The following is a 72089-nucleotide window of genomic DNA, read 5'->3' as shown; positions in this document are numbered from 1 at the left end:
AAAAATAGCTACACGGTGGAGACACTTTGGGTTCATTGACTTCAGAGTCTACTTCAATACGCATCTCGAAATTGCTTCCGGAACTAATGAAATCTAAGCTAGGTGTAGGATCCATCTCTTATGATCAGTTAGAGGATTTTCGATATGAAATGATTTTCGGTTATCGGATAATATTCTAATTATATAGAATATCTAATATAGTACAGAAGATCCCATAGATTACGGAGGAAATTAAGGAAACGTGCCAGATAAAGTCTATAGTAACAGATACGCTAAGATATGGATTTGTCTATACACTATTCATGCAATCAATGCAGTAAGATGTGTCTAGATTAGGAATGATAAGCAGGTAATTTTTGACACTAAATGATAAGCAAAACTTTTGACATGCAGACACGGTCGAAGTCCAGACTCACTAATGCATCCTAACGACTTATCAGTTAGACACACTAATGCAGACCTGGTTTGCTAAGACCACCGCTCTGATACCAGCTGAAAGGACCCATTCATATACATTATAAACGATTCACAATAGTTGATTACATCGCGAGGTATTTGACCTCTATATGATCCATTTTACAAACATTGCATTTGTTTTAAAAAAAAATAACTTTCTTTACATCAAAAATTGACAGTCATGCATACCATTTCATAATATCCACTGTCCAACTATAAATTGACTTAATAATAATTTTTGATGAACTCAATGACTCGAATTCAACGTTCTCGAAATATGCTATAAAAGAATCCAAGTAATATCTTAAAAATGTGCAAACGCACAGCGAAAGATTTCTTTCAATCCTGAGAATAAACATGCTTTAAAGTGTCAACCAAAAGGTTGGTGAGTTCATTAGTTTATCATAATCATTCATTTTCATCAATTTAATAGACCACGAGAATTTCATTTCCAGTTCTCATAAATATACGTCCCATGCATAGAGACAAAAATCATTCATATGGATTGAACACCTGGTAACCGACATTGACAAGATGCATATAAGAATATCCCCTATCGTTCTGGTAAATCCTTCAGACATGATAAAAACGAAATCGAAGAACTAAAGCATCCAGTACTTTGGATGGGGTTCGTTAGTGTAGTAACCCATCCGAATCCATAAGGACGAATACAATAACATATGATTTCATTGCGAGGTATTGACCTCTATATGCGATATTTTTCAAAATCTGCATTCATTTTTATAATACAAACCATAACCTTTATTATAACCAAGGGATTAAACAACATGATAATGATTATCGTTTAGCGATAATCTTAGTCTTACAAACTTTACATTTGATAACAACAACACGATTTCCAACATATTTCATATTACAAATTTTCCGAAATGCAGTTTTATTTTTGACACAAATATGCATACTCCAAATCTTGCTTAAATTCGGCATAATACAGCGGAAGCTTTTATTTATCACCTGAGAATAAACATGCTTAAAACGTCAACATAAAGTTGGTGAGATATAGGTTTAATGCTAGCAGTGTTATAAATATAGACCACAAGATTTCATATACTTAAACGTTTTAATAGAAATATTCTAAGTGGTTGAGCACTTGATAACTATACTTAACATTTAATCAACGTCGCATATTCCCTTTATTATGAAATTTCACTACACCGTACCAAGTGTAGTCATCGAAATGAAGTACTGTGCAACCGTTGAATACTGGTTGTCCAGTCCGGTTGGGGTTGTCAGGCCCGATAGATCTATCAACAGGATTCGCGTTTACAATACCGCATGTAAATAGTAGTTACCAAGCTACAGGGAAGTATGTCAGTGGTACAACTTAACGTAGAATATATTTTTAATCACTTGTGTCCATAACGTAAATCATAAAATGTATGTATTCTCATCCCAAAATATTTAGAGTTTAAAAGTGAGACTATATACTCACTTTTTCCATGAAGATATATAACATGACCTGGTCTCCGATAGATATCACGAACCTAACCATATATAATATATCAACATGTTTTCTTTTCAAATAATCATTACATATATACTTATAATACTTTTAATATCTATTAGTCCGTAGTTAGCAGTCCGATGTTAGTGGTCCACAATTAGTTGCTTAATAAAATAAAGACCCCATCGTATTCGTATTGATCAGAATTAATCTTGACCCATGGTACCGTGTTGTCAAATGGCGTATTGTGTACATGGTGTCTTATGATTTAAAATCGTGACCTAAAGTACCGTATTGTCAAATGACGTGTTGTGTACAATCATGAGGTCTTATAATTAATCTTCACGTATTGTTTACGGGTGGTCCTGAAATATATAAAATCAAATCATGAGTAAATATATATAAAATATCATATTAATTAGCAAAGATATGATTAGTTTAGTTTTACTCAAAATATTTTCGTAGCTAAACTAGCTTCGGATACCCGATTTTGTTTTAGCCGTAGTTTCTTCAATACAACTCCGTTTTTGTTGGTTCAACTTGCCACTTCCTTGGATTGAGCCATTACTTATGAATATGAACAGTAAATACCTTGGTTTGTATTCGAAATCACAGGTTATAGGTCAACTTAGGTGAATCTTATGAAAGTGATCATTTCAGTCATAAAAACAACATCTATATGATCATTTTTATAAAAATATTTGCACTTTGAGTTAAACCATGAGAATTTTATATGTTAACATATTCATAAGAAATATCATTTTTTCAGAATATGAACTTCCAATTCAAAGTTTAAGATGATTTTTAATTATCCAACCCAAAACAGCCCCCGGTTGCACTCCGACGACGTAGATTCAGTTTTAAGGTGTTCTTTGTAAAATCAAGTTGTATCTTGTTAAGTTAGCATATCATTATGATATATTACAGGTCTTGAAGTGTTTTTAAAAGTCAAGTTAGAAGGATCTATTTAGTTTGCGAACAAGTTTGAAATCATTCAAACTATATTCTTGTTGTTATAAGTTATAACCTCATAATAAGATAGCTATATAGATATGAATCAAACGAGATTATGAATAAGGTGACTACCTAAAATCAACTAAGTGATGTTATTGGAAAAATAACAAGAGAAACTTGAGGTTGAAGGTCTTCTTGATAGCTTGGAATTCTTGAAGTATAAACTTAAAATGGAAGTAGTAACTTGTAGTGTTTTAGATTGGTTTTTCTTATGATGATTAAAGCTTGTTTTTTAGGCTAGATCTTCATGATTATTTGCTGAATTGAAGTAGGTTCCTTAAGGCTTTCAATTATTTGAGTTAGAGGATAATTGGAAGTAAGAATTTTGAACTAGAAATGAAATGGGGATGGCCATATATGGCGTGAAAATGGGGGGACAAAAACAAATTCCAAGCTTGTAATCTTGTGTAATTATTGAAGCTCGATGTTAAAATGAGTTTCCATCTTATTGAGGGCAAATCTAGGACTGATTTTATGTTGATTTGATGTGTATATACCAATAGGATTTACGTCTAAGAGTTGTGTATGATACGGGTATACATACCGAATGAATACGAATAGAATTCTTGATAAAATTGAATGAGAAAATGAGTATAGCTATATTTGTTGAGTATAAGAATGTTAGTATATATGTTAAGTCCTTCATAATTGATTAAATACGTATTTATATGATACTTGTATAAGCATTATAGGTTATAGGTATATATGTCAAAGAACGTTGCGTATAGTTACCGTTTTGAAAACTTAAGTTAGTAGTCTCAAAGTATACTTATAACTCATTGTTATTAGTACACAATGAGATATTAAACCATCCTTAGATTAAGTTAAATATGTATAAATACATATATGTACACAATCGTATAATTATCGTATGTTATATAGTTCGTGATATCATCGGTCAAATTGGACGGTCAAACGTTGTGTAAAATTCTTTTCAAAAACACAAGACTCAACAATTTGGATTGCTTATCATGTTGGTAATGTTTAATTTATGTAAATATTAATCTTATATGTATAAAATGATCAGAAAAATCCGGGTCGTTACAGTACCTACCCGTTAAATAAATTTTGTCCCGAAATTTTAAAGTTGTACCTATTTTGCGTTATCGGGAAACAAATGTGGGTACTTTTGTTTCATCTGATCCTCTCATTCCCAAGTAAACTCAGGACCTCTTCAAGCATTCCAACGAACCTTAACGATTGGTATATTGCTCTGCTTGAGCTGTTTAACTTCCCGGTCCATGATTTCGACTGGTTCTTCTATGAATTGTAGTTTCTCGTTGACTTGGATTTCTTCAAGAGGAATGGTGAGGCCTTCCTTTGCAAGACACTTCTTAAGGTTTGAAACGTGAAACGTATTATGTACTTCGGCGAGTTGTTGTGGTAACTCGAGTCGATAAGCTACCGGTCCAATGCGTTCGATGATCTTGAATGGGCCTACATACCTTGGGTTCAGTTTACCCCTTTGCCCGAAATGTATTACACCTTTTCAAGGTGACACCTTTAGCATAACCATGTCACTGATCTGAAACTCTAATGGTTTCCTTCGGACATCGGCGTAGCTCTTTTGGCGACTACGGGCTGTTTTCAATCTCTCCTTGATTTGTACTATCTTCTCAGTAGTTTCGTGTATGATCTCGGGACCAGTTAATCGTCGATCTCCTACTTCATTCCAACAGATAGGGGATCTACACTTCCTTCCATATAGTGCTTCGAATGGTGCAACTTTAATGCTCGCATGATAACTATTATTATACAAGAATTCTGCTAATGGTAGATATTTATCCCATCCGTTTCCAAAATCGATCACACATGCCCTGAGCATGTCTTCAAGAGTCTGAATTGTTCTTTCACTCTGCCCGTCAGTTTGCGGATGATATGCGGTGTTCATATCCAAACGAGTTCCCAGGGCCTCCTGTAGTGATTGCCAAAACTTTGATGTAAATCTACTATCACGATCGGATATAATGGAAATAGGTATTCCATGCCTTGAAACAATTTCCTTTATGTATAATCGTAATAGTTTCTCCATTATATCCGTTTCCTTTATAGGCAAGAAATGTGCAGATTTGGTGAGACGATCAACTATTACCCAAATGGTGTCATAACCCCAGGCAGTCTTGGGTAACTTCGTGATGAAATCCATGGTAATACCGTCCCATTTCCATTCTGGGATTTCTGGTTGTTGAAGTAACCCCGATGGCTTCTGGTATTCTGCTTTGACTTTGGAACAAGTTAAACATTCTCCGACATATGTTGCAACGTCTGTCTTTAAATTAGGCCACCAATAATGCGTCTTAAGATCTTGATACATCTTTCCAACTCCAGGATGTATCGAGTATCTTGTCTTATGTGCCTCGTTCAATATCAACTTCCTTAATCCACCCAACTTTGGTACCCAAATACGTTTTGCAAAATATCGAATTCCTTCTTCCCGTATAACGAGTTGCTTCTCATACTTCTTCATTATTTCATTTCCTATGTTTTCTTTAGTAAGAGCTTCTCGTTGAGCCTCTTTGATTTGTGAGTTGAGATTCAAGCGAATTTTTATGTTCATCGCTCGTACTCGAATTGGCTCTCGTTCCTTTCTGCTTAAAGCGTCGGTCACCACATTCGCTTTCCCGGGATGATAGCGAATTTCACAATCATAGTCATTTATCAACTCGACCCACCTACGTTGCCTCATGTTCAGCTGTTTTTGATCGAAAATATGTTAAAGGCTTTTATGATCGGTAAACACAGTGCATTTAACCCCATATAAGTAGTGTCTCCATATCTTCAATGCAAACACGACTGCTCCCAGTTCTAGATCATGCGTGTATAATTTCGCTCGTGAATCTTCAATTGTCGGGATGCGTACGTAATAACTTTCTTTCGTTGTATAAGGACGCAACCAAAACCTTGTCGCGAAGCGTCATAATATATCTCAAAATCATCGTTCCCTTCAGGTAACGATAAAATAGGCGCTGTAGTCAACTTCTTCTTCAGTAATTGAAATGCACTCTCCTGCTCAGAGGTCCATTCATACTTCTTCCCTTTTTGCGTTAAGCTGTCAATGGCTTAGCTATTCGGGAAAAATCTTGAATAAACCTTCTATAATAACCAGCTAAACCCAAAAATTGGCGTATCTGCGTTGGTGTCTTAGGAGTCTCCCATTTTTCAATGGCCTTAATTTTAGCTGGATCAACCTGAATTCCTTTGCTACTAACAACGTGGCCAAGAAATTGCACTTCTTTTAACCAAAAAGCACACTTAGAAAATTTGGCATATAACTGTTCTTTTCTTAACAATTCTAATACCAACCTTAAATGCTGCTCATGCTATTGCTCATTCTTGGAATAGATAAGAATATCGTCAATGAAAACGATAACAAACTTATCCAGATACTGACTACAAACTCGATTCATGAGGTCCATGAATACAGCTGGCGCATTCGTCAGCCCAAACGGCATGACCAAAAATTCGTAATGAACGGTCCGTGTCCGGAAAGCAGTTTTCAGAATATCTTCTTCTTTGACACGTAGTTGATGATAGCCCGATCTTAGGTCAATTTTCGAGTAAACACATGATCCTTGCAGTTGAACAAATAAGTCGTCAATTCTCGGTAGTGGATACCGATTCTTGATAGTTAACTTATTCAATTCACGGTAATCTATACACATCCTAAAAGATCCATCTTTCTTTTTAACAAATAAAATTGGAGCTCCCCACGGTGAAGTACTTGGTCGTATGAATCCACGGTCTAGTAATTCTTTTAGTTGACTCTGAAGTTCTTTTAACTCAGACGGTTCAAGTCTATATGGAGCACGGGCAACCGGTACTGCTCCTGGTACAAGATCTATTTGAAATTCTATAGACCTAAAGGGAGGTAGTTGTAGTGACCCGAACTTTTCCATGTTTATTTTATATATATATATATTAAATGAAATTGTTATTTACATGATTAAGTGTTTCCAACATGTTAAGTAATCAAACTTGTTAAGACTTGATTAATTGAAATAGGTTTCATATAGACAATTGACCACCCAAGTTGACCGGTGATTCACGAACGTTAAAACTTGTAAAAACTATATGATGACATATATATGGTTATATATATAGTTAACATGATATTATGATAAGTAAACATATCATTAAGTATATTAACAATGAACTTCATTTGAAAAACAAGACTACTAACTTAATGATTTTGAAACGAGACATATATGTAACGATTATCGTTGTAACGACATTTAATGTACATATATATCATATTAAGAGATATTCGTACATCATAATATCATGATAATATAATAATTTAAAATCTCATTTGATATTATAAACATTGGGTTAACAACATTTAACAAGATCGTTAACCTAAAGGTTTCAAAACAACACTTACATGTAACGACTAACGATGACTTAACGACTCAGTTAAAATGTATATACATGTAGTGTTTTAATATGTATTCATACACTTTTGAAAGACTTCAAGACACTTATCAAAATACTTCTACTTAACAAAAATGCTTACAATTACATCCTCGTTCAGTTTCATCAACAATTCTACTCGTATGCACCCGTATTTGTACTCGTACAATACACAGCTTTTAGATGTATGTACTATTAGTATATACACTCCAATGATCAGCTCTTAGCAGCCCATGTGAGTCACCTAACACATGTGGGAACCATCATTTGGCAACTAGCATGAAATATCTCATAAAATTACAAAAATATGAGTAATCATTCATGACTTATTTACATGAAAACAAAATTACATATCTTTTATATCTAATCCATACACCAACGACCAAAAACACCTACAAACACTTTAATTCTTCAATTTTCTTCATCTAATTGATCTCTCTCAAGTTCTATCTTCAAGTTCTAAGTGTTCTTCATAAATTCTACAAGTTCTAATTTCATAAAATCAAGAATACTTCCAAGTTTGCTAGCTTACTTCCAATCTTGTAGAGTGATCATCCAACCTTAAGAAATCTTTCTTATTTACAGTAAGATATCTTTCTAATATAAGGTAATACTCATATTCAAACTTTGATTCAATTTCTATAACTATAACAATCTTATTTCGAGTGGAAATCTTACTTGAACTTGTTTTCGTGTCATGATTCTACTTCAAGAACTTTAAAGCCATCCAAGATCCTTTGAAGCTAGATCCATTTGTCTCTTTTCCAGTAGGTTTATCCACAAAACTTGAGGTAGTAATGATGTTCATAACATCATTCAATTCATACATATAAAGCTATCTTATTCGAAGGTTTAAACTTGAAATCACTAGAACATAGTTTAGTTAATTCTAAACTTGTTCGCAAACAAAAGTTAATCCTTCTAACTTGACTTTTAAAATCAACTAAACACATGTTCTATATCTATATGATATGCTAACTTAATGATTTAAAACCTGGAAACACGAAAAACACCGTAAAACTGGACATACGCCGTCGTAGTAACACCGCGGGCTGTTTTGGGTTTGGTAATTAAAAACTATGATAAAATTTGATTTAAAAGTTGTTCTTCTGGGAAAATGATTTTTCTTATGAACATGAAACTATATCCAAAAATCATGGTTAAACTCAAAGTGGAAGTATGTTTTTCAAAATGGTCATCAAGACGTCGTTCTTTCGACTGAAATGACTACCTCTTACAAAAACGACTTGTAACTTATATTTTCGACTATAAACCTATACTTTTTCTTTTTAGATTCATAAAATATAGTTCAATATGAAACCATAGCAATTTGATTCACTCAAAACGGATTTAAAATGAAGAAGTTATGGGTAAAACAAGATTGGATATTTTTTTATTTTTGTAGCTACGGGAAATATTAACAATTCTATACAAATCGTATCCTAGCTAACTTATATTGTATTATACATGTATTCTAATATATTATGTAATCTTGGGATACCATAGACACGTATGCAAATGTTTTGACATATCATATCGACCCATGTATATATATTATTTGGAACAACCATAGACACTCTATATGCAGTAATGTTGGAGTTAGCTATATAGGGTTGAGGTTGATTCCAAAAATATATATACTTTGAGTTGTGATCTAGCCTGAGACATGTATACACTGGGTCGTGGATTGATTCAAGATAATATATATCGATTTATTTCTGTACATCTAACTGTGGACAACTAGTTGTAGGTTACTAACGAGGACAGCTGACTTAATAAACTTAAAACATCAAAATGTATTAAAAGTGTTGTAAATATATTTTGAACATACTTTGATATATATGTACATATTTGTTATAGGTTCGTGAATCGACCAGTGGCCAAGTCTTACTTCCCGACGAAGTAAAAATCTGTGAAAGTGAGTTTCATTTGCCTTTTTACCCCTTTATATTTTTGGGCTGAGTATACATGCGCAAATTTTATAAATGTTTTACAAAATAGACACAAGTAATTGAAACTACATTATATGGGTGAATGATCGAAGCCGAATATAACCCTTTTTGCTTGGTAGCCTAAGAATTAGTAAACAGATCTACTAATTGACGCGAATCCTAAAGATAGATCTATTGGGCCTAACAAACCCCATCCAAAGTACCGGACGCTTTAGTACTTCGAAATTTATATCATATCCGAAGGGTGTCCCGGAATGATGGGGATATTCTTATATATGCATCTTGTTAATGTCGGTTACCAGGTGTTCACCATATGGATGATTTTTATTTCTATGTGTGGGATGTATATTGAAATATGAAATCTTGTGGTCTATTGTTACGATTTGATATATATAGGTTAAACCTATAACTCACCAACATTTTTGTTGACGTTTTAAGAATGTTTATTCTCAGTTGATTACTAAGAGCTTCCGCTGTCGCATACTTAAATAAGGACAAGATTTGGAGTCCATGCTTGTATGATATTGTGTAAAAACTGCATTCAAGAAACTTATTTCGTTGTAACATATTTGTATTGTAAACCATTATGTAATATGTAACGACCCGGATTTTTCCAATCGTTTTATACTTATGAGATTAATATTTACATAAATTAAACCTTACCAACATGATAAGCAATCCAAATTGTTGAGACTTGTGTTTTTGAAAAGAGTTTTACACAACTTTTGACCGTCCAATTTGACCGATGATATCACGAACTATATAACATACGATAATTATACGTTTGTGTATATATATGTATTTATATATATTTAACAAGATCTAAGGATGGTTTAACATCTCATTGTGTACTAATGACAATGAGTTATAAGTATATTTTGAAACTACTAACTTAAGTTTTCAAAACGATAACTATACGTAACATTCTTTGATATATATACTTATAACCTATAATGCTTATACATGTATCGTATATATAATGTATTTAATCACTTTTTAAGGACTTAAATACATAAAACAATATAAGTATATTCACAAAAGATAGCTATATTTGAATTCTCATTCCGTTTCCTCAAGATTTCTATACGTATATCTAGGGTATATGTACCCGTATCATACCCAGCTTCTATATGTATTTACTATTGGTATATACACATCAAATCAACATCCTAATCAACATTATTACTGCCCTAGATATGAGATAACTAGGATTTGTCAAGTAGCATAAATTATTAGTAAAAAACAAAATTAGAAATCCTTTTCTTTCTTTATAAACTAAAAACATTTTTATGAATGAACACCATTTCTTCACTCCATTTTCTCATACCTACACCCTCATTTCTCTCTCAAAATACTCCTAACTTCATACTTGATCATCTCCAAGCATTTTCCCCATCATTTAGCTTCAATTACAAGCCTTAAACACCATAAGAAAACTCTTTCAAGAACATATCAAAATAACCACCCATTTGAAGAAGTATACTTCCAACCTTTTGATCTAACTCCACCACTCTTTGATTCCAAGATTTTTTCTTATCTCTTACAGTAACTTTATCCAAGTAACTTGAGGTAGTAACCTTGTTCATAATCTTGTTCGATTCATAATTATATAGCTATCTTATTTTATGTTGTAAAATTTTAACAACAAGAACATAGTTTGAACGATTTCAAACTTGTTTGCAAACTAAATAGCTACTTAACTTTTAAAATACTTCAAGACCTGTAATATATCATAATGATATGCTAACTTAACAAGATATAACTTGGTTTTACAAAGAACACCTTAAAAACTGAATCTACGTCGTCGGAGTGCAACCGGGGGCTGTTTTGGGTTGGATAACTAAAAACCATCTTGAACTTTGAATTGGAAGTTCATGTTCTGGAAAAATGATATTTATTATGAATATGTTAACACATAAAAATTTCATGGTTTAACTCAAAGTGTAAGTATTTTTAGAAAAATGATCATTAAATGTTGTTTTTATGATGAAAAATGATCACTTTCATAAGTTTTAAAAAAGTTTGACCTATAACTTGTGATTTGGAATATAAACTAAGGTATTTTCAGTTCATATTCTTAAAATTTGACTCGATCCCAGGAAGTGGCAAGTTGAACCAACAAAAACGGAGTTGTAATGAAGAAACTACGACTAAAACAAGATTGGGTATCCGAAGCTAGTTTAGCTACGAAAATATTTGGAGATAAAGTAAATTAATCATATCTTTTCTAATTAATATGATATTTTATATATAATTACTTATGATTTGATTTTATATATTTCAGGACCACCCGTAAACAACACGAGAAGATTAATCATAAGACCTCATGATTGTACGCAACACGTCATTTGACAACACGGTACTTTATGTACGCAACACGTCATTTGACAACATGGTACCATGGGTCGAGATTAATTCTGATCAATACGAATACGATGGGATCTTTATTTATTTTATTGAGCAACTAATTGTGGACCACTAACATCGGACTGCTAACTACGGACTAAGAAAATATTAAAAGTATTATAAGTATATATATATATATATATATATATATATATATATATATATATATATATATATATATATATATATATATATATATATATATATATAACGATTACTTGAAAAGAAAATATGTTGATATATTATATATATATGGTTAGGTTCGTGATATCTATCGGAGACCAAGTCGAGTTAAATACCTTCAAGGCAAAAGTGAGTATATAGTCCCACTTTTCAACTCTAAATATTTCGGGAAGAGAATACATGCATTTTATGATTTACGTTATGGACAAAAGTGATAAAAAAATATATTCTACGTTGAGTTGTACCACTGGCATACTTCCCTGTAGCTTGGTAACTACTATTTACATGTGGTATTGTAAACACGAATCCTGTTGATAGATCTATCGGGCCTGACAACCCCAACCGGACTGGACGACCAGTATTCAATGGTTGCACAGTACTTCGTTTCGGTGACTACACTTGGTACAGTGTAGTGAGATTTCATAATAAAGGGAATATGCGACGTTGATTAAATGTTAAGTATGGTTATCAAGTGCTCAACCACTTAGAATATTTTTATTAAAACGTTTATGTATATGAAATCTTGTGGTCTATATTTATAACGCTGCTAGCATTAAACCTATATCTCACCAACTTTATGTTGACGTTTAAAGCATGTTTATTCTCATGTTCCTAGAAGTCTTCCGCTGTTTGAATATATGTTAGAGAAACCATGTGCATGGAGTCATACATGTTTTATTCGAGGAAGCATTGCATTCACAAAATCATCACCGTGTATTTATTTTGACTGCATTGTCAACGGAAGTATTCTTGTAAACTATTATTTACGGTGATTGTCTATATGTAGAAATCATCAGATGTCGAAAACATTGAATTTTAAATATTCATTTATGGTATATCTTTTCAAAAGAATGCAATGTTTATAAAACGTATCATATAGAGGTCAAATGCATCACGATGTAATCATATGTTATTGTATTCGTCCCGATGGATTGGGTCGGGTTGTTTCATGTGGTATCAGAGCGGTGGTCTTAGTGAACCAGGTCTGCATTAGTGTGTCTAACTGATAAGTCGTTAGATTGCATTAGTGAGTCAGGACTTCGACCGTGTCTGCATGTCAAAATTTTGCTTATCATTTTGTGTCGAAAATCATCTACTTATCATCTGTAGGAAATTACCTGCTTATCATCTTAAGTCTAAACGCATCTTACTGCATTCATTGCATGAATGGTGTATAGACAAAATTCATATCTTAGCGTATTTGCTAATTCATATCTACGCGTATCTGTTACTGTAAACTTTGTCTGACATATTCCGTAAATCCCTCCGTAATCTATGAGATCTTTTGTTCTATATATGTGGATATTCTATATAATTAGAATACCACCCGATAGCCGAAAAATCATTTCATATCGAAAAATCCTTTATTCAATCATACGAAATGGAACTCGGTACTAGTTGAAGTCCCTCGAATTCCGATATGGAATACCACTCAAGCTCCGAAAGCAGTGTGACCGGAATGGATCAACCAATCAGTCATCATCTATTTTGGATGGATTGGGGATGGGTTCGTAGCCTCCTTGTAACGACCCGTCAAAATCGCTATTGACGCAGCACGTTAATCATTGATTCCACAGTGAGGTTTTGACCTCTATATGATACGTTTTGATAAAATATTGCATTCATTAAAATAAGTGACTTTCTAAACATAGAAAGTTATAAACATGTGGGCGAGTGCTTAGGTATAAGCAAAACCCCAAAATACATAAGTCTTTAATTTATAGGTTGACTTCACAGTCCAATTATTTATTACACAACGCAGTTTTATTTTGAATGCAATAAACTTTGTACAAAGCATGAGAGACTCCATGCAGGCAACAAGCACATCACAGCGGAAGTATTCTAAGGACCTGAGAATAAAACATGCTAAAAAGTCAACACGAATGTTGGTGAGTTATAGGTTTAATTGCTCGAGTCATAAACATATATAAAGATAGACCACAAGGTTTCATCAAAAGTTTATCAATAGATTCTACGTAACAGAGCACCCTGGTAACTAAACTTAACGCTATAGTGATAATTACCCCATTCGTTTTAATACACGCAAACCAACGTGTCTTAAACTCAAATAACATACGTCCGTTAAAAGGCTAGCGCTCTAGCTCGGACGGGGATGTCAAGCCCTATGGATCCATATACAATTATTCGCGCCCACTAGTCCATATCCTATGTACTGGCAGCTACTAGTTACCAAAGCTAAGGGATTTTCGGTTTAACTCAGTGTAGAATTTAGTATGTACTTGTGTCTTATCGCGTTTAAAATAAATTGCATGTATTCTCAGGCCAAAAATATTTAAAGTATTTAAAAAGGGAGACTATAACTCACAGTTCAATATTGCGATTCAATATTGTAGGCAAATTGCGTAGACGTAATGATGGTAGACGACTGTATGGTTGGCCTTGGATTCAAGAACAATACCCCGAACAATACCCAATATTTCCTTAGCTTAAAGCGGTTTGAAACCCGAATTAAAACACCCTCGAATATACTTTATTATTATTAAACTTAAATTAAAATTATAATTAAAATTATAAATATAAAAATTGATTAAAGAAAATTTAAGTGTGAAGAGTTCGTGCAGGAATCTGGCGTATTTATAATACTTTTCGATTTACTGTAGCTCATGCGATCGCATGAGTTTTCAGTGTTTTTGCCATGCGATCGCATGGCCGCCTTTTCCGTTTTTGTTTGCTAGTTCGTCGACATCAAATAGTGTTACTGTAGCAAATAGTGTTTTACTGTAGCAAATAGTGTTTACTGTAGCAAATAGTGTTTACTGTAGCAAATAGTGTTTTACTGTAGCAAATCACTGTAGCAAACTCGTTTTCACTGTAGCACTGTAGCAAACTCGTTTTCACTGTAGCAAATAGTGTTTTACTGTAGCAAATTGTGTTTTACTGTAGCAAAGTAATTTTTACTGTAGGAAAGTCGTTTTTACTTGTACATATATATATACATACATATAATTGTTCATGATCGTCGAGAGTAGTCAAAGGTAATTGTATATATGTAACAGTTCTAAAATTTTGAGACTCAATCTAACAGACTTTGTTTAACGTGTTAAAATAATAAATCGTATAGAGAATTGGTTTAAATAAGTCAAAAATTTTCGGGTCATCACAGTACCTCCCCGTTAAAGAAAATTTCGTCCCGAAATTTTGAGTAGTACCTGTTTCATGAGCGATATCAGTGAACAAATGTGGATACTTTTGCTTCATCTGATCTTCACGTTCCCAAGTAAACTCGGGTCCTCGTCTTGCGTTCCAACGAACCCTAACTATCGGTATTTTGCTTTGTTTTAATTGTTTGACCTCACAGTCCATGATTTCAACAGGTTCTTCGATAAAATGGAGTTTATCATTGATTCGTATTTCGTCAAGAGGAATTACGACATCCTCTTCAGCTAAACATTTCTTCAAATTTGACACGTGAAATGTGTTGTGAAAACTACTAAGTTCTTGCGGTAGCTTTAATCGATAAGCAATTGTTCCAATTCTTTCGGTGATTTCAAAGGGTCCTACGTACCTAGGACTTAGCTTTCCTCGTTTACCGAATCGTACAACGCCTTTCCAGGGTGACACTTTCAACATGACTTTGTCACCCACTTGAAATTCTAGCGGTTTTCTTCTTACATCAGCATAACTCTTTTGGCGACTCATGGCCGTTTTTAATCGCTGTTGTATTTGAATGATCTTTTCGGTGGTTTCATGAATAATTTCTGGTCCAGTAAGTTGTCTTTCTCCTACTTCACTCCAACAGATAGGAGATCTGCACTTTCTACCGTAAAGTGCTTCAAATGGCGCTGCGTTGATGCTCGTATGATAGCTGTTATTGTATGAAAATTCTGCCAACGGTAAGTGTCGATCCCAACTGGTTCCAAAGTCAATCACGCATGCCCGTAACATGTCTTCCAATGTTTGTATTGTTCTTTCACTTTGACCATATGTCTGTGGGTGATAAGCGGTGCTCATATCTAATCGAGTTCCCAATGCTTTTTGTAATGACCGCCAGAAACGTGATGTGAATTGGGTGTCGCGATCAGATATGATAGAGATGGGTACACCATGCCTGGAAACTACTTCCTTCAAATATAGGCGTGCTAATTTCTCCATACTGTCTGTCTCCTTTATTGGTAGAAAGTGAGCTGATTTAGTTAGACGATCAACTATCACCCAAATAGTATCATGACTACTTGCAGTCCTTGGCAATTTCGTAATGAAATCCATGGTTATTCTTTCCCATTTCCACTACGGAATTTCTGGTTGTTGTAGTAATCCTGACGGCTTTTGGTGCTCAGCTTTGACCTTTGCACACGTTAAACATTTGCTTACATAAGTAGCAATTTCTGTTTTCATATTAGGCCACCAATAAAACTTCTTGAGATCGTGGTACATTTTTCCGTTTCCTGGGTGAATTGAGTACCTCGTTTTATTTGCTTCATCCAGTACTAGTTGCCTTAGGTTACCATGTTTTCGTACCCATATCCTACCAGCAAAATACAGGGTTCCATCGGCTTTTTCTTCAAGTTGTTTTTCTAACCCTTTGCTTATTTCGCCTTTTTCGTTTTCTTCTTTTAAAGCTTCTAACTGTGCTGCTTGAATTTGCTTTGTGAGATCAGTACGAATTGTAATATTCAAAGCTCGGACCCTAAGAGGTTTTACTCTTTCTTTTCGACTTAGGGCATCAGCTACAACATTAGCCTTTCCGGGGTGGTAACGGATTTCACAATCGTAATCGTTTAACAACTCTACCCAGCGACGTTGCCTCATATTGAGTTGTTTTTGATCAAAAATATGCTGAAGACTTTTATGGTCGGTGTACACTGTACACTTGGTGCCATATAGATAGTGTCTCCATATTTTGAGTGCAAAAACTACTGCTCCAAGTTCTAAATCGTGCGTCGTATAGTTCTTTTCATGAATTTTTAGTTGTCGTGAGGCATATACGATGAATTTTGTGCGTTGCATTAATACACATCCTAAACCTTGGCGTGAAGCATCACAATAGATCACGAAATCATCATTTCCTTCCGGTAATGACAAAATGGGTGCAGACGTTAACTTCTTCTTTAATAACTGGAATGAGGATTCCTGTTCTGTGGACCAATCATACTTCTTTCCCTTTTGAGTCAATGCAGTTAAGGGTTTGGCGATTCTAGAGAAATCTTGAATGAATCTTCGGTAGTAACCAGCAAGACCTAAGAATTGGCGAATTTGTGTTGGAGTCTTCGGGGTTTCCCATTTACTAATGGCTTCGATCTTGGCGGGGTCAACTTTAATTCCATTTTTACTGACAACATGGCCCAAAAATTGTACTTCTTGTAACCAGAAATCACACTTCGAAAATTTTGCGTACAATTCTTCTTTCTTGAGTATCTCCAGTACCAGTCTTAAGTGTTGCTCATGTTCTTCCTTGTTCTTCGAGTAAATCAATATGTCGTCGATAAAAACAATGACAAATTTGTCTAAATACGGTCTACAGATGCGATTCATTAGATCCATGAATACTGCTGGAGCATTAGTTAATCCAAAAGGCATGACTAGAAACTCATAGTGACCGTAACGGGTTCTGAACGCGGTTTTAGGAACATCTTCTTCCTTCACTCTCAGCTGATGATATCCGGAGCGTAGATCAATCTTAGAATAAACACTTGATCCTTGCAATTGATCAAACAAATCATCAATCCTCGGTAATGGGTACCGATTCTTGATCGTTAATTTGTTTAATTCTCGGTAATCTATGCACATTCTCATAGATCCATCCTTCTTCTTGACGAACAGAATAGGAGCACCCCAAGGTGAAAAACTAGGACGAATAAATCCACGGTCCGATAATTCTTGCAACTGGTCTTGTAATTCTTGCATTTCTGAAGGTGCAAGTCTATATGGAGATCGGGCTACAGGTGCAGCTCCTGGTATGAGATCAATCTGGAATTCTACACATCTGTGTGGAGGTAGCCCCGGTAATTCTTCTAGAAATACTCCGGGATATTCTCTTACAACCGGCATGTCATTAATGCTTCTTTCTTCAGTATCGATCTTCTTTACGTGTGCCAAAATAGCATAACAACCTTTTCTTATAAGTTTCTGGGCTTTCATACAGCTGATAAAGTTCACCTTTGAGTTGCTCTTCTCCCCATAAATCATTAATGACGTTTCATCCTTACGAGGGATGCGGATTGCTTTCTCAGCGCAAACAACTTCCGCTCTTGTTTTGGACATCCAGTCCATGCCAACGATTACGTCAAAACTTCCTAATTCTACGGGTATCAAATCGATTTTGAAGGTTTCACCAGCGAGATTCATTTCGCAACCATGGCAAATTTTATCGGCTTTTATCAGTTTACCATTAGCTAATTCTATAGTATATTTATCGTCTAGAGGTAATGATGCACATTTTAGTTTAGAACTAAAGTCTTTACACATATAACTTCTATCAGCACCCGTATCAAACATAATAGAAGCTAGTTGATTATTAACGGTAAACGTACCCGTGACAAGATTAGGATCCTCACGTGCTTCACTGGTACTAACATTAAATGCCCTCCCATGTGCGGGTTCTTTGTTCTTCTCCTTATCAGGGCATTGATTTATAAAGTGACCAGACTTCCCGCATCCAAAACATTTCTTGACATCGGTCAGTTTTGTCTTTACTTCAGAAACGGTGGCATAACAATCTTTCGCCACATGTCCTTTCTTGTTGCACTTATCACAGACCACTTGGCAATAACCTGCATGATGTGTGTGACATCTTTTGGAGAACGGATGGGGTCCCTTATAGTTTGGACTTGCAGTTGCCCCATCTTGTTTACCTTTAAAAGTTTCTTGTTTCTTCAGGTGAGTACTTTTGCCCTTATAGTCTTCCCATTTCCTCTTTCCTTCAGTTGTCTTGACTTCGGTAATTGGTGCCTTAATCGAACTCTCTGTGATCTGGTCCATGAGTTGGTGTGCCATTGTCATGGCTTCCTGCATCGTATTCGGTTTGGATGATGTAACATTTCCTTTGATATTGATCGATAAACCGTCAATATACATTTCTATCTTTCGTTTCTCATTTGGCACCAATTCGGGACACAACAAGGCTAGTTCCATGAAACGCTTTTCATAGTTATTGAGATTCGCGCCGATAACCTTCAGATTACGTAACTCAGATTCCATTTTTCTGATCTCGTTTCGAGGACAGTACTCCTCGATTAGCATCTTTTTCAGTTCTTCCCAAGAGATATCATATGCCGTATCTATTCCTTCTGCTTTAGCATAATTGTTCCACCAAGTAAGTGCACCATCTTGCAACGTGCACGAAGCATACTTTGACTTGTCTCCATTTGCACAATTACTGATTTTGAAAACGGACTCCATCTTTTCAAACCATCGGGTTAGACCGACTGGTCCCTCAGTTCCACTAAACGTCTGTGGTTTGCATCCTTGAAAAGTTTTGTATGAGCATCCGTTTCGTGAATTTGTGTTTACGGCTGCTGCTTTGGCTACTGCTTCGGCTGTTGCTTTTGCTGCTTCGGTTGCAGCAATTCTTTCATTCACACGTTTCTCGACTAGTTGCTCAAACTCAGCATCCGACATTTGAGACATGTTTCTTCAATAAACACAAACAGATATAATTTAATCATATAGAATATTATAGGTAAAATGAGTTGTCAATAGTTAATCGTAGCATATTAATAATATGAACCGATTATTATAAAAGCCTTTTCTTTTTATTAGCATTTTATAATTATTTCTAGGGTATTACCTACCCGTTAAGTTCATACATAATAGCTAGTACCAGGAATTAACTACTAAAATCCTAATAATATTCCAATATGAAAAATTATAGTGAGTTACTACATTATTATGTAATAATAATAATAAGAAGTAGTAATAATACAAATAATCATTCCATGCATTTATTATTAATAAACCAAAATAATACAATACCATACAATACTGATATTTTACATATGCTTATTTTACATAACAAGATAGAGTAGCACACATAAGCAATAAAATAGCGCATAGAAGATTTATGGTTGCGAGGTCGTTCATTCAGAACTATCAGAAACTTCTTCCCATTTGGTTCTCTCTGCCAATTGTTTGTGTGCACATGGTCCGACAGACATTCTGGCAGTGTATTTTATTTTTAGTTGGGGTTTTGAGGTACCCGTTGCCTCAGTGGGTTTAATACAATAAGGGTGGTTACGGATCGAATGGTCCTGTTCTTTTTTAATAATTAAGGACATTTTATTATTGTGGTTGTTTTTATAATCTATAGCAAGTTGGAATTTCTCCTTAGTGATCTCTTTTATTTCATTAGCGAAATCCTCCTCCTTACTGATCTCGTCTAATGACGAACCGTCTGAGTCATGTGTAGGAGAATATGATGACGAACTGCAAGAATATGTACCGGTGGTCATGAACCGAAATCTGCCAGGCGTAATCGGCACAACCCGCCCGTCGGCGGTATATCTGGACCAATGTCCATATTTGTTTAGAAATGGACGATCCTCGTTTACTCCAGGGATCATGGGTCCATGCCAACGATACTGTGGCTCCGAAAAACTAAAGCTGGGTGGAGCTGGAACCTCCTCTGAGTTTACCGGGAGTTGAGATTCCCCGGCTAACACAATTTCTTCTTTAATAGGTATTGGAACGCCCTTTTCAGTTGTGGCTAGAATAGATTCAGTGTCCGATTCTGAGTTGTACAAAATGATAGGATTAGAAGAAGTCATCTATCACATAATTAAAACAACAATTACGTTAGCATATAAATATATCACATATAATGTTTTTGACCAAATGATAAGCAAAAATCAGTAAAAACAGATATGGTCATAGTCCAGACTCACTAATGCATCCTAACAGTTACCAGTTAAACACACTAATGTAATTTCTGGTTCCCTATGACCTCAAGCTCGGATACCAACTGTAACGACCCGTCAAAATCGCTATTGACGCAGCACGTTAATCATTGATTCCACAGTGAGGTTTTGACCTCTATATGATACATTTTGATAAAATATTGCATTCATTAAAATAAGTGACTTTCTAAACATAGAAAGTTATAAACATGTGGGCGAGTGCTTAGGTATAAGCAAAACCCCAAAATACATAAGTCTTTAATTTACAGGTTGACTTCACAGTCCAATTATTTATTACACAACGCAGTTTTATTTTGAATGCAATAAACTTTGTACAAAGCATGAGAGACTTCATGCAGGCAACAAGCACACCACAGCGGAAGCATTCTAAGGACCTGAGAATAAAACATGCTAAAAAGTCAACACGAATGTTGGTGAGTTATAGGTTTAATTGCGCGAGTCATAAACATATATAAAGATAGACCACAAGGTTTCATCAAAAGTTTATCAATAGATTCTACGTAGCAGAGCACCCTGGTAACTAAACTTAACGCTATAGTGATAATTACCCCATTCGTTTTAATACACGCAAACCAACGTGTCTTAAACTCAAATAACATACGTCCGTTAAAAGGCTAGCGCTCTAGCTCGGACGGGGATGTCAAGCCCTATGGATCCTTATACAATTATTCGCGCCCACTAGTCCATATCCTATGTACTGGCAGCTACTAGTTACCAAAGCTAAGGGATTTTCGGTTTAACTCAGTGTAGAATTTAGTATGTACTTGTGTCTTATCGCGTTTAAAATAAATTGCATGTATTCTCAGGCCAAAAATATTTAAAGCATTTAAAAAGGGAGACTATAACTCACAGTTCAATATTACGATTCAATATTGTAGGCAAATTGCGTAGACGTAATGATGGTAGACGACTGTATGGTTGGCCTTGGATTCAAGAACAATACCCCGAACAATACCCAATATTTCCTTAGCTTAAAGCGGTTTGAAACCCGAATTAAAACACCCTCGAATATACTTTATTATTATTAAACTTAAATTAAAATTATAATTAAAATTATAAATATAAAAATTGATTAAAGAAAATTTAAGTGTGAAGAGTTCGTGCAGGAATCTGGCGTATTTATAATACTTTTCGATTTACTGTAGCTCATGCGATCGCATGAGTTTTCAGTGTTTTTGCCATGCGATCGCATGCCCGCCTTTTCCGTTTTTGTTTGCTAGTTCGTCGACATCAAATAGTGTACTGTAGCAAATAGTGTTTACTGTAGCAAATAGTGTTTACTGTAGCAAATAGTGTTTTACTATAGCAAATCACTGTAGCAAACTCGTTTTCACTGTAGCACTGTAGCAAACTCGTTTTCACTGTAGCACTGTAGCAAATCACTGTAGCAAACTCGTTTTCACTGTAGCACTGTAGCAAAATACGGTTTCACTGTAGCAAATAGTGTTTTACTATAGCAAATTGTGTTTTACTGTAGCAAAGTAATTTTTACTGTAGGAAAGTCGTTTTTACTTGTACATATATATATACATACATATAATTGTTCATGATCGTCGAGAGTAGTCAAAGGTAATTGTATATATGTAACAGTTCTAAAATTTTGAGACTCAATCTAACAGACTTTGTTTAACGTGTTAAAATAATAAATCGTATAGAGAATTGGTTTAAATAAGTCAAAAATTTTCGAGTCATCACACTCCTCAATCATTGGAGACAAGAAGAAGGTGATCCCTTCCATCCACCAAATTGCCCTCTTGACGATGAACCTGAAGCACTTACCGGCGAACCTGTTCGAGAAACCATTTTCTCTCTCATTTTCAGAGTATCTCGTCACGATTATATACTACATCAAATTCTAGATTTTATTTATCCGCTCGTTCGAACCGACAATCACCCCGGTGTAATAGAAGAAGTCAACGAGCTTCGCACTCGGGTAGTGGCTTTGGAGAATAAGGTACGAAGGTTACAAACACCATCAGCAGCATCAGCAGCATAACCAGTACCGTCAATAACATCAACATCGCAAGCCTCAATACCCTAAGCACCAGCAGCATCACCAGCATCAACGTTATCACCATCATCAACATCAACAGGATCATTACCACCACCAACAATCACATCCGCATCACACGCCTCAATATCACCATCCGTACCTCGGATATCAACGTCACACACACCATAGATACCAAGAAGTACCAACAACAACAAACGATGAAGTATTGATTCATAACTTCATCGGAGAAACATTCTATGGTAATTATGTAATCTCTAAAGACATAGAGATTACCTATTTCTGCCTTAACCATAAATCAGATGAGTGGACAGAAATGATAAAAGAAAGAGTAGAAACCCCGACAAGAATGATGCGTAAGGTACAAGCTAGACTTGTTTTACCAACAGCATCAGCAGTACCCTTAGCCTCACCAACACAGTCAGTGCTGTCAACATCGTTAGAATCGTCAGCAACTTTAACATCACAAGCTTCACCAGTTAAAGAATCACCGTGGACATCATCAATAACGCGTATATTGCATCAACGAGTTATGAAGTATTAACTCATTCTTCTGAAGAATTTATATAAATATTTTATATATATGAATTCGGAAACCAAAATAAATCTTTTCGTACTAAGCTATTAAGTATGAATTGAAAAAGGGTAGATACTACTCGTTTAAATTCATACTAGAAATATGCAATGATGTACGTCCTTCGTCAGCAAATTAATCATCGTTAACTACAATCCCTGTTTCAATTCAATGAATTTCGTTTTATAATAAACCAAGTGTATTATTCAATAATATGTTTGATTTTACACTTTCATCTTCAATGTACTCGAAGCTTACTGGGAAACAACATTCATATCTTGCGAAGTTAGCAAGAGTTCAATGAGTATCAGCATGATTCACTAAGGAAATATATATAAGAATAAATAATGAAGTATTGATCCATAACTTCATGATTACATCTGAAGAAGATATATATGTACATATATTTTCATAAAGATTGTAATAAAATTCTCTGGTACAAAACATTTCTTGTGAAATTTTTTTTACGGGTAGGTAATACCCGAGAGATATATAAATTCACAATTAATATGATTATATTCTTCGACTCTGATTCAACAATCATCAGCTATACTCACTACCTTCACAATAATATACATTCTTTCATAGAAATCAAAACAACCATTCTCATCCAAATTTGATTACGACAAAACGAAATCCAAGTCAAGACTTAACAGAAGACATCACTCTTAGGACTCTTACATCTTTCAAAACTATACTTTGACTTCAAAACTATGCTAGAACATCATTTGATTCTTGGAACCCAGAAAAATATTTGTATCATTCAAAGTCCTAAAACATCATATGTATATTAACAATTACAATCTATGATCAAACCCTTCGAAATTCCTGAAGACACTTCAAATAATGGACAATCGAGATGATGATCCAACCACACATTACCCGCAGTCTTGCACCTGAAAAAGCTCTCGAAACTAAGGACATAATTTAACACGTATCCGCGTTAAATCTTTTAGCATTTATTAGCAAAAATAACTTTGCGATTCCTTTTCAAAATAGCAAATTTTGTCACAGTTTCAGCAAGTCAACCTCGACTTTCCATTCGAAGTAGCCTTATTATAACCTGTAATACATACGATTACCCTTTTGTTACCAGGGAACCTTTTATATTCCACGACATTATCAGCAGATGTACCAGCAACTCGTTACCCCTTTGGCGGAATCAACAATTGGTATTTTGAAATCTCGCAGCATTTCTATTTCGGCAGTTATATATATATACAACGTCTATCCCCAAGAATTACATATTTCAAATGTGAAGTTTCTGAAAAATGCTCCAGTCTACGAATTAGTGCTATTAAGTTTTGGAAAAGACTGATAAAGTGGTAAAAACAGTAGACAACAATTACGGTCAGAAGTTTGACAAATAATAGATTGGAAAAGCTCGAACGAAAAATTTGGTACTGGAAAACGGATTGAGCAAAGTATAAAGGAGGTCGTGGACAAATCACAATGACGAAATCTACCTTCAAAGGATTCAAATGATTCAGTGTCTGCTGAAACCGTTAGTAAGAACCTTACTCCTTATTCTAAACCTTCACAGACAGATTTTCCGCGTCATTCCCTGATCTTAGATATTCTAAGATATCATCGTATTTTTCATTATAAATATCTCCGATATTCCTGAAGATATATTCCCAACTATCCTCATCAAAAATCATTTATCTCTTCACAATATTTGCGTTACAACATAAAAGAAACTGTGTTAGTTTCTAAATTCTGAAAAATTCGAGTTTAAAATATGAATGTTTTGAAGTAGTGTTGGAAACTGAATCATGAATTAGTATAATATAATGACACTTGATCAATGTGATTATATTACAGTAATTCATGCTAAGTTTCTAAATGGAACATAATGATTCACAGATCATAACGTCATCATGTGCCATGTTACACAAATCTTACATTCTACCCAATCTCCAAACATATTAAGAACATATTTCCTTGATAATTCTATCTTTTCGGACATTCTGGTAACTTACCAAATCAAGATCGTTCAATTACTATTTCCTTCTTAGAACATTAACTATGTTTATTTCAAAATCCATACCTACGAATTCCGGACCATTATTCGCTTGACTCGAAGTCGAGAAGAGGAAACAGAAGTATGGAACTTTTGAATATAAAAGAAAATATAAAGCTCGACAACAACAAATAAATTACAAACCGTGTATATCAATACGTATTGCAACGTAAAGGCACGGGAGAATTAACAATACTATAACCCCAAGGTAATAGTAGAAATAAATAAAATCCTCCGGAGGTAGATGAAAAAGAAGAATGACAGAGATGAAAGTTAAGAGTATATCCAGGATCAGTACTGGATGAAGCATACTGATAAATGTTTTAAAGTATGAATTGAGGGAGGAAGAATAGAAGGTATGAGTTGTAAGGAAATGAAGGGAGGTGGATTTATAGTAAAAGATCCGGCAGAGCAATCAAAATAGATGATCGCATTTAAAGCGGATTCTAATTTCCTTGATTATCGAAGAATCAAATCTCATTATTAAGATTTTACTCCAAATCTCTTGAACTTGGAAATCAATCATATCTACGTCAAAAGATATGACGAATCTATACCTACTCATTTCACCCTTTGGTGATAGCCTCACTCGTACTCTTTACAAAAATCAAATTGCTTTATCAATATTACTTGATGATAATAAAACTCTAATTTCCAACTCGTATACGTCATGAAAACATACTTATTGTCAGCCATGACCATCCCATTCAAATTTCGGGACGAAATTTATTTAACGGGTAGGTACTGTAACGACCCGGATTTTTCCAATCGTTTTATACTTATGAGATTAATATTTACATAAATTAAACCTTACCAACATGATAAGCAATCCAAATTATTGAGACTTGTGTTTTTGAAAAGAGTTTTACACAACGTTTGACCGTCCAATTTGACCGATGATATCACGAACTATATAACATACGATAATTATATATTTGTGTATATATATGTATTTATATATATTTAACAAGATCTAAGGATGGTTTAACATCTCGTTGTGTACTAATGACAATGAGTTATAAGTATATTTTGAAACTACTAACTTAAGTTTTCAAAACGATAACTATACGTAACATTCTTTGATATATATACTTATAACCTATAATGCTTATACATGTATCGTATATATAATGTATTTAATCACTTTTTAAGGACTTAAATACATAAAACAATATAAGTATATTCACAAAAGATAGCTATATTTGAATTCTCATTCCGTTTCCTCAAAATTTCTATACGTATATCTAGGGTATATGTACCCGTATCATACCCAGCTTCTATATGTATTTACTATTGGTATATACACATCAAATCAACATCCTAATCAACATTATTACTGCCCTAGATATGAGGTAACTAGGATTTGTCAAGTAGCATGAATTATTAGTAAAAAAATAAAATTAGAAATCCTTTTCTTTCTTTATAAACTAAAAACGTTTTTATGAATGAACACCATTTCTTCACTCCATTTTCTCATACCAACACCCTCATTTCTCTCTCAAAATACTCCTAACTTCATACTTGATCATCTCCAAGCATTTTCCCCATCATTTAGCTTCAATTGCAAGCCTTAAACACCATAAGAAACTCTTTCAAGAACATATCAAAATAACCACCCATTTGAAGAAGTATACTTCCAACCTTTTGATCTAACTCCACCACTCTTTGATTCCAAGATTTTTTCTTATCTCTTACAGTAACTTTGTCCAAGTAACTTGAGGTAGTAACCTTGTTCATAATCTTGTTCGATTCATAATTATATAGCTATCTTATTTTATGTTGTAAAATTTTAACAACAAGAACATAGTTTGAATGATTTCAAACTTGTTTGCAAACTAAATAGCTACTTAACTTTTAAAACACTTTAAGACCTGTAATATATCATAATGATATGCTAACTTAACAAGATATAACTTGGTTTTACAAAGAACACCTTAAAAACTGAATCTACGTCGTCGGAGTGCAACCAGGGGCTATTTTGGGTTGGATAACTAAAAACCATCTTGAACTTTGAATTGGAAGTTCATGTTCTGGAAAAATGATATTTATTATGAATATGTTAACACCTAAAAATTTCATGGCTTAACTCAAAGTGTAAGTATTTTTAGAAAAATGATCATTAAATGTTGTTTTTATGATGGAAAATGATCACTTTCATAAGTTTTAAAAAAGTTTGACCTATAACTTGTGATTTCGAATACAAACTAAGGTATTTTCAGTTCATATTCTTAAAATTTGACTCGATCCAAGGAAGTGGCAAGTTGAACCAACAAAAACGGAGTTGTAATGAAGAAACTACGACTAAAACAAGATTGGGTATCCGAAGCTAGTTTAGCTACGAAAATATTTGGAGATAAAGTAAATTAATCATATCTTTTCTAATTAATATGATATTTTATATATAATTACTTATGATTTGATTTTATATATTTCAGGACCACCCGTAAACAACACGAGAAGATTAATCATAAGACCTCATGATTGTACGCAACACGTCATTTGACAACACGGTACTTTATGTACGCAACACGTCATTTGACAACATGGTACCATGGGTCGAGATTAATTCTGATCAATACGAATACGATGGGATCTTTATTTATTTTATTGAGCAACTAATTGTGGACCACTAACATCGGACTGCTAACTACGGACTAAGAAAATATTAAAAGTATTATAAGTATATATATATATATATATATGTAACGATTACTTGAAAAGAAAATATGTTGATATATTATATATATATGGTTAGGTTCGTGATATCTATCGGAGACCAAGTCGAGTTAAATACCTTCAAGGCAAAAGTGAGTATATAGTCCCACTTTTAAACTCTAAATATTTCGGGATGAGAATACATGCATTTTATAATTTACGTTATGGACACAAGTGATAAAAAAATATATTCTACATTGAGTTGTACCACTGGCATACTTCCCTGTAGCTTGGTAACTACTATTTACATGTGGTATTGTAAACGCGAATCCTGTTGATAGATCTATCGGGCCTGACAACCCCAACCGGACTGGACGACCAGTATTCAACGGTTGCACAGTACTTCGTTTCGGTGACTACACTTGGTACAGTGTAGTGAGATTTCATAATAAAGGGAATATGCGACGTTGATTAAATGTTAAGTATGGTTATCAAGTGCTCAACCACTTAGAATATTTTTATTAAAACGTTTATGTATATGAAATCTTGTGGTCTATATTTATAACGCTGCTAGCATTAAACCTATATCTCACCAACTTTATGTTGACGTTTAAAGCATGTTTATTCTCATGTTCCTAAAAGTCTTCTGCTGTTTGAATATATGTTAGAGAAACCATGTGCATGGAGTCATACATGTTTTATTCGAGGAAGCATTGCATTCACAAAATCATCACCGTGTATTTATTTTGACTGCATTGTCAACGGAAGTATTCTTGTAAACTATTATTTACGGTGATTGTCTATATGTAGAAATCATCAGATGTCGAAAACATTGAATTTTAAATATTCATTTATGGTATATCTTTTCAAAAGAATGCAATGTTTATAAAACGCATCATATAGAGGTCAAATGCCTCGCGATGTAATCATATGTTATTGTATTCGTCCCTATGGATTAGGTCGGGTCGTTTCATAATAGTCATGTGTAAACAGGATATTTTAGATTATCATTATTTGATAATCTACGTAAAGCTTTTTAAACCTTTATTGATGAAATAAAGGTTATGGTTTGTTTTAAAATGAATGCAGTCTTTGAAAAATGTCTCATATAGAAGTCAAAACCTCGCAACGAAATCAATTAATATGGAACGTTTTTAATCAATAAGAACGGGACATTTCAGTAGTCCAGGTAATTCTTCCGGAAAGACATCGGGAAAGTCTCTTACTACATTTACATCGTTAATATTCTTCTCCTTTTCTTCAACTTTCTTTACATGTGCTAGGATAGCATAACATCCCTTTTCTAAGCACTTCTTGGCTTTCAAACAGCTAATGAGATTTAGGTTTGGGTTACCTCTATCTCCGTAAATCATTATCATCGATTTATCTTTTCGGGGAATACGAATTGCCTTTTCAACACACACAACTTCGACTCCTACTCTGGACATCCAGTCCATGCCGATAATTATATCAAAACTTCCCAATTCAACAGGTATCAAATCGATCTTAAATGTTTCTCCGGCTATCTCTATTTTACAATCACGACAGATTTTATCGGCTCTTAATAACTTACCATTAGCTAATTCAATGAGGTACATAGCATCCAGAGGTAATGATGAGCAATTTAACTTAGTGTAAAAGTCTTTATTCATGTAACTTTTATCGGTACCTGTTTCGAATATAATAGATGCTGATAATTCATTAACAGAAAATGTACCCGTAACCAACTTCGGGTCTTCTCGTGCCCCTCTAGTGTTGATATTAAACACCCTTCCATGAGTAGGTTCATTCTTCTTTTCTGCATTCAGGCAATGAGTCTTAATATGTCCTGGTTTTCCACATCCAAAACAAATAACGGTGGCTAATGCAGTTCCATTTGCATTGGTGGCAGGAGTTTTGGTAATTCTTGCGACAGGACTCCTACAATCATTAGTGTGATGACCCCTTCGGTGGCAGTTGTCACACACAATATTGCAAAAGCCTGAGTGATGTTTGTGACACCTATTACAATAAGGTTGTCGTCCTGTGTATCTTGCGTCGGTCCCACTACCCGCACCTTGTATAATTTCTTGTTTCTTGTTGGATTGTTGATGGTAACCTTGATCACGATTACCTTCCCACTTTCTTTTGTTTTCCGATGTCTTGACATCGGTGTTCTTATCCAGAATAATCTGGTCCATCAATTCGTTTGCCATGGTGATGGCTTCATGAATAGTCTTGGGTTTCGATGCTGTAACATTTGCCTTGACATTTTTGGGCAAACCATCTTTGTACAATTCAATCTTCCGTTCTTCGGTTGGTACCAATTCGGGACATAGCAAAGCTAATTTCATGAATCGCTGATTGTAGTTGGTGAGTTCAGTACCAACAACTTTCAGGCTTCGTAATTCAGCTTCCAACTTCCTAACCTCGTTCCTTGGACAATACTCGTTGATTAGCATTGTTTTGAATTCTTCCCATGGAGTATCATAAGCCACCTCTCCTCCTACGGCCTTCACATAGTTTTTCCACTACATGAGTGCACTATCTTGTAAGGTGCACGATGCATACTTGGTCATGTCCTTCTCAATACAACCACTGATTTTAAACACAGACTCAATCTTTTCGATCCACCAGGTTAAACCGATCGGTCCTTCTGTTCCACTGAATGATGAAGGCTTGCAACCTTGAAAAGTTTTGTAGGAGCATCCCACACGAGGATTTGGGTTAACTGCAGCAGCTCTTGCAGCCTCGACCCATAACATTTTGTCGTTCACTCGCTGATTGATGAGTTCCTCAATTTCGTGTTCCGTCATTCGGTTCAATCGCGCCATTTTCTTCTATAAGAATGAAAAAAATAATTATTCACATAGAATATTATAGATGTAGTGTGTATTTACAGTACATCGTAGCTTATTAATAATATGAACCAGTTATTATTATAAAAGCCTTTTCTTCTTATTAGCGTTTTCTAATTATATCTAGGGTAGTACCTACCCGTTAAAGTTCATACTTAATAGCTTAGTACGGAAATTAATTACTACCATCCAAATAATACTCCACCATGGAAAATTATTGCATTTCACAATTCACTATTTTACATATGCTTATCTTACATCAAACATTAAGCAAGCCACACTAGTAATATTATACAAAACGTTTTATGATCCCATGGTTTAAAACAACAGCGCATCATTTAGCCTAGATACCCAAAACATTTGTGTTCAGGAAATCGCTTCACGCTTATCCTGGTTGTCTCCCCGCATTTTGGCTGAGGAGCCGAAGAACTGGATGCTGGGATAAAACTAATAGGAATAGCGGGAATAGGGGTGGTAGTGTCTGGTGGAGTTGGTGCCACAACATCCTCACTAAACTCGGAATTTGGGTTTTCCAACGCAGTAGCCTTTCGTTTCTTTCCTCGTTCGAACTTATTTTTATTAATTTCCTGTATTTCTTCCTCCTCATGATCACTTTCCGGTTCCTCTACAATTGGTTCATTCGGAAATTGTGAGTCTTCCCCAAAGGTGTCGTTTTCATCATCGGATAGGTTAATGACTGGAACACTATCTGGGGATTCTGGTTCGGAGTCGCTGAATATGATAATAAGTTATGAGCTAGACATCTATCACACAACAACTAGCACGTTAGTACCACATAATATTTACATATTAATTTTTTTTTTTAAACCAACAATGATAAGCAATAGTTTTCGAAATCAGACACGGTCAAAGTCCAGACTCACTATTGCATCAAAAACTAGTTTAGACACGTTTAATGCAAAAATCTGGTTCGCTAAGACCACCACTCTGATACCACATGTAGTAACCCGTCCTAATCCATAAGGACGAATATAATAACATATGATTTCATTGCGAGGTATTGACCTCTATATGCGACATTTTTCAAAATCTGCATTCGTTTTTATAATACAAACCATAACCTTTATTATAACCAAGGGATTAAACAACATGATAATGATTATCGTTTAGCGATAATCTTAGTCTTACAAACTTTACATTTGATAACAACAACACGATTTCCAACATATTTCACATTACAAATTTTCCGAAATGCAGTTTTATTTTTGACACAAATATGCATACTCCAAATCTTGCTTAAATTCGGCATAACGCAGCGGAAGCTTTTATTTATCACCTGAGAATAAACATGCTTAAAATGTCAACATAAAGTTGGTGAGATATAGGTTTAATGCTAGCAGCGTTATAAATATAGACCACAAGATTTCATATACTTAAACGTTTTAATAGAAATATTCTAAGTGGTTGAGCACTTGATAACCATACTTAACATTTAATCAATGTCGCATATTCCCTTTATTATGAAATTTCACTACACCGTACCAAGTGTAGCCACCGAAACGAAGTACTGTGCAACCGTTGAATACTGGTCGTCCAGTCCGGTTGGGGTTGTCAGGCCCGATAGATCTATCAACGGGATTCGCGTTTACAATACCGCATGTAAATAGTAGTTACCAAGCTACATGGAAGTATGCCAGTGGTACAACTCAACGTAGAATATATTTTTAATCACTTGTGTCCATAACGTAAATCATAAAATGTATGTATTCTCATCCCGAAATATTTAGAGTTTAAAAGTGGGACTATATACTCACTTTTGCCTTGAAGATATATAACACGACCTGGTCTCCGATAGATATCACGAACCTAACCATATATAATATATCAACATGTTTTCTTTTCAAATAATCGTTACATATATACTTATAATACTTTTAATATCTATTAGTCCGTAGTTAGCAGTCCGATGTTAGTGGTCCACAATTAGTTGCTTAATAAAATAAAGACCCCATCGTATTCGTATTGATCAGAATTAATCTTGACCCATGGTACCGTGTTGTCAAATGGCGTATTGTGTACATGGTGTCTTATGATTTAAAATCGTGACCCAAAGTACCGTATTGTCAAATGACGTGTTGTGTATAATCATGAGGTCTTATAATCAATCTTCACGTGTTGTTTACGGGTGGTCCAGAAATATATAAAATCAAATCATGAGTAAATATATATAAAATATCATATTAATTAGCAAAGATATGATTAGTTTAGTTTTACTCAAGATATTTTCATAGCTAAACTAGCTTCGGATACCCGATTTTGTTTTAGCCGTAGTTTCTTCAATACAACTCCGTTTTTGTTGGTTAAACTTGCCACTTCCTTGGATTGAGCCATTATTTATGAATATGAATAGTAAATACCTTGGTTTATATTCGAAATCACAGGTTATAGGTCAACTTAGGTGAATCTTATGAAAGTGATCATTTCCGTCATAAAAACAACATCTATATGATCATTTTTATAAAAATACTAGCGCTTTGAGTTAAACCATGAGAATTTTATATGTTAACATATTCATAAGAAATATCATTTTTTCAGAATATGAACTTCCAATTCAAATTTTAAGATGGTTTTTAATTATCCAACCCAAAACAGCCCCCGGTTGCACTCCGACGACGTAGATTCAGTTTTAAGGTGTTCTTTGTAAAATCAAGTTATATCTTATTAAGTTAACTTATCATTATGATATATTACAGGTCTTGAAGTGTTTTTAAAAGTCAAGTTAGAAGGATCTATTTAGTTTGCGAACAAGTTTGAAATCATTCAAACTATGTTCTTGTTGTTATAAGTTATAACCTCATAATAAGATAGCTATATAGATATGAATCAAACGAGATTATGAATAAGGTGACTAACTCAAATCAACTAAGTGATGTTAATGGAAAAATAAGTAGAGAAACTTGAGGTTGAAGGTCTTCTTGATAGCTTGGAATTCTTGAAGTATAAACTTAAAATGGAAGTAGTAACTTGTAGTGTTTTAGATTGGTTTTTCTTATGATGATTAAAGCTTATTTTTGAGGCTAGATCTTCATGATTATTTGCTGAATTGAAGTAGGTTCCTTAAGGCTTTCAAGTATTTGATTAGAGGATAATTGGAAGTAAGAATTTTGAACTGGAAGTGAAATAGGGATGGCCATATATGGCGTGAAAATGGGGGGACAAAAACAAATTCCAAGCTTGTAATCTTGTGTAATTATTGAAGCTAGATGTTAAAATGAGTTTCCCTCTTATTGAGGGCAAATCTAGGACTGATTTTATGTTGAGTTGATGTGTATATACCAATAAGATATACGTCTAAGAGTTGTGTATGATACGGGTATACATACCGAATGAATACGAATAGAATTCTTGATAAAATTGAATGAGAAAATGAGTATAGCTATCTTTGTTGAGTATAAAAATGTTAGTATATATGTTAAGTCCTTCATAATTGATTAAATATGTATTTATACGATACTTGTATAAGCATTATAGGTTATAGGTATATATGTCAAAGAACGTTACGTATAGTTACTGTTTTGAAAACTTAAGTTAGTAGTCTCAAAGTATACTTATAACTCATTGTTATTAGTACACAATGAGATGTTAAACCATCCTTAGATCAAGTTAAATATGTATAAATACATATATGTACACAATCGTATAATTATCGTATGTTATATAGTTCGTGATATCATCGGTCAAATTGGACGGTCAAACGTTGTGTAAAATTCTTTTCAAAAACACAAGACTCAACAATTTGGATTGCTTATCATGTTGGTAATGTTTAATTAATGTAATATTAATCTCATATGTATAAAATGATCGGAAAAATTCGGGTCGTTACAGTTAGGCCCAATAGATCTATCTTTAGGATTCGCGTCAATTAGGCGTGCACTAATTCTCAAAATTAGTGATGTTCCCTAATTCTTAGGTTACCAAGCAAAAAGGGGCATATTCGGCTTCGATCATTCAACCATATAATGTAGTTTCCATTACTTGTGTCTATTTCGTAAAACATTTATAAAAATTTCGCATGTATTCTTAGCCCAAAAATATAAAGGGTAAAAAGGCAAATGAAACTCACAATACTGTATTTTGTAGTAAAAATACATATGACGTCATTGAACAAGTGTAGGGTTGGCCTCGGATTCACGAACCTATATCATTTGTATATATATTAATACACATACTCGTAATCGAATAAATCTATTCATTATTTAGAATATATATGTTATGTTAATACTTTATAAGTTTTATTATTTACTTATATATTTTCGTTTTATATATAGAGATTTTAATATAGTTAAGTTATGTAATATATTATTTTTATTTATTATTTATTATTTATTTATTTATTATTATTATTTTTTTGTATATAAAATCTATATTTTTATATTTATAACCTTAATAACGTCATTAATACTTTTATTTTCATAATCGTAATTATTTTAATAATAATGATATAGATAATACTATTAATGTTAGTTTTAATAATATTTCTTATGATAATAACAGTAATTTTAATAAAATGAAAAGTTTATTAATAATGATAATGAAAATAAATTTTTTTATAGTAATACATAATACTTAATAATAATAATTACTCTAGCAATTTCATTACTTGTGATAATATTAATAACAATACTTATGTTAATCATAATCAAAATCTTCACGTTAAATTTCTAAACCAATAATTAAAGCTTTTATAACATCGATTTGTAATCCTAATCATAATAATAATAGTAATACTTATATTAATAATAATCATGCTAATAATAATATTCAATGATAATACTAGTGCTAGAAAGGTTTAATGATATTAATATTAATAATAATAACAATAATACTAAATAATATTACTTTTATTAACATTGTTAAAGGTAACTATAATAATAATACTTGTATCAATAATAATAATAATAATAATAATAATAATAATAATAATAATAATAATAATAATAATAATAATAATAATAATAATAATAATAATAATACTTAATGATATTATTTAGTAATAACAAAAATGATAATAATATTAATCCTATAATAACAACAAGTATTAATAACAATAACAATAATAATAATAATAATAATAATAATAATAATAATAATAATAATAATAATAATAATAATAATAATAATAATAATAATAATAATAATAATAAAAGTAAAAGTAAAATAACAAAATTACTACCTCTCACGAATTAGGCTTCAAAAATAATAGGACGCCATTGCCAAGGCTCGAACCCTCGACCACTCGCTCACCGGCTAACACCCTACACCACTCTTCTGTCTTTGTTTTTCCAACATTATTAGAACCTAAATTTATATAACTCGTTTTATTCTATTTCTATTTTCCTTCTATCCCATAATTATATCGATCATCACTATCAATTCCTTGGCCCAACAATAAACTAGATTTCAGCCCAACAGACAATATACGGCCCAAACGTCAAAAAAATAAATGTTGCCCCCAAGTCTCGAACTTGAGACCTCTCGTTCCACACAACTGCACCAAACCACTCCTTTGCCTTTGCCTATTCTGTTTTATCTCCTAGTTTAAATCTATTAAACCGCTTATTCTGTTTCATTCTTCTTCCTCAAAACAAACCCAGAACTATTCTTTATTTTTATTTATGATTTCGTGTGTCATCCTTTTAATCATCAAATCATCATCTATATATGCATCATCATCATCTAACATCAAACATAACCCATCATCATCGTCACACACGCGTAAGCATCATGGACATCACTATATCTTCATCATTATCACATAAAATTACAAATCATAATCATAACCTTCTCAACTTTCGCGTTTTATACTCCAATTGAAACAGCAAATACTGAAGCAGGAATTCGCGTAATAGCAGCTTGTTTGAGCACAACAGAAGATGAATGTAGTAGCAGTAGCACTATAACAACAGTAGGAGTTGCAGTCGTGGTATGATTCTCCTGACAGAGACACCAAAAACAATAGCCGGAAGTGTGGGTTTGATGGTGTTTTCGGGGCTGGAGAACAGCGGAGATGGTGGTGGTCAGATGGTGGCCGAAGGATTGAAGGATGGTGGTGATGCCGGTGGTGATGGTGGCGAACATGGTGGCGGCTACATATGGCGGTGGTTAAGATGATGGAAGTAAGGTGTTTGTGGTGGCGATGGTTTCATGGAGAGGAGAGGGAGTGAGAAAGAAAAGTGGTGGATTAAGGTGTTCCACGGTGGTGGTGACGGGTTGATCAAGAAACAAAAAATGGAAACAGAGAGAAGAAAGAATGGTGATTTAAAAAAATATCTTTGTATATGCATCTATCTGTCTGCATATACATATATATATATATATATATATATATATATATAATTTTAATATTAATAATAATTAATAATATAAATAATAATATAAATATGACTTGAAAGTCATGATTGCACAGTAATTGAGGTCACAAGCTAAATAGTTTAGCAGCCGGATATTTGGAGTATTCAGTGTCGACATCCAATTATATCGTGTCTATTACTAAACAGTTACGGATAAAAGTGTTCTTAAAAATCCCAAACTTTTAGGTTAAATATAATTAATTATTTCACTCATTAACTGTTTGAAACCTGATCAAAAAGGTTTGATAATTGTTTATTTTCTGTTCCAATTTATATGTACGGAGTACAAAAACTTAGGTTGAAAAGGTAAAAAAATATTTATCAAAAGTATTATCTTTTTACTCAAATTATGTACCAACTTTTATTTTAAAACTTCATATATATATATATATATATATATTAGACTTATTTTAAAAATAATTAAACGTCAATCAAAAGTTACAGACATTTACAATTTAAGTTCAAAATTAATTATATTTAATATACACTATGTATATATGTGACGACCCGTCCAAATCCATCTGGACGAACACGTCATTCATTAATTTCATTGTGAGGTATTTGACCTCTATATGATACATTTTGTAAACATTGCATTCTTTTGAAAAGGCACACCATAAATGAATATTTAAATCAAAGGTTTTCGACATCTGATGATTTCTACATATAGACAATCACCATAAATAATAGTTTACAACAGTATTTTCGTTGATAATGCAGTCAAAATAAGATACATGGTGATGATTTGGTGAATGCAACGTATCCTTGAAAAATATGTCATGTAAGACTCCATGCACATAGCTTGTTTAACATCTAAGCAAACAGCGGAAGACTTCTAGGAAACCTGAGAATAAACATGCTAACAAGTGTCAATACAAAGGTTGGTGAGTTCATGGTTTTAATGTTGCGCATAATCTGTATATAACGGTGGATCACAAGATTTCAGTTGTTCAATCCAGAAACGTTTATCAAAATATTCTACGAAATTGAGCACCCTGGTAACTAAACTTAACGTATATATAATTTGTACCCTTTGTATAATCATCTTAATAATACACGCAAACCAACGTATACGCTTCTCAAATAGCATACGTCCGTTAAAAGGCTAGTGCTCTAGCTCGGACGGGGATATCAAGCCCTATGGATCCATATACTACTACTCGCGCCCACTGATAGTTAAAGCTAAGGGGTATAAAATACTATTAAATTTTACAAGGAAATACTATTAAATACGATACAATTTTACACAAGATATTTATTTATTTATAGAATGGATATATTTAAACCTTGCTACAACACTTATAGGCAGTGTACCTAATCGTACAGTAGTGTAGTTTTTAGTAAGTCCGGTTCGTTCCACAGGAAAAATCTTTAAACAAAGCTTAACGCTATATTAGTTTTATTTTATAAAAATATAAATATATATATAAGTAATATTATTATTATAAAGGGGGGTTTTTACCGTTTAATGACCGGTTTGTCGATTTTAAAACTTTAGTTGCAGTTAAAACAAAATGTAAAAATATTAAATAAATAAAAGACTTAATTTAAAGCGTAAAGTAAATAACGATAATGAAATTGCGATAAATAAAAGTGCCATAAAATAAACTTGCGATAATTAAAAAGTACGATAATTAAAAGTGCAATTAAATACAATAACAATAAATAAAAGTGCGATAATTAGAAGTGCAATTAAATATAAAATAAAGGAAATTAAATATGAAATAAAAGAATTATGCTTATTTAAACTTCCGTAATCATGATGTTTGACGTGTTGATTTTAGTTTTATGCCCATGGGTTAATTGTCCTTTGTCCTGTATTATTTAATATGTCCGTCTGGTTCTTTGTCCATAACAGTCCATCAGTCATAAATATAAAGTGCGAGTGTCCTCGTCAAATTATCCTTATACCCGAAGTTAAATATTCCAACTAATTGGGGACTTAAACTGTAACAAGGTTTTAATACTTTGTTTAATAATTACACCAGGATGTCGACTGCGTGTAACCCAAGGTTTTAATACTTTGTTATCAATTATGCCAAGTGTCCTTGTACATAATTTCACCCCTGTTTTAATAATTCTAGTGGCTATTAATCCATTCCCGTGTCCGGTTAAATGAACGATTATTCGTACATATAAATATCTTGCTCATCGTGTCCGATTGAGTGTATATGGTTATTTATAGGGACGTCCAATTGTAAATCTTTATATTAAAATTAACAAACTATCATTTAGTTAAACAAATATAAAGCCCATTAATAGCCCTTAGTCTAATTTCCACAAGTGTCGTTCTTTTGTCCAAACCCCAATTATGGTACAAAGCCCAATTACCCAATTTTAGTAATTAGCCCAACATCATGATTACTTCGGATTAAATAAGCATAATAATAACTTAGCTACGAGACATTAATGTAAAAAGGTTGAACATAACTTACAATGATTACAAATAGCGTAACGTTACACGGACAGAATTTCGACTTACACCCTTACAACATTCGCTAACATACCCTTATGATTAGAATTAAAATTAAAATTAAAATTAAAATTAAAATTAATATATATATATATATATATATATATATATATATATATATATATATATATATATATATATATATATATATATATATATATATATATATATATATATTACGTTTACATATAGAGAAAGAGAGATTTTTAGGATATTTTTACGATCAGAATTCGCTGGCTTTTATAGGAATTTTCTTCCAGGGGGACTCCGCGACTCGCGCCCTTTTTGCTCTTCAAACTCCGCGAGTCGCGGAGTTTGTAATTACAGCTCACCCAGCTTTGGCTCTTTGTTTACCGACGGTTTATTATATAAATATAATATATATATAATTTATATAATTAATTATATATTATATTATATTTATATACATAGTTAACTTGTAATTTTTAGTCCGTTGCGTCGATCGTTGAGAGTTGACTCTGGTCCCGGTTCCGGATTTTTGAACGTCCTTGCGTACAATTTAATATCTTGTACTTTGCGTTTTGAATCTTGTACTCTTGTAATTTTGAGACGTTTCTTATCAATAATTGGAACCTCTTTGATTGTATTTTGTACTTTTGAGCTTTTTGGTCGTTTGCGTCTTCAATTCGTCGAATCTGTCTTTTGTCTTCACCTTTTATTATTTAAACGAATATTACTTGTAAATAGAACAATTGCAACTAAAAGCTTGTCTTTCTTAAGGAATAATGCTATGAAATATATGTTCGTTTTTAGCATTATCACCCACCAGTTCTTATAACTGGCAGTTACTAGTTACCAAAGCTAAGGGATTTTCGGTTCAAACTCAGTGTAGAATTTAGTATGTACTTGTATCCATTGCGTTTAAAAATAAAGTGCATGTATTCTCAGCCCAAAAATATAGATTGCAAAATAAAGTACTGTAGCAATTCACTGTAGCAAAGCCAATTTTTACTGTAGCAATTCACTGTAGCAAGTCAATTTTACTGTAGCAAATAGTGATTTTCAAAAACAATGTAGCATTTTGGGTACTGTAGCAATTTAAAAATGTTACTATCGTTTACTAAATAACTTGAAATTATATATATGTATATATCTTTTTAATATATATAAATCAGTTTTTAAATACATATTGGAAGTTATTTATAAATAAATTTTAATAATAAATATTTCAACTTATCATATATATTCAAATAGATATTTAAACCAATAAGTTTAATGTACGGTATCAAATAATTAATACATTGTTACCTTTTCAAGTTATAGTATATATGTATCTATTTACATATAATTGTTCGCGAATCGTCGAAAACAACTGAAGGGTATTTAAATATATAAAAGTAGTTTAAAAATTTTGAGATTCAGTTTTACAGACTTTGCTTATCGTGTCGAAAATGTTAATCATACAAAGATTAAGTTTAAATTTGGTCAGAAATTTCCGGGTCATCACAATATATATATATATATATCGACAGTTTTAAATAACAAAATTTACTACGCAAATAAATATATATTAATTAATTAATTTAAATATAACAATATATATACAAGTAATATACATATATTATATATAAAATAATAGTTTTTATTACAATGTATTTTATTGTACATATTTATTTATAAAAATAAATGTTATATAATAGTTTATTAATGTTCATGTTATTATATATATTATACATATATTTATATATACACATATTTATATATATCTACATATTTACAAGCAATGGTTCATGAATTATCGGGAATAGTCAAAGGTCAAATGGTTTCATGTAAACTGTTCCAAAATTTTTTTAGAGATTCAACTTTACAGACTTTGCTTATCGTGTCAAAAATATTAAATCGTATCGAGAGTTTGGTTTAAAATTGGTCGAAATTTTCCGGGTCGTCACAACATCGAGACCGAGTCAGGCTATCTCTCTGCCGCCGTCTCTTTACACTGCCGACACATCTAACTTCTTTTTCTCTCTTCTTTTTCTTGAATCTCAACTTTCTTCAATTTATTTTCTAAAAAAAAGAAAGAAAAAAAACTTTTATATTCTTTTTTTTTTTCGTACTCGTTTGTCCACCACGTGTGCCATTAGGAGAACCTTGGAAGAACCACCGTCTGACATGCTCAGTTTGCACACGACACATGAAGTTAGGACAACCTTAAAAGAAGCATTATCAAGAGCTTGCATTGTCCGTTGTTCAAGTCTTTCCGCACCAAGCTCGAGTTGGTTTCCCACCTCTTCGCTTGAGGGGGGGGGGGGTATATTAGAGGTATTAGAGATAACTTAGGGACCAAGTATCTTGATGAACTTAGAGAGCAAGTTTATGAGTAAATATTGTATATACCATATATTGTTGTATTTATCTTATTCTCCAAGTTATGTATGTATTATAAATATGAATAAAATCTATCCCACAATGTGTGGAGAATTATTTTCTAATAAACCTAGAAAGTTACAAAAGAATTAATAAGAAAATTATTGACAACCAAGTCTCACCTGCCAAACCAAGACGCAAACCAAAAAACGAAGATACAACCACAAACTCAATCTAAACAAAATATACTGAAACTAAACAACACCCCAACTAACAAGCCTACACGACAATAAACCTAAGGAGCAACCTTTTAAAGATTACCGTCAACCATCTCATGTCGAATTCTTTTACCCGACATATTTCAAATTTAAATGAAAGGACATTGGATGACCCACAAGGGCGGAGGGCTCAAATGGATTTGAAAATTCCATGCCTAAAATTTTGAATTTTCATATTTTGCCCAGAAAGCCTCTACAGTTTGCTTCTAAAGTCTCCATATTTTGCCCCCAAAGCCTCCATATTTTGCCCAAAAGTCTCCATATTTTACCTAGAAAAGATCGCAGGTAATGTGAACGCATTGGAAAAAAAATTCGCCCACTTTGAAATTTTTTTCTGATTCCGCCACTGAAGACCCGTCACCTAATAAAGTTATCGAGGAAGAACCAATACGTCCACCAACCATCACGATCCAAACAAAAACCCAAAAACTACCACCAATCGTACCACAACCTTCGTCAAACACATTTTGAGTTGCGTCCCCTTTAACAATATTATCAACGTTGTCGTGCAATGACAACGAACCCTAGATATCCTTCGTTGTAGATTTCATGCTTGAATCCGATCCTAAATCACCATCACCCTTCGCAAATCTACATGTTTAAACGATACTACCCACTACAAAAAGTTCACACGAAAGCACACACAATACCTACTACCGCTAATCGAATTAAAAACCTCAACGTTGTTTCGACCCGAATCAGAACACCCTCGACCAATACATTCACAAGAGACCTTGATTCACGAGAAAATCTCTAAGCCCTAAGCATTTCTTCTCACATTTTTTACCCCAACACGGTCACAATTACAACCCAAAACTACCTCCTGATTCACATTAGTAACCGACACATTTACCAGTAAATAATCTTTTACTTCACCCATTAAATCATCTTTCCCAATAAATCTTCTTTTAACTTCAGTAAAGCATCTTCTTCTCATAACTTTCTTCACCCCTAAAATCCAAAAATCAAAATTCCACTTAGATCACCAGAATCTAACCACCACTTTCCATTTTTTTCCGACCAAATTCATCATTGATCCATGACTAATAACAACATTGTCTCACACCAACAACAACCGCAAAAGATTAACCAATCAACGCCGCCGCTACCTCCACCACCGCCACTACTTCCGGTCACTTTTAACAGAAGTATTATTAACAGTAAACAGCAACAGCAGCAGCAGAAGCATAAGGATGATACTTTGTTTATGTTTTGGATCTTCAAATTCGCACCAAGAAAAAAACTTGGAATGTTGCTTTTGTGTTTTGTATCAGTTGCTTTTATGATGCTTTTGATGATACTTTATATCCCCAAAGGTTTGTTCAATTACACCTTTATTTAGTATTTATTATTTTTAATCAAGTTGAAGAATAAGAATATTCAACTATCAGTATCAAGTAGTTGTTGACTGTTTTTATTTGACTTTATTTTAATTTATGATATGCGTTTTTTTATGTTAGTTATTAATCAATACAAATTATGCAGCTTTTGATACTTTGATTCTAGGTCAACTTAGTTTATAAGGGGCTAAAAATCCAATATTTGTTAGTAGTATATACCAATTTCTTTTTGCTGAAATATGAGTGTAAGATACTGTACAATGCTTGCCTAGAAATAAGTCTAATGGTGCGTTTGTTTACCTCTTAATGGAACGGTTCAACACTGAATGAATGCTGAATCATTCAGCATTGAGTGTGTTTGTTTTCGACCCCTCTGAATGTGCTGAACTCTGAATGTGCTGAACCATTCAGAGTTGAAACACTCTCTTAACCATTAAAATCTGAAAATTTATGTAATATTATTCTTAAATCGTACCCAGAACACTTATCAAATAAGTATATTGTAGTTTATTTATGTTAATGTTAAAAGATAATAAGTTGATTTAATCCATTCATATTGTTTATCCAAAATGATTATCAAACAACATATTGTCATTCAGAACTAAAATCATTCAGAACATTTGAATCATTCAGATTATGAATCATTCAGTGCTTATTTAGATTTATCAAACTCACCCTAAGTTCAATTTTAGAATATACTGACAAATTATGTCAAAATTGAACTACAATTGAGCCCTAAGCTTTTCATAAATTGAGCTTAGATTCATTTTAGGGGAAAATTGAATGTTACACTCATTTTTGGTAGAGAGAAATTGGTGTATAAATTTGTTGAAAGATCGTCTGACTTCTTAATTTTATTTATGCGAATAATATATCGTCTAATGACGGTTACTGCCATAAACTAAGGTCTAGCTGAAGTCAGTTTTGTTAATAGTTCTTATTTTAATTACTTTGCGTCGTCTTTTGGTTGAATTTAACTCTAATTTTGTTTATGAATATGCATTTATGGGTTATTTGCAGGTGAAGTTACACAAGAATTTGGGCCTATCCGGAGCTTAGGATTAGTTAACTTTTCAGCACCACCAACTTTTGATGAAAAAAGAAGTCAAGAGTTTCATAATTCTTTAGCGAATGATGATGTCATGAAGATTAATGTTGCTAATGATAAAATAATTACGGCTCAACCGTTTTTTCCTCCACCTCCAATATATTTTTTAGGATATGCTCTTCCTCCTGGGAACCCTTGTGAGACGTTTACGTTACCTCCGCCACCTGCGGATAAGAAAAGAACTGGCCCACGTCGTAAGTTTTATCCATTTTGGTTTTCTTTAATTGTTGAAAATATTCACTTGCTTAGTTCTTTCCTTCGATATCAATAGTTAATTAATATGTTAAAGCCAATGTTATATGGGAAATACTTAGAAATGGCAATATGGGCGGGTTGTCTATTCCAGCAAATCGGTTTCAGGTAAAAAAGTTTACTTATTTTGAATATCCCGTTTGTCAAGTACGATTACGTAAGTTATAAACTTTCAGTATCTAATCTATTAATAAAATAGTTTTGGATGTTTTTGCATTCAACTTAAATTTTGGCGACTGCCAATATATCTGACCCATTCGACCCGTTCAACTATACATTATTTTGTAACTTTACTCAATCTCTGACCCGCACAACTTATTTAAATAAATTAATTTAGAGGATGTAAGCATATGAACACATTTTTGTCAACTCTCACCAGTTTGACTCTTTTAATTTTCTCCCGTCAGATATAGCCTTTAACTCACCGATTTATAGGTAAACAGGTCGAAATTGCCACCCTGGACCTGGAGAATACCAAGTTTGTTACACTTTTCTCTGTTTCAGCATGTTCAGTGTTTTACATTTTGGTCAACTGTCACCCAATTTGAATCTTTAAATTTGTCCTGTTAGATATATAGACTTTAACTCGCCAATTTATAGGCAAATGGGTCAAAATTGCCACCCTCGAGAATACTAAGTTTGTGACACTTTTCTATGTTTCAGCATGTCCAGTGTGTTACCTTCCCGTTGAAGAAGCTATTGCATTAATGCCAAAAGCCCCATCATATTCACCCGTTGTCCAAAATCTGACATACATCCATGAACACAATCTAACTAAAACCGAGTTTGGTGGCTCAGTTTTCGGCGGGTTTCCATCTTTAAAACAGAGACTCGAATCGTATGAAGTCAAAGAGTCAATGACAGTTCATTGTGGGTATGTTTTCTTTCAAAAACTCATGGTCATTGGAGTAAGTGGTTTTTAAGCCTGTGATTTGTTTCTAATGATCATGTAATTGTTTTGCAATTATACCAATAGATTTGTGTCAGGAGATAAACCTGGACGTAAGACTGGATTTGATATTGATGATTCAGATCTTTTTGAGATGGATCTGTGCCGGGGCGTTTTGGTTGCATCCGCAATATTTGGTATCTTTCTGTTCAATGTTTATTACTTGTAAGTTGCAACTAGAGGTGGTAAATTGGACGGGTTGGGTAACGGGTCAAATGGGCCTAGGTGAAATGGGTAATTTTTGTGCAGGCCAGCCCAAGTCGATCCGAGACACTTGTTGTCTAAAATTCAGTTCGAGAACTTGGAAATATTCGGAACTGGTCAACCCTCGGTCAACATCTGATTATTCGGTTTAAATCGGTCAAAACTTGACCAAAATCGGTCAAAGTCAAACTTGGTCAACATCCTATTACTCTCCGAGTTCTCTTAAAAGACCCGTCCAAGTAATCGCCGAGTAGAGATTTTGCAACCTTGCAAAAATTTGTTGAGTTTTATCTAAGTTATTTATGTTTTACGTGAGTTTTTCTAAACTTTTGACTCAATGATATCTTATGGTCTACCCATTAGTGATACAGTATAACTCAAATCGACCCGTTTCACATGTAAATGGGTCAATCTTGCAAGTTCTTGTTGTAACACTCTGATAACTTATTAACTGTTAACCTTTTGGTAGGAGCATATGATTTGATTCAACAACCAAAGAACATAAGTGAAGTTTCAAAGCAAACCGTTTGTTTTATCATGTTTGTTGATGAACAAACCGAAAGATTCCTTAGAAATTCAAGTAATCTTGATGATAGCAAGAGGATAGGGTTGTGGAGAATCGTTGTTGTTCACAACTTACCGTACACTGACCCAAGACGTAACGGGAAGGTAAAAAAGTTCTCACTTGGTATTTGGCTTCCTTTTGTTTTGGTCATTTAACGTATAATCCATTGTTGGTCCCACTTACAAAATGTGAAGAGATATGACACCATGATTGTGGGCCCCTTTGTGTAACAATGCACCTTAGAAGCGTTAGGTTGCAGGCTACAAATGATTTTCACTGTGATTTTAATTGAAATTGGAGGTTTTTAGGGATGCATTGCTACACTTAATGTGAAGGAATAGATATAGGACCCACAAAATGCATAACAAAAGAAATTGGTATAACTAAATGAAATTGAGATTTCTATTAGGTAGATTCTATTTGAACGATGAAATTTATAGTTTTGCTGTTTCAGATAATTATGAGGGTAGAGTAACTTTAAACTCATAAATTTGAATTTTCTACTTTAGTAAACTTTAGAGAACTCGTTTTTTTCGCTCTATAACTTTTAGATACGATTTTTTTAAATGTTTGGTCAGGTACCAAAGCTTTTGCTACATAGACTTTTTCCCAACGTAAAGTACTCTTTATGGGTGGATGGAAAACTCGAGCTTGTAGTGGACCCTTATCAAATTCTTGAAAGGTTTGTAAACGTGCAACCATGTACTCAACAAAATGATTTTACCCAAGTATTGTAACTTTGAGTATAAAATGTGCATGTTCATCTTACAATAATCTTTTGCATTATTGATTTTGCATTTGTTCATACATTCATTCTAGCCAAAATGTAATCTTTTCATTTTGATGTGCAATATTAGGTTTTTGTGGAGAAAGAATGCAAGTTTTGCAATATCTAGGCATTACAAGCGCTTTGACGTGTTTGTAGAAGGCGAGGCTAATAAAGCAGCTGCAAAATATGACAACACGTCCATTGACTTTCAAATTGACTTTTATCAAAGAGAGGGTTTGACCCCTTATTCCGAGTCAAAACTTCCTATTACAAGTGGTATGACCCATCACTCAGACCCACCCATTTTGCCACCTCTGATTTTTTTTTTTTTTTTAACTTGTGTATGATTGTGATATATGATAACTGTAATATGTTAATAATGCAGATGTTCCTGAAGGTTGTGTTGTAATACGAGAGCATATTCCGATCTCGAATCTTTTCACGTGTTTATGGTTCAATGAAGTTGATCGGTTTACTTCGAGAGATCAACTTAGTTTCTCCACAGTTAGGGACAAGATCATGTCTAAGACAAATTGGACTCTAAATATGTTCTTGGATTGTGAAAGGCGAAACTTTGTAGTTCAGGTAATAAACTTATTTATTTAGCATGCAGTTTTGACCCGTTTATATAATAATGGGTTCATTTGGGTTATGTTTCTGTCTCCACAATTTCAAATGGGTAGAATTGAATAGCTTATTAAATATGTAACGGGACAAAATTCAAGTCAAGTGTAATCACATGCTTGCAAACCTTTAATTTTAAAGAAATACTCGAAAGGTAGAAACAAAATCATGTTGAACTAAAAGTCAAACCTTTTGTAGGGATACCACCGAGACATCTTGGAGCATTGGGCCCCACCACCTCCTCCCGTTGATGAAAAATCTCAACGAATTGTTAGTAACCCGACAAATATCTCAACAATAAGACGCCAAGGAGACAGAAAATCGAGCCAGAACCGAAAAGTTGCAACCGGCATGTGAGACAGTAAAAGTAAAAGTCAAAGTCAAAGCTAAATATGTGCAGACAAGAAAGTCAAATTCTTTTTCCCTTCCATGATTGCAAGTGTCAATCTATTCCAGATGAATGTTACTCCAAAGCAGGTATGTGTCGTTCATCTAAAACTCTTGTTTAGATACATGTATCGTTATCATCATCATCATTATATAGTTTAGAAGAATAAATAATTGAATTTAATCGGTTCTTTCTGCCATTTTTTTCTGCAGATATGTTCATGAAATGAGAAAGCAAATCTTGAATGTTTGAGTTGTAAGTTGTTCATCTATAGTGGTAACGTTAACGGCAAAGGTGACTGGAGTTGGATGCTGCATTTGTGATGACTTAATAGTAAAGTTGCGGTTTTTGTATTTGATATGCAAAATGTGTCTTGTATATAGCCAGGCCCGTATGCGTTATACGATTTTTGGTCAGGTTCCCCTGTAAGTTATAGTGATTTGAAGATTTTTGGTTGTCCCGCTTATGCTCATGTGAAAGATGGTAAACTTGAGCCGAGGGCTAAGAGATGCATATTTTTAGGGTATGCAGATGGGGTAAAGGGTTATAGATTGTGGTGCCCTGATGGTAAATCATCCCAATTTCTCATCTGCAGGGATGTGATATTTGATGAGTCTGCTATGTTGAAAAAGACAGAGGAGGAACAAGTAGTTGCTAGAAAAGATCGTGAAGTTGAAGAGCGGGTGGAGCAAGAAATAGAAGTTCCACAAGGAGTAGTACAAGATACTTCCGTCGAGCCCGTTGTAGAAGACGTACATGACTCCGGTGTTGATCAAATGACACCAAAAGATCAGTCAGATGAGCAACATGATCTACAGAATTATAATCTAGCAAGAGATAGAGAACGACGAGCAATAAAACCACCACAACAGTTCGGGCATGCAGATTTGGTAGCTTATGCCCTGAGTATGGCAGAAGATATAGAGGTCCAAGAACCTGCTACATATCGTGAAGCTATTAGTGTTCCAGAATCTGCAAAGTGGTCTATAGCTATGAATGAAAAGATGGAGTCTCTTTATAAGAATCATACGTGGGAGCTAATGAAACCGTCTAAAGGTCAGAAGATTGTTGGATGCAAATGGATCTTCAAAAAGAAGGACAAAATTTCGGGTGTAGAAGATGAAAGGTTCAAAGCACGCCATGTAGCAAAAGGCTTTACACAGAGAGAGGGAGTTGACTTTAATGAAGTTTTCTCACCGGTTGTAAAGCATACCTCTATCCGCGTGTTACTTGCCATGGTTGCTTTACTTGATATGGAGCTGCAGCAACTAGATCTCAAGACGGCATTCTTACATGGTGAGTTGGAGGAACAGATCGTTATGCGCCAGCCAGAGGGATTTGTAGTCAAAGGAAAGGAAGATTATGCTTGTTTGCTGAAAAAGTCATTATATGGCTTGAAGCAATCACCTCGACAATTGTATAAGCGGTTTGACGTATTCATGACTAGTAAATCTTACTCATGGAGTGATTATGATAGTTGTGTATATCACAAGAAGCTTCCTGATGGCTCGTACGTTTATTTACTATTATATGTGGATGATATGTTGATTGCTTCGAAAAACATGTCTGAGATCGATCAGTTAGAATCTCAACTCAAAAGTGAGTTTGAGATGAAAGATTTGGGTGCAGCTAAGAAGATATTGGGAATGGAGATTATCAGAGATAGACGTGAAGGAAAATTGTATTTGTCACAAAAGAAATATATTGAGAAGGTTCTTCAGCGTTTTGGGATGGATAACTCCAAACCGGTTAGTACTCCACTTGCTGCACATTTCAAACTTTCATCGGCGTTGTCACCGGAAACTGAGGAAGAGGTGGAGCATATGTCACATGTTCCATATGCTAGTGCTGTGGGTACAATCATGTATGCCATGGTATGTACTAGACCGGATATTGCACAGGCGGTAAGCGTGGTGAGTAGATATATGGATTATCCAGGGAAAGCTCATTGGAAAGCGGTGCAATGGATTCTTCGGTACCTTAGAGGGACAACTGATATTGGCTTAGTATTTGATAGCGGTGGTAATACTAATGTTACCGGATACGTTGATTCAGACTATGCTGGTGATTTAGATCGGAGGAGGTCTCAGACTGGTTATGTTTTTACTCTCGGAAGATGTGCTATTAGTTGGAAAGCAACATTACAATCGACGGTTGCTTTGTCGACAACTGAAGCGGAATACATGGCTATGACCGAGGGTGTGAAAGAAGCAAAGTGGCTGAGGGGTTTGGTTGGTGATCTGGGTTTGCAACAGGATGAAACTGTGGTTCATTGTGATAACCAGGGCGCCATACATTTGACTAAAAATCAAGTGTATCATGAAAGAACCAAACACATTGATGTACGATATCACTTTATTCGTGAAGTCATATCTAAAGGAGTTGTAATTGTCAATAAGATTGGTATGGCTGATAATCCGGCAGATATGTTGACTAAACCAGTTGCTACAAACAAGTTCGAACATTGTTTGAACTTGGTTGGCGTTCGAAGAAAGTGATGAGCCCGAAAGGGCTGTGGCGGATAGCGGAGGTTGAGAACGGATAGCAAAAGAATGGAATGTTCGTTAAGGTAGAGATTTGTTGGACGTTGGAATAACTCAATTCCAATTTGTATTTGCAAGTTGTCATCTACCAACCAAATGGCCAAATTGCCTTGCAAGGAGTCAAAGATTGTAGGAAGTAAAAAGCATTTTGTGGACTACTTGTTTTACAACATGCAAGAATAATCAAGAAGCCTACAATCCTACAATGACATATCAATTCAAGTTAAAATTGAATTGCTTGGCACCTCCTCTTATTGTCTATAAATAGAAATGAAGATTTGTTCATTTAGACATCATCCATCTCAAAAAGTGAAAGAGTTAAAATGACTCTTGTACTTGTAAGAAATCTTAGAGAATAGAGAGAGTACAGAATTGTTAATCAAAATTCTATACGAGTGAGTTACGAGGGGAGTGTTATAATCTAGTGAGTGGTCCAAATACGTTGTTAGTATTTTCGGAGCCTAGATTAGAGTGATACATTGTAACCTCGGGTTTGCCATATTTGTTAGTAAAATTCATCTCTGCTTCCGCCCGTGGACTAGGCCTCACGCCGAACCACGTAAAATTCTTGTGTCTTAATTTATTGCTTAAATTGTTCTATTAATTTCTCGGGTCTTGAAAGTGCGCTAATCACAACAGGATATCCAAATCCAAATTGAATATGAAACTAAATTTGAAAAGCCCAGTCCAAAACTATAAATAGGCATAAAAAGAACTAACAACATGGTTCTCCAAGTAAGAGAGAGACAAATAAAAACACCAAAATTACATGTTTAGACATAAATTATAATATAATATAATGAGATAAAAATATGAAAAGGTTACCTTCAGGTTGTCCCATTTGGAACTTCCAACTGCATACTTTGATTGTTCCTTTAACATCAAATAGAACAACAAGAAATAAGTTATTTATTGGACTAGTAAATATTTACATATTGATAATTGATAAGAAGAGGAAAACAAAAAAAAAATAATAGAAGAAGTCTTATAGGACTTTTATGTGTCAATTTCAGTTCTAATGATTTATCAGATCTATAGACAACTTGGTCGGAATCTTGGCATTGTACTTGCTTCTCCTTTAAGCATGCAGTAACATGAAGAAAAAAAATAATAAAGATTAGTGGTAAACAAAATCTCAAGTTTATGCTTTACATTTCCGTTAGACATCAAATTGAACTCCTTACTCTCTTTATATTTTTTTCATGAGTTTTTGATTTATGCATATCAAAGAAAATATTAACATGATAGTAACATTCCTAAAAATAGTTATTGATCATTAAATTGATTTCAAAACCGGATATGTTTGACTTACTTGAAATGATAATGCTTTCTCAAGTTCTTTGACGACGTCTATCATTGTTGGACGTTGGTCTTGGGTTTCAGCCAAACACCGATATGCAATTTTCACAAATATGTCTACAGAATCTTTGTTGGGTCCTTTAGTATTAACAAAATTGTTGTCATCACTTTCTTCCATAATTATAGGATCTATCATTTCCATTATTGTTCCCTTACGAAAGCATCTGCATGCCACATATGCCAGTCCATCTTTACTCTCCATCTTGTACATTTCATCGTAGGCTAGCCTTCCACATAAAATTTCGATCATAACTACTCCAAAAGCCTAAACATCCGATTCTGTTTTTATCTTACCACGCTCTAGATATTCTGGATCAATGTAAAATTGAGTGCCACACCGTGAACCGAGACGAAGAACATCTTGGTTCGGAGGAAGGAAGACTGATAGCCCAAAGTCAACAATTTTTGCCACAAAATTCTCATCCAAGACAATTGAGAGTGAAGAGAAATCACGGTTGATCACCCTCTTTTTGTCTTCCATCTCATGATGTAGGTACTTCAATCCATATGCAACATCAATGCATATTTTCAAACGTTTCTCCCAAGTAAGAATACTTTTAGTTTTGAAATTTAGATAATATGGAATTAGTAATGTATGTTAATATCTAGATATTAAAATGTAAAAGAAATATGTAGATATTAATGAGGAAAAATCTAGATGTTAAAATGTAAAAATCTAGATATTTTTATGTGGTAAAAATATCTAGATATTTATCAATGAAAAAATCTAGTGTGTAGAAGTTTCCATGGAGTAGTATAAATATGGGTGGTGATTTCATTTGTGAGTAAGTTGTGAAAAGAGTGAGTTGAGAAGTAGAGAAGAAGTAAGAAGTGAGAAAAGTGTGAGTAGAGAAGAAAAACTTGTAAGTAAGTAATATTGTAATTGTATTTTGTATTAATAAAAGTGTTCTTTGTTAAGTTTCCCGGTTAAGTCTTAGTTTGTGTTTAAGTTCTTAGTGCACTTGTGTTGTTCTTATTATATGGTCGGCTCTGCCGCCTAAGTGATACATGGTCGGTTATACCGCCTAAATGATATATGGTCGACACTGTCGCCTAAGTACTATTGTGCAATAAGAATTCATAAAATTAAAGGCTAATCAACGTCAAAGTGTTGGTGTAGTGAGTCTAGTATAGTCTAGATCCTCTATAGTGGGTGTGTTGGGCTCGTCAAAGCTTTCAACAATTGGTATCAGAGCGGGTCATTCGGGACCATTTCTAGTGGAGGAAATCAGTAAACGTTGGACGTTTACATCGACTTGTTTTCACCAAGGCTCTAAGGGAGATTCTGTCGGAGCACAGTTAGGAACTGTAAAAGCTCATCGGTCAGGGACCAAGCTTAACGTCATGATGGCAGATCTTGCAAGTACGAGCAGTGGAATTAAGAGTCTCAATAACCACAACTATGGTTATTGGCGGACTTGTATAGAATCTTACCTACAAGGACATGATTTATGGGAAATAGTTGCTGGCAGTGACACAACGCCTCCACCGAAAGAAAATGCTGAAGCCTTGAGAAAATGGAACATCAAGGCCGGGAAGGCTTTATTTATATTGAAGACTACAATCGAGGAGGATCTATTGGAGCACATCCGTGACGAAAAAACACCAAAGGCAGTGTGACGATCGCTCCAAATCCATATGGACGAACACGTCATTCATTGATTTCATTGCGAGGTATTTGACCTCTATATGATACGTTTTGTAAACATTGCATTCTTTTGAAAAGGCATACCATAAATGAATATTTAAATCAAAGGTTTTCGACATCTGATGATTTCTACATATAGACAATCACCGTATATAATAGTTTACAATAGTACTTCCGTTGACAATGCAGTCAAAATAAGGTACATGATGATGAATTGATGAATGCAACGTTTTCTTGAAAAATATGCCATATAAGACTCCATGCACATAGCTTGTCTATCATATAAGCAAACAGCGGAAGACTTCTAGGGAACCTGAGAATAAACATGCTAACAAGTGTCAACACAAAGGTTGGTGAGTTCATAGTTTGTATGTTTCGCATAATCTGTATATAAAGATGGATCACAAGATTTCAGTTGTTTCATCCAGAAACGTTTATCAAAATATTCTACGAAATTGAGCACCCTGGTAACTAAACTTAACGTATATATAATTTGTACCCTTTGTATAATCATCTTAATAATACACGCAAACCAACGTGTACGCTTCTCAAATAGCATACGTCCGTTAAAAGGCTAGTGCCCTAGCTCGGACGGGGATATCAAGCCCTATGGATCCATATACTACTACTCGCGCCCACCAGTTCTTATAACTGGCAGTTACTAGTTACCAAAGCTACGGGATTTTCGGTTCAAACTCAGTGTAGAATTTAGTATGTACTTGTATCCATTGTGTTTAAAATAAAGTGCATGTATTCTCAGCCCAAAAATATATATTGCAAAAGCAATTAAAAAGGGAGCAAATGAAACGCACACATATAAATATTGTATATCGGTTAATAAAGCATTTGCATGTATTCTCAGCCCAAAAATGTAGACAGTAAAAGGGATCTTATGAAACTCACCTTAGCAGCACATACAGTTGTTCATCGTAATGTAACCGAAACTTGGTATATCAAAGAATCGTAGATCTCAACCTAGAGAACATATGTTGGTCAATAAATGTCTATCAATCTAGGTCAGGTCATAGTGTATCACAATCCTAATGCTCGAGATCGACATATAAAAGTTATCCAAAGTCGTTTCAAAAAGTCAATTTTGACAATAGTTTAACAAAACGAGACGTACCTTATATAAGGATTCATTTACTCGGTTGGTAATATTCAAAAATCCAATTTATCAATCTCATAAACAAGTTGTTTAAATCTTAATTATAGATTCAAAAGCAATTTCAATTAACTTCAATCATAATTCAGTTGCTCATATCTTTTAATCCGTTCATCGAAATTATTCGATATCTAAATGAAAAGTTATTGATTTTTCGCCAGCTTTCCAAAAACATGTATATCATATACCTTTTACCAGTAATATATGTATTTAATTCGTGATCTATTATAAACTGTTTAACGATGAAATTTAGCATACACGTATGTATAAATATATATACTCGAGCACTAGACATGGATACACAATTAATATATAAAAGATAAAATATGAGTGCTTACGTATCAATATTGAGATTCAATATTGTAGGATAGTACGTAGAAGTAACGGAGATGATAAACACTAGGTTTGACTTACGAGCAAAACCCTCGAACAATACCCATAACCTCCTTAGTAATAACCCATAGTTTCCTTAGCTCTATCCCACTTGAAAACCCATTTTGAAAGTGACACGCTCATGACCTCGTCGTAGTATTTTAAGTGATATAATTATAATTAATAATAATAATAATAATACTATTAATAATATTAAAATAAATAATAATAATCTTAATAATAATAATAATAATAATAATAATAATAATAATAATAATAATAATAATAATAATAATAATAATAATAATAATTTAAATAAATAAATTTACACATAGTAATATATGTGTAAAACAACTCGCGCAGAAACCTGGTATTTATAGGCATAATTCCTGATTCTGATGCCCATGCGATCGCATGGGTTTTATGCTTATTTCTCATGCGATCGCATGGCCGTCAGATCCAGCTCACATATTTTTGTTTTTTTGTTTGTCGACATAATAATTAATAATATATATAATATATTTAATTTATATAATTAATTATATATTATATTAAATTCACATGCATAGTTAACTTGTAATTTTTGTTCCGATAAGTCGTACGTTGTTACGCGACTTATGTCCCGGTTCCGGTTTTTCGAGTGTCCCTTCGTACGCTGAGAAAACTTGTAATTTTCATTCTGGGACACGTACCTTTGTCAAAATATAGCCTTAAATTATCCCTAAATTATACCACCCAGAGTATATCTTAAACTTTAGAGTATTTTGGTCATTTACTTCTATAAATCATTGTCTCGTTATTTATTAATATAATAGTATTTATCAAACGTTTCATAACCAAGTTAATATCTATTCTCAATATTTATAAACATGTTATAAAATACGTATCGCAAGTTATTCATATAATTAATTCTTAACAGTTAATATTTCTTATTATTGTATGTGTCCAAATTACGTTATTTAAATAAATAATTCACCATTTATTCCGAATACCGTTAAAATGAATGATTTCTCAAATCAAGTGGACCTCTCAACAGAGACTCGTAATAATATCATAATTCTTAAGAGACTCGTAAATATCTTTTACTTGAATCGTTTGGTATAATCTTTTAACTCTGTAGTTAAATATATCAATCAGATAATTAAACCAATAAGTTAAATGCACAGTATCATATCCTCAACACTTTGTTACGTTTTCAAGTTATAGTATATGTATCTATATATAATTGTTCGCGTTTCGTTGAGAACAATCGAAGATTAATTGAACAGTTCAAAATTTTGAGATTTAACTTCATAGACTTTGTTTATCGTGTCGGAAACGTTAATCATACAAGATTAAGTTTAAATTTGGTCAGAATTTTCTGGGTCATCACAGTACCTACCCGTTAAAGAAATTTCGTCCCGAAATTTGAGTGAGGTTGTCATGGCTAACAATAAAAACAAAAGTTTTTATGACGAATATGAGTCGATAAATAGAGTTTTATCACCGTTGAATAATATGGATAAAACAATCCAATTACTTGAAGCGTATGAGAGAAGCCGTCGTAATAAAGTGAAATGGAGAATAGAGATGCGTCTTATCTCTTGACGTAGTAACGATTGATTTCCGGAATTTAAGGAATAGAAAATCTTCATAATCTAAATAAGATTTGATTCTTCGGGAATTAAGAGAATTAAGATTTCCTTTGATTAATTGCGTAATCTGCCTCGATTGTTATTTCTGATATTTTGCTATAAATTGCCCACTTCTGTTTCATTATTTTCACCACTCTCACATCTTCTTCCTCATTTCATACTTCCAAAAGATTGTGAAATGCTTCATCCAGTTCTGATTCTTGATATACTCCTAACCTTCATATCTGTCATTCTTCTCTTTCATTTACCACCGGAGGATTTTATTTACTTTTACTTTTATCTTGGGGTTATAGTGTTATTAATTTTCCCGTGTCTTTACGTTGCAATACGTATTGATATACACGGTTTGTAAATTTCGGAGTTGTTTTCGAGCTTTATATTTTCCATTATATTTCGGAGCTTCATGCTTTCGTTTTCTCTTCCCGACTTTAAGTCAAGCGAATAATGGTCCTAAATTCGTAGCTATACATTTCGGAATGAACATAATTAATGTTCTAAGAAAGAAACGGTAATAGCACAATCTGACTTGTCAAATTACCAGAATACCTTGAAAAAGACCGAATCATTAAGAAAATATTTTCTTGATATTTTTAGAGATTTTATAGAATGAAAGAGTTATGTAACATGGCTCATGATGAGGGTATGATCTGTGAACCTTTATCACGTTCCATTAGAAACTCAGCATGACTTACTGTAATATAATCACGTTGATCAAGTGTCATTATATTATACTAACTCATGCTTCAATTCCCAACACTACTTCAAAAACATCAATTTTTCGAAATTTTCAGAAATTAGAAACTAAAATAGTTTCTTTTATGATGTAACACAGATAGCGTGAAGAGATAAATGATTTCAGATAAGAATAGTTATGAAAATATCTTCAGAAATATGGAGGATATTTATAATGGAAGATACGGTGATATCTTAGAATTTTTAATATCGGAGGATGATGCGGAAAATCTGTATGTGAAGGTTTAGAATAAGAAGTAAGATTTTTACTAATGGTTTCAGCAGACACTGAATCATTTAGATTCTTTGAAGGTAGATTTCGTCCTTGTGATTTGTCTACAGCTTCCTTCATACTTTGCTCAACCCGTTTTCCAGTTTCAAACCTTCTCTTTTTCTGTGCTTTTCCAACACACTACTCTTTATCATCAAACTTTCGACTGTTAAAGCCGTTTATAGTTTTTGCTGATTCATCAGCATTTTTCCAAAATTCGTAGAACTAGTTTCGTAGTTTGGGGTGTTTTTCAGAAACTTCACATTCGAAGTATGTAAGTCTAGAAGATAGACATTATATGTATATATATATAACTGTTGGCGTAGAATTGCTGCGAAATTCAAAATACTGGTTGCTAATTCCCGGTAGTTGGTATGGCAATTATTGTTACAAGATGTGGATGAGTACATGATAGGGTTTTAATGAGTATAATGATTTTTCAGAAGGTCAAGGATTAATGAAGTTGTTAGTAAATTTACTGCTAATGTGGTGGAACATAAAAGGTTCCCCGGTAACAAAAACGTATATGTCAAGGTTACAATAAGGTTAATCTGAAAAGTCAAAGTTGACTGGTTGAAAGTGTGATAAAACTGGATACTTTGAAAAGGATGGCAAGATTATTTTCAGTAATAACAATGCTAAAGGATCTTTCACATTTTTGAAGTCAAAGCATAGCTTTGAAAGATGTAGAGATCTAAGAATGATGTCACCCGTTAAATCTTGACTTGGATTCTGATCCGTCAATATCAGAATATGTAATTGAATTTGTATGGAAACGATTGTATATCGCTGTGAGTATAGTTAATAATTTTTGAATCAAAGTTGAAGAATGTACAGTGTAACATATTAATTGTGAACTTATATATTCCCGAGTATTACCTACCCGTTAAAGATTTCACAATTAATATTTTGTACAAAAGAATTTTCATTACAGTCTTTATGAAAATATATGTATGTATATTTCTTCAGATGTAATACAGATTTAATGAGTTAATATCATATTAAGCTCATTTGATTTTTAACTTGAATTAGAAATGAATAATCTCTAAAACATTAGAGATTACATAATCTTCGCGGAGTATTTCACTAATGAAATCAATACTTCATTATTTATTCTTATTGATATTCCTTGGTGAAGGGTGTTGATATTCGTGGAATTCTTGTAAACTTCGCAAGGTGCAAATGATGTTTTCTAGAAAGTTTCGAGTGCATCGAAGATGAAAGTGTAAAATCAACCATGTTATTGAATAATACACTTGGTTTATTATGAAATGAAATTCATTGAATTGAAACAGAGATTGTAGTTATCGATGTTTAAGCCGTTAATGAAGGATGTACATCATTGAATATTAGTAATATGAACTAACCGAGTAGTACCTACCAGTTAAGATTCACACGTAATAGCTTAGTACGAAAATATTTATTTTGATTTCAAAATTCATATATATTAAATATACATAAAATTTCTTCAGGGGAAATGAGTTAATACTTCATCGGTTATTGTTGCTGGTATTTCTTGGTAACTACGGTGCGTATGACATTGATGCTCGTGGAACAGATTGTGAAGTTGAGGTTTGCGATGCGGATGTTGTTGGTGGTGGTAATGGTACTGTTGGTGTTGTTGTCGGTGGTACTGTTGATGCCGGTGATGCTGCTGGTGTTTTTAACCTTTGCACCATATTCTCCAAAGCCACTACCCGAGCACGAAGCTCGTTGACTTCTTCTACTACGCCGGGATGATTGGCGGTTCGGACGAGCGGATGAATAAGATCCAGAATTTGAGATAGTATATTATCGTGACGAGATACTCTGGAAATGAGAGAGAAAATGGTGTCTTGAACAGGTTCGCCGGTAAGTGCTTCAGGTTCTTCGCCAAGAGGGCAATGTGGTGGGTGAAAGGGATCGCCTTCTTCTTGTCTCCAATAATTAAGTAGGCTACGAACCCATCCTCAATTCATCCAGAATAGATGATGGCTAATTGGTTGATCCATTCCGGTTACACTGTCTTCGGAATTCAGGTGAATATCCATATCGGAATAGCTGTCAGAGTTTGAACTAGATACGGGATCCATCTTGTATAAATAGGGAGATGATTTTTGATATGAACTAGATTATAGATTTTAGTTTGGTATTCTTCAATACATAATTTACATATGTATATATTATACCAAATTCCATAAATCACGGAGAAATTTTCGGAAGATATCAGGAAAAGTTTACAGTAACAGATACGCTAAGATATGAATTTTTGTCTATACACTATTTATGCAATAAATGCAGGAAAACGTGTCTAGACTTAAGAATGATAAGCATGTAATTTCCGACAAGAAATGATAAGCAAAACTTTTAACTTGCAGACACGGTCGAAGTCCAGACTTACTAATGCATCTTAACAACTATCAGTTAGACACATTCATGCAAGACCTGATTCGCTAGGACCAACGCTCTGATACCAACTGTGATGATCGCTCCAAATCCATATGGACGAACACGTCATTCATTGATTTCATTGCGAGGTATTTGACCTCTATATGATACGTTTTGTAAACATTGCATTCTTTTGAAAAGGCATACCATAAATGAATATTTAAATCAAAGGTTTTCGACATCTGATGATTTTTACATATAGACAATCACCGTATATAATAGTTTACAATAGTACTTCCGTTGACAATGCAGTCAAAATAAGGTACATGATGATGAATTGGTGAATGCAACGTTTTCTTGAAAAATATGCCATATAAGACTCCATGCACATAGCTTGTCTATCATATAAGCAAACAGCGGAAGACTTCTAGGGAACCTGAGAATAAACATGCTAACAAGTGTCAACACAAAGGTTGGTGAGTTCATAGTTTGTATGTTTCGCATAATCTGTATATAAAGATGGATCACAAGATTTCAGTTGTTTCATCCAGAAACGTTTATCAAAATATTCTACGAAATTGAGCACCCTGGTAACTAAACTTAACGTATATATAATTTGTACCCTTTGTATAACCATCTTAATAATACACGCAAACCAACGTGTACGCTTCTCAAATAGCATACGTCCGTTAAAAGGCTAGCGCTCTAGCTCGGACGGGGATATCAAGCCCTATGGATCCATATACTACTACTCGCGCCCACCAGTTCTTATAACTGGCAGTTACTAGTTACCAAAGCTACGGGATTTTCGGTTCAAACTCAGTGTAGAATTTAGTATGTACTTGTATTCATTGTGTTTAAAATAAAGTGCATGTATTCTCAGCCCAAAAATATATATTGCAAAAGCAATTAAAAAGGGAGCAAATGAAACGCACACATATAAATATTGTATATCGGTTAATAAAGCATTTGCATGTATTCTCAGCCCAAAAATGTAGACAGTAAAAGGGATCTTATGAAACTCACCTTAGCAGCACATACAGTTGTTCATCGTAATGTAACCGAAACTCGGTATATCAAAGAATCGTAGATCTCAACCTAGAGAACATATGTTGGTCAATAAATGTCTATCAATCTAGGTCAGGTCATAGTGTATCACAATCCTAATGCTCGAGATCGACATATAAAAGTTATCCAAAGTCGTTTCAAAAAGTCAATTTTGACAATAGTTTAACAAAACGAGACGTACCTTATATAAGGATTCATTTACTCGGTTGGTAATATTCAAAAATCCAATTTATCAATCTTGTAAACAAGTTGTTTAAATCTTAATTGTAGATTCAAAAGCAATTTAATTAACTTCAATCATAATTCAGTTGCTCATATCTTTTAATCCGTTCATCGAAATTATTCGATATCTAAATGAAAAGTTATTGATTTTTCGCCAGCTTTCCAAAAACATGTATATCATATACCTTTTACCAGTAATATATGTATTTAATTCGTGATCTATTATAAACTGTTTAACGATGAAATTTAACATACACGTATGTATAAATATATATACTCGAGCACTAGACATGGATACACAATTAATATATAAAAGATAAAATATGAGTGCTTACGTATCAATATTGAGATTCAATATTGTAGGATAGTACGTAGAAGTAACGGAGATGATAAACACTAGGTTTGACTTACGAGCAAAACCCTCGAACAATACCCATAACCTCCTTAGTAATAACCCATAGTTTCCTTAGCTCTATCCCACTTGAAAACCCATTTTGAAAGTGACACGCTCATGACCTCGTCGTAGTATTTTAAGTGATATAATTAATAATAATAATAATAATACTATTAATAATATTAAAATAAATAATAATAATCTTAATAATAATAATAATAATAATAATAATAATAATAATAATAATAATAATAATTTAAATAAATAAATTTACACATAGTAATATATGTGTAAAACAACTCGCGCAGAAACCTGGTATTTATAGGCATAATTCTTGATTCTGATGCCCATGCGATCGCATGGGTTTTATGCCTATTTCTCATGCGATCGCATGGCCGTCAGATCCAGCTCACATATTTTTGTTTTTTTGTTTGTCGACATAATAATTAATAATATATATAATATATTTAATTTATATAATTAATTATATATTATATTAAATTCACATGCATAGTTAACTTTTAATTTTTGTTCCGATAAGTCGTACATTGTTACGTGACTTATGTCCCGGTTCCGGTTTTTCGAGTGTCCCTTCGTACGCTGAGAAAACTTGTAATTTTCATTCTGGGACACGTACCTTTGTCAAAATATAGCCTTAAATTATCCCTAAATTATACCACCCAGAGTATATCTTAAACTTTAGAGTATTTTGGTCATTTACTTCTATAAATCATTGTCTCGTTATTTATTAATATAATAGTATTTATCAAACGTTTCATAACCAAGTTAATATCTATTCTCAATATTTATAAACATGTTATAAAATACGTATCGCAAGTTATTCATATAATTAATTCTTAACACTTAATATTCCTTATTATTGTATGTGTCCAAATTACGTTATTTAAATAAATAATTCACCATTTATTCCGAATACCGTTAAAATGAATGATTTCTCAAATCAAGTGGACCTCTCAACAGAGACTCGTAATAATATCATAATTCTTAAGAGACTCGTAAATATCTTTTACTTGAATCGTTTGGTATAATCTTTTAACTCTGTAGTTAAATATATCAATCAGATAATTAAACCAATAAGTTAAATGCACAGTATCATATCCTCAACACTTTGTTACGTTTTCAAGTTATAGTATATGTATCTATATATAATTGTTCGCGTTTCGTTGAGAACAATCGAAGATTAATTGAACAGTTCAAAATTTTGAGATTTAACTTCATAGACTTTGTTTATCGTGTCGGAAACGTTAATCATACAAGATTAAGTATAAATTTGGTCAGAATTTTCTGGGTCATCACAGGCAGCTTGGGAAACTTTTGAAAAATTATTTTCAAAGAAGAATGAAGCACGCCTCCTGCTCTTGGAAAATGAGCTTGCGGGTATCACACAAGGAAGTCTATCTATTTCTCAATATTTCACCAAGGTGAAATCTATTTGTCGTGAGATATCTCAACTTGTTCCTGAAGAGAAAGTGAGTGATGCAAGTATGAAGAGAATTATCATCCACGCCTTAAGATCCGAGTATAATGGATTTATAGCCGCTGTGAGAGGATGGCCTACTCAACCATCATTAATAGAGCTGGAGAATCTATTGGCTAATCAAGAGGCATTAGCCAAACAGATGAATGAAGTAACCATAAAAGACGGAGAAGATGCACTCTTCACCAATAAGAAGAAAGCAACATCTCGAAGACAAGAGGCGAAGAAAGAAAGTAGGACATATGGGTGGAAGGGTCACCTAAAATCAAAAGGCAACGCTTCAGGGGGAGCTCAACAAGGAAGAAGAGATCATCGCCAACAATATGGGGAAAATGATAAGAGAAAGAATGGTGAATGCTTCAATTGTGGCAAGAAGGGTCATTTTGCTCGAGATTGTAGATTCCCCAGAAGGCGAACTTTCGAAGGAAATGTAGCCTCCGCAAGAGATGAGAAGAAAGAGGTCACATTCGAAGCATCCATTAATGAGGAAACTTAGGATGCAGAAGCAGGACTCTCCGTTGAAGCTGACATGGATGATCAAGCTCTTGCAGCAACCTTAAAGTCAAAAATAAATTACAAAGATGATTGGATCATCGATTCTGGGTGCTCAAATCATATGACCAATGATGGGACGAAGCTGCAAGAAATGGAGGATTACAAAGGAAAGAGAGTCGTGTTAACAGCCAACAATTCAAGGTTGTCTATTTCTCACATTGGAAAGACAATAATTCCAAATGAAGGCGACTCTCAAAAGCTCCAACTCGAGAAGGTGTATCTTGTCCCTGGCCTAAAGAAGAATTTACTGTCAGTACCATAATTAATAGCAGAAGGGAACTATGTGCTCTTTGGACCAGAAGATGTGTCCGTATTCAAGAGAGTAAAGGTGGTTGGCAATCCAGTTATGCATGGAAGAAGAATAGAATCGGTCTATGTATTATCTACTGAAACAGCTTATGTGGATAAGACTCGAAAGAATGAGACGGCTGATCTGTGGCAAGAACGTCTTGGGCATGTGGGATACAATAATTTAAAGGACATGATGGTGAAACGTATAGTAAATGGGCTTCCTCAAATTGATATCCGAACAGATACAATATGTGCTGGATGTCAATTTGGCAAAGCTCACCAATTGCCATTCAAGGAGTCACAACATCAGTCCAAGACACCACTAGAGCTCATACACTCAGACGTCTTTGGCCCAGTGAAACAAACATCATTGGGAGGAATGAAGTATATGGTGACATTCATTGATGACTTCTCAAGGTATGTGTGGGTTTACTTCATGAAGGAAAAGTCGGAGACTTTTCAGAAGTTTAAAGAGTTCAAGAAGAAGATAGAAAGTGAGCTCAATAATAAGATTAGGTGCTTACGCACAGATAATGGAGGAGAATATTTATCGACTGAGTTCAATATCTATCTTGAGAAGCACAAGATTAGAAGACAATTAACTTGTCCCAATACTCCACAATATAATGGAGTCGCAGAACGCAAGAATCGTCACCTTGTCGAAACTTGTAGAAGTATGCTTCATGGTAAGAATGTGCCAGGAAGATTTTGGGCTGAATGTATGAGAACTGCATCATACGTGATAAATAGGCTTCCACAAACAAAGTTGGGGCATATTTCACCGTATGAAAGATTATGGAAGATCAAGCCAACCGTCAAACATCTCAAAGTTTTTAGATGTGTATGCTACGTCTTCGTGCCAGATCATCTACGAAGCAAATTTGAGAAGAAGGCAATTCGGTGCATTTTTGTCGGTTATGATGAATCAAGAAAAGGATGGAGATGTTGTGATCCAAATACCGGAAAGTGTCATACTTCAAGAAATGTGGTATTTGATGAAGCGTCTTCATGGTGGTCACCTCAAAAGATAGAGCTTCCAAAATCTCATGGATTAGAAGAAGGTCCAGAAGAAAAAGAAGAGCCTAAAGAGCAGGTATTGGATCCAATAAAAGAAGGAGAAGGGTCGTACTCTAAGGAAAAGAGTCCATGGAAAACTGGTGTACATCAATCTATATACGAGGAGGTTCGTCCAAGCCAAAAGGAAGTCGAGGAGCATGCACAAGAATTAAGGAGGTCAGCAAGGCCGAGACAACCTAATCCAAGGTATGCCAATGCTGCTTATGTGGATGAATCAATACCTATTGAGCCTTCTACTTATGAAGAAGCAGCGCAAAGTCTATATTGGCAAAAAGCGATGGAAGAAGAAATTAATGCACTAAAAGAAAACCATACATGGAGTTTAGTTCCAAAGCCAAAAGATGTAAAACCAATATCTTGTAAATGGGTTTACAAGGTGAAGACTCGATCAGATGGCTCCATTGAAAGGTATAAAGCTCGACTTGTTGCTAGAGGTTTTTCTCAACAATATGGGCTGGATTATGAAGAAACGTTTAGTCCAGTGGCGAAGATCACAACAATTCGAGCTCTACTAGCTTTAGCCGCTAGCAAATCTTGGAAGCTGTGACAGATGGATGTCAAGAACGCTTTCTTACATGGAGAACTTGACAAAGACATTTATATGGAGCAACCAAGAGGCTTTGAGAACAAGTTCCATCCTGACCATGTCTGCAAATTAAAGAAAGCACTATACGGCTTGAAGCAGGCTCCAAGAGCTTGGTACGGGAAGATTGGCGAGTTCTTGGTACAAAGTAGTTTCACAGTTGCTCCTTCAGATTCTAGTTTATTTGTGAAACAAGATCAAGGAAAACTAGCCATAGTGCTAGTATATGTAGATGACTTAATCATCACTGGAGATCACTATGAGGAGATCCAAAGGACAAGAGAGAATCTGTCTATCAGATTTTATATGAAAGAGCTCGGAGAACTCAAACATTTTCTTGGACTCGAAATAGAGCGAAAAAAAGAAGGATTATTTCTTGGACAACAAAAATATGCGCGAGATATTTTACAGAAGTTCGGGATGCTTAATTGCAAACCCATCTCAACTCGTATGGAGCCAAATATAAAACTACGAGCAGATGAAGGAAAAAGTCTTCAAGATGTTACCATGTATCGAAAGTTGGTCGGAAGTCTTATTTATCTCACACTAAGCCGGCCAGACATATCTTATGCAGTTGGAGTGGTTAGTCGATATATGAGCAATCCGAAAAAGCCTCACCTTGATGTTGTACGACGCATCTTAAGGTATGTTAAAGGCACTATTAACTTTGGTATTTTATACAAGAAAACAAAAGAATGTCACGTGACTGGATATTGTGAAGCCGATTACGCTGGAGACTATGATACACGCCGGTCAACAACAGGATACATGTTTAGTCTTGGATCGGGAGTAATATCATGGTGCAGCAAGAGACAACCAACTGTATCCTTATCAAGCACTGAAGCAGAATATCGATCGGCGGCATCAGCAACACAAGAAATTATGTGGTTGAAGCAACTAATGAAAGATCTTCATCAATCAACAGATTATCAAGTAAAACTTTTCTGCGATAATCTATCAGCTATTCGATTAGCAGAGAATCCAGTCTTCCATGCAAGAACAAAACATATAGAAGTGCACTATCACTATGTTCGCGAGAAGGTCCTTGAAGGGGAGATTAAGATGATGCCAACAAAGACAGATGAACAAGTTGCAGATATATTCACCAAGAGCCTAAGTAAACCAAAGTTTACAAAATTCAGAGAAGCACTAGGAATGGTCTGCAAGTCATCGTTGGAAGAAAATTTGCATTGAGGGAGAGTGTTAAAATGCAATGCAAATTTAGATAATATGAAATTAGTAATGTATGTATATATCAAGATATTAAAATGTAAAATAAATATCTAGATATTAATGAGGAAAAATCTAGATGTTAAAATGTAAAAATCTAGATATTTTTATGTGGTAAAAATATCTAGATATTTATCCATGGAAAAATCTAGTGCGTAGAAGTTTCCATGGAGTAGTATAAATATGGGTGGTGATTTCATTTGTGAGTAAGTTGTGAAAAGAGTGAGTTGAGAAGTAGAGAAGAAGTTAGAAGTGAGAAGAGTGTGAGCAGAGAAGAAAAACTTGTAAGTAAGTAATATTGTAATAGTATTTTGTATTAATAAAAGTGTTCTTTGTTAAGTTTCCCGGTTAAGCCTTAGTTTATGTTTAAGTTCTTAGTGCACTTGTGTTGTTCTTATTATATGGTCGGCTCTGCCGCCTAAGTGATACATGGTCGGTGTCAAACCCCGTCCAAGACCCCCTGGACGAAATCATCAATATCTGGTTCCATAGCGATGATCGACTCCAAGTAATGTCTTTAGTATGAGCTAATGCACAGCGGAAGACCTAATTTGTACCTGAGAATAAACATGCTTTAAAATGTCAACATAAAGTTGGTGAGATATATAGGTTTGATGCTAGCAGCGTTATAACTATGGACCACAAGATTTCATATATAAAAATATAATACACTCGCAAGTGTATGAAAAGCATTCCAAGCAGTGGGCACCCGGTAACTAGCCTTAACAAGAGTGTGTACCCCTAAGTTATAATAATATGTGCACCGAATCAAGTGCGTTCCGTTAACCTCGAAGTACTAAACACCCGTTCTTCTAGTTTAGTAGTGACTAGAACAACATCTGGGTGGGGGTGTAAAACCCGATAGATCTATCTTTAGGATTCGCGCCTACCAGTTCATAAACCAATAGTTAAAGTTACCAAGCTAGGGGATTTTTGATTCAAACCCATGTAGAACATAATTTTAGTCACTTGTGTCCATAACGTAAATCATTTATAAAACTAGCGCATGTATTCTCAGCCCAAAAATATTTAAAGTTTAAAAGGGACTATATACTCACCTAATGTATTTTGTAGTAAAAATACATATAACATCGTTGAACACGTATAAGATTGGCCTTCGATTCACGAACCTATATCAGGTATATATGTTAACACATAATTGAAGTCAACTAATTTCACCTATTAATTATGAATACCTATATAATAATTGTTAATGTTTATTTAATATTTCATGTAATATTACGTATCAATATTTTTAGATGTATTTAGAAATATTGTTAATAATAACGAAAAAAAATGATAATTTAATAATAATGAAAATAATAATAATAATAATAATAATAATTTTTTTTTAGTAATAATAATAATAATTCAAGTTTCAATTCTAATTTTAATTCTAATAACAATAATGATAAAAATAATAATAATAACACTTTTAAAATTTTAATCTTAAAAAAAAGTTTAATGATAATTTTAATATTAGTTTTAATGATAATACCAATAATTATAAAATTTTAATAAAACTACATTTATTGATTTTGATATGGATAACAATAATAAAAAAAATAATACTAATAATATCATTTTATACCTTGTATCATTAAAATTATTGAAACTGCCCAAGACGGGACTCGAACCCTAAACCTCTCGGTTGCACCAACACACGTCCCACCATCCCTCTACTTCCCATTTTTCTGTCGTAACTTGTAGTTTGATTTTATTTAACACATGGGAATCAGTTTAACATTGCCATATATCATTATCGAATTCCATATCATATTCATCATCAGATTTTCGTTCACCAACAGCAAGCATAACAAATTCATGGTCCAGTAACACGGCCCAACTACAATAGAATTTGGCCCAATACCATAAATGGGTTTAATTTGGTAATATAGACCGCAGGAAAAAAAAATTACGCTGGAAATCCCTATTTCATTTAAACCTAACCCACAAATCAATAAATGTGTCATCTGTTTCAAAACTGTCGGCCATAAATGAAATGTCCCGTTCTTATTGATTAAAAACGTTCCATATTAATTGATTTCGTTGCGAGGTTTTGACCTCTATATGAGACGTTTTTCAAAGACTGCATTCATTTTTAAACAAACCATAACCTTTATTTCATCAATAAAGGTTTAAAAAGCTTTACGTAGATTATCAAATAATGATAATCTAAAATATCCTGTTTACACACGACCATTACATAATGGTTTACAATACAAATATGTTACAACAAAATAAGTTTCTTGAATGCAGTTTTTACACAATATCATACAAGCATGGACTCCAAATCTTGTCCTTATTTAAGTATGTGACAGCGGAAGCTCTTAATAATCACCTGAGAATAAACATGCTTAAATCGTCAACAAAAATGTTGGTGAGTTATAGGTTTAACCTATATATATCAAATCGTAACAATAGACCACAAGATTTCATATTTCAATACACATCCCATACATAGAGATAAAAATCATTCATATGGTGAACACCTGGTAACCGACAATAACAAGATGCATATATAAGAATATCCCCATCATTCCGGGACACCCTTCGGATATGATATAAATTTCGAAGTACTAAAGCATCCGGTACTTTGGATGGGGTTTGTTAGGCCCAATAGATCTATCTTTAGGATTCGCGTCAATTAGGGTGTCTGTTCCCTAATTCTTAGATTACCAGACTTAATAAAAAGGGGCATATTCGATTTCGATAATTCAACCATAGAATGTAGTTTCACGTACTTGTGTCTATTTTGTAAATCATTTATAAAACCTGCATGTATTCTCATCCCAAAAATATTAGATTTTAAAAGTGGGACTATAACTCACTTTCACAGATTTTTACTTCGTCGGGAAGTAAGACTTGGCCACTGGTTGATTCACGAACCTATAACAATATATACATATATATCAAAGTATGTTCAAAATATATTTACAACACTTTTAATATATTTTGATGTTTTAAGTTTATTAAGTCAGCTGTCCTCGTTAGTAACCTACAACTAGTTGTCCACAGTTAGATGTACAGAAATAAATCGATAAATATTATCTTGAATCAATCCACGACCCAGTGTATACGTATCTCAGTATTGATCACAACTCAAACTATATATATTTTGGAATCAACCTCAACCCTGTATAGCTAACTCCAACATTCACATATAGAGTGTCTATGGTTGTTCCGAAATATATATAGATGTGTCGACATGATAGGTCGAAACATTGTATACGTGTCTATGGTATCTCAAGATTACATAATATACAATACAAGTTGATTAAGTTATGGTTGGAATAGATTTGTTACCAATTTTCACGTAGCTAAAATGAGAAAAATTATCCAATCTTGTTTTACCCATAACTTCTTCATTTTAAATCCGTTTTGAGTGAATCAAATTGCTATGGTTTCATATTGAACTCTATTTTATGAATCTAAACAGAAAAATAAGTTACAAGTATAGGTTTATAGTCAGAAAAATAAGTTACAAGTCGTTTTTGTAAAGGTGGTCATTTCAGTCGAAAGAACGACGTCTAGATGACCATTTTAGAAAACATACTTCCACTTTGAGTTTAAACCATAATTTTTGGATATAGTTTCATGTTCATAATAAAAATCATTTTCTCAGAATAACAACTTTTAAATCAAAGTTTATCATAGTTTTTAATTAACTAACCCAAAACAGCCCGCGGTGTTACTACGACGGCGTAAATCCGGTTTTACGGTGTTTTTCGTGTTTTCAGGTTTTAAATCATTAAGTTAGCATATCATATAGATATAGAACATGTGTTTAGTTGATTTTAAAAGTCAAGTTAGAAGGATTAACTTTTGTTTGCGAACAAGTTTAGAATTAACTAAACTAGGTTCTAGTGATTACAAGTTTAAACCTTCGAATAAGATAGCTTTATATGTATGAATCGAATGATGTTATGAACATCATTACTACCTTAAGTTCCTTGGATGAACCTACTGGAAAAGAGAAAAATGGATCTAGCTTCAATGGATCCTTGGATGGCTCAAAGTTCTTGAAGCAAAATCATGACACGAAAACAAGTTCAAGTAAGATCATCACTTGAAATAAGATTGTTATAGTTATAGAAATTGAACCAAAGTTTGAATATGATTATTACCTTGTATTAGAATGATAACCTACTGTAAGAAACAAAGATTTCTTGAGGTTGGATGATCACCTTACAAGATTGGAAGTGAGCTAGCAAACTTGAAAGTATTCTTGATTTTATGAAACTAGAACTTTTGGAATTTATGAAGAACACTTAGAACTTGAAGATAGAACTTGAGAGAGTTCAATTAGATGAAGAAAATTGAAGAATGAAAGTGTTTGTAGGTGTTTTTGGTCGTTGGTGTATGGATTAGATATAAAGGATATGTAATTTTGTTTTCATGTAAATAAGTCATGAATGATTACTCATATTTTTGTAATCTTATGAGATATTTCATGCTAGTTGCCAAATGATGGTTCCCACATGTGTTAGGTGACTCACATGGGCTGCTAAGAGCTGATCATTGGAGTGTATATACCAATAGTACATACATCTAAAAGCTGTGTATTGTACGAGT

The 72089-nt window shown here is 33.7% G+C and overlaps 2 protein-coding genes across 2 annotated transcripts; one reads left to right on the top strand and one right to left on the bottom strand.

The window, feature by feature from the left end:
* Nucleotides 1-43263: 43263 nt before the first annotated feature.
* LOC139877562 (probable hexosyltransferase MUCI70) lies at nt 43264-48474 on the top strand. The gene is made up of 9 exons (XM_071864998.1): nt 43264-43622; nt 44667-44948; nt 45670-45880; nt 45983-46092; nt 46629-46828; nt 47303-47406; nt 47582-47769; nt 47879-48078; nt 48316-48474. The coding sequence occupies exons 1-9, from the start codon at nt 43346-43348 to the stop codon at nt 48472-48474; spliced, it is 1731 nt and encodes a 576-aa protein (XP_071721099.1). The 5' UTR covers nt 43264-43345.
* Nucleotides 48475-51212: 2738 nt separating this feature from the next.
* LOC139874880 (G-type lectin S-receptor-like serine/threonine-protein kinase LECRK3) lies at nt 51213-52888 on the bottom strand. The gene is made up of 4 exons (XM_071862272.1): nt 52746-52888; nt 52361-52634; nt 51874-51921; nt 51213-51248 (listed from the first exon to the last, which is right to left on the bottom strand). Exons 1-4 carry the CDS (start codon nt 52886-52888, stop codon nt 51213-51215), a joined length of 501 nt encoding a protein of 166 aa, XP_071718373.1.
* Between the last annotated feature and the right edge of the window lie 19201 nt (nt 52889-72089).

Source organism: Rutidosis leptorrhynchoides, chromosome 11 (genome assembly GCF_046630445.1).
Source record: "Rutidosis leptorrhynchoides isolate AG116_Rl617_1_P2 chromosome 11, CSIRO_AGI_Rlap_v1, whole genome shotgun sequence".
Taxonomy (NCBI): domain Eukaryota; kingdom Viridiplantae; phylum Streptophyta; class Magnoliopsida; order Asterales; family Asteraceae; genus Rutidosis; species Rutidosis leptorrhynchoides.
This window is presented reverse-complemented; position numbering and strand designations above follow the sequence as displayed.

Bases quoted from the DNA above. Each gene is read 5' to 3' on its own strand.
- LOC139877562 (XM_071864998.1), top strand. From the start codon at position 43,346: ATGACTAATAACAACATTGTCTCACACCAACAACAACCGCAAAAGATT. The intron at 45,881-45,982 runs GTATGTTTTCTT...TTATACCAATAG, and splicing joins TCAATGACAGTTCATTGTGG to ATTTGTGTCAGGAGATAAAC. The intron at 47,770-47,878 runs GTATGACCCATC...TTAATAATGCAG, and splicing joins AAAACTTCCTATTACAAGTG to ATGTTCCTGAAGGTTGTGTT.
- LOC139874880 (XM_071862272.1), bottom strand. From the start codon at position 52,888: ATGGAAGACAAAAAGAGGGTGATCAACCGTGATTTCTCTTCACTCTCA. The intron at 52,635-52,745 runs GTGTGGCACTCA...TTTATGTGGAAG, and splicing joins GTTCTTCGTCTCGGTTCACG to GCTAGCCTACGATGAAATGT. The intron at 51,922-52,360 runs GTAAGTCAAACA...TTGATGTTAAAG, and splicing joins AGAAAGCATTATCATTTCAA to GAACAATCAAAGTATGCAGT.